At 49.2% G+C, this 69429-nt stretch overlaps 3 protein-coding genes across 7 annotated transcripts; 2 read left to right on the forward strand and 1 right to left on the reverse strand.

Moving 5' to 3' along the window:
* The first annotated feature begins 967 nt into the window (after positions 1-967).
* prdm10 (PR domain containing 10) lies at positions 968-19986 on the forward strand. Of its 4 annotated transcripts, none has more exons than XM_042343862.1 (25): positions 968-1019; positions 4684-4753; positions 5500-5685; positions 5968-6132; positions 6618-6677; positions 7076-7183; positions 7716-7926; positions 8476-8717; positions 9011-9217; positions 9607-9679; positions 10320-10437; positions 11107-11215; positions 11437-11613; positions 12307-12318; positions 14086-14433; positions 14611-14766; positions 15298-15477; positions 15971-16081; positions 16185-16385; positions 16615-16776; positions 16984-17160; positions 17738-17878; positions 18639-18807; positions 19102-19202; positions 19428-19986. In XM_042343862.1, the coding sequence occupies exons 3-25, from the start codon at positions 5617-5619 to the stop codon at positions 19614-19616; spliced, it is 3486 nt and encodes a 1161-aa protein (XP_042199796.1). In that variant the 5' UTR covers positions 968-1019; positions 4684-4753; positions 5500-5616; the 3' UTR covers positions 19617-19986. The 4 variants fall into 4 exon arrangements, with proteins under 4 accessions (XP_042199796.1, XP_042199799.1, XP_042199798.1 ...); XM_042343864.1 differs by lacking the exon at positions 968-1019 and adding an exon at positions 4165-4189; XM_042343865.1 differs by lacking the exon at positions 12307-12318.
* A 1434-nt stretch (positions 19987-21420) lies between these two features.
* Positions 21421-36813, forward strand: nfrkb (nuclear factor related to kappaB binding protein). 2 transcript variants are annotated; one of them, XM_042343953.1, is made up of 25 exons: positions 21421-21480; positions 23523-23676; positions 24107-24308; positions 24583-24710; positions 25011-25182; positions 25906-26007; positions 26404-26477; positions 26694-26778; positions 26962-27142; positions 27605-27710; positions 28094-28220; positions 28555-28629; positions 29216-29342; positions 29707-29767; positions 30006-30180; positions 30462-30568; positions 30891-31014; positions 31257-31336; positions 31829-32049; positions 32704-32965; positions 33410-33604; positions 33886-34617; positions 35156-35262; positions 35511-35646; positions 36422-36813. In XM_042343953.1, the coding sequence occupies exons 2-25, from the start codon at positions 23548-23550 to the stop codon at positions 36542-36544; spliced, it is 3831 nt and encodes a 1276-aa protein (XP_042199887.1). In that variant the 5' UTR covers positions 21421-21480; positions 23523-23547; the 3' UTR covers positions 36545-36813. The 2 variants fall into 2 exon arrangements, with proteins under 2 accessions (XP_042199887.1, XP_007894212.2); XM_007896021.2 differs by lacking the exon at positions 21421-21480 and having other exon boundaries at positions 23284-23676.
* Positions 36814-38899: 2086 nt separating this feature from the next.
* Positions 38900-41897, reverse strand: tmem45b (transmembrane protein 45B). The gene is made up of 5 exons (XM_007896022.2): positions 41702-41897; positions 40959-41171; positions 40560-40744; positions 39696-39841; positions 38900-39229 (listed from the first exon to the last, which is right to left on the reverse strand). Exons 1-5 carry the CDS (start codon positions 41889-41891, stop codon positions 39118-39120), a joined length of 846 nt encoding a protein of 281 aa, XP_007894213.1. The 5' UTR covers positions 41892-41897; the 3' UTR covers positions 38900-39117.
* Positions 41898-69429: the final 27532 nt, after the last annotated feature.

The raw sequence follows: 69429 nt of genomic DNA on the forward strand, positions 1-69429 counted from the left end.
CTGCACACGGTTGACTTGGGGTGGGCGGGCGGGCGGGCGGGCAAGGCACTGCGACCAGACGGCGCGCAAGGTAAATGGATGCCTTTTCAAAGATGAGACCTTTCCCCTCAAAAGGTGATCGATCCACTGCAGCCCTCAGTTCTCGTACAACATTGTTCTCACTCACACACACACAAAAAAAACACCCACCGAGGGGACAATCGGGGTCTTCAGGGACCGGTGGAGCTCCTGTACCTGCTCCCACCTGACACATTTTCTACTCGCTGGCCCTCACGCAGTATCCCCCCACCCTCATACACTCCCCCCCCACCCCACTCCCCTCACACACTCTCTCACACATGCACTCCCCCACCCTCACATACCTGTGCAACCCCCCCCCTCCCCCTAACCCCCTCCTCTCATGCCCTCCTTCCTCTCATGCCCCCTCCTCCTCTCATGCCCCCTCCTCCTCTCATACCTCCCTCCTCCTCATGCCCCCTCCCTCCTCTCATACCTCCCTCCTCCTCATGCCCCCTCCCTCCTCTCATGCCCCCTCCTCCTCTCATACCTCCCTCCTCCTCATGCCCCCTCCTCCTCTCATGCCTCCCTCCTCTCATGCCCCCCTCCTCCTCATGCCCCCCTCCTCTCATTCCCCCCTTCCTGTCCCCCTCCTCTCATCCCCCCACTTCCTGTCCCCCCCCCCTTTCCTGCCCCCTCGTCCTCTCATGCCCCCCATCTCACCCCCCAATCTCATCCCAACCCTCATCGCCACCCCCCTCCCCCATCTCATACACCATCTCATAACCCCCCCCACCACCCTCTCCCTGTCCCTCTCTCCCCCCATACCCTCACCATCACTCCCTATCCCTCTCTCTCTCCCCCCCCATACCCTCACCATCACTCCCTATCTCCCCCCCCCCCAGGCGGGGCGCGGGGGCGGGCGGGGGGGCCCGGGGAGGGGGGGGGGGAGGAGCAGCCAATGGCAGCGCGCGTTGGGCCGCGTTGCGCCGATGCCGAGCGGCGGCGCTGCCATTTGTGAGGTGAGCACCGGCTCCAATTTCGCCGCTTTCCAGCCGCCGGGGCGGGCAGACGGCGGGCCCGGGGCGCGCGGGGGCCGCCGCCGAAGCCCAGGTGAGCGGCCGGGGGGCTGGGCTCGGGCTGGGGGGGCGCGGCGCCCGTTCCCGCTTCTCCCCGCTTTCGGGGCTTGTTGTTGTTTTAGTCCCACCCAAAATGGCGGGCGGCAGCTCTCCCCCTCTCCCTCTCACACACTCACTCACTCTCACTCACTTACCGACGCCGCCGCCGCCGAGCGGAGTGCGGGGGGGGGAGGGCGGCCCTACCCGAGCTGACCGGAGCCCCGGGGCGGGTGGGCGGGCGGACCCTCTCTCTCTCCCGCCGACTCCTCACCCGACCCGCGGCTCCGGCTCGGGCTCAGGGCCCTCCTCGTTGCGGGGAGAGGGCTCTCGTGGCGATGGCGGGACGCAAAGCCCCCCACCAGCCCCTCACTCTCTCTCTCCCTCCTCTCTCTGTGTCTCTGTCTCTCTCTCTTTGTCCGGCGGTGGTGGTGGTGGTGCGGTCCACTGGGGTGTGGGGTTCGGGGGGAGAGAGAGAGAGAGGGTGGGGTGGGGGGGCAACATCAATGCAAGGATTATTATTATTGTTATTATTATTATGAGGAGGAGGGCAGATGACGAGGTATATAGTAATAATTATAATAACAATCTTTGCATTTGACACCGGCGGCGCCTTATGGCGTCCTCCAGACGTCTCGCAGGCGCTCCGCGGGATTAGACGGTCAAGCGTAGTGACTGCGCACTTTGCGGGCGGCCAATGGCGCCCGGTGACCATCCCTCCCTCTCTCTCTCCCCACACCCACACCCTCTCCCCCCCCCCCCCCCCCGACCAACGCTCACACAGATGGTCGTGGAGTGAGTGACCGCGTCGCGACCGCGGTCCGGTTATTATTGTGCGGGCCGACGTGCAGGGTCCGGTCCAACCCCGGGCGCTGGGCTGGGCTGTGGGGTGAGGGTGGTCTCGGCTCTAGCGTGGGACCCCCCCCCCCCTCCCCTCTCACCCCCCCACCACCACTGGGAAAGGCTGGTGAATCCGTCCGCACCCCAGCGATACGCACAAACAGAGAGAGAGAGAGTGTACGTGTGTGATTTTGAGGGGTTTGGGGGGTGAGACGCAGGAATATAATCTCGTATCATCCAGACCCGGAAACCCACAATGTCTCAAAGCTTCGCAGGACTCCCTCCAAACTGTAGTGACCGTGTGTTCTGTGGCCGCCGCTGCCGCGGCTGATTTCTGCGCGCTGGACGGCCGCGAAGCGAAGGAGCGTTTTTATTTTTTAATCCGTTGGCCGATAGCGCTGCAGGATCTTTAACGCCTGCCTGAACGGGCACCGAGGGGACCTCGGTTTAATCAGCGTCTCATCCGAAGGAACAATGGTGCCTCCGGCAATGCCCTCCAGGCTCACAGCTATAGTGTGGGAGTCTATTGCTCGGGGTGGGGGGGCTACGGTAAGGCTGTTGCCCAGGGTTCGAGGTGAGGGGCTGTTGTTCGGGGGCTGAGAGGAGGGCGACTGTGAGAGGCTGTTGAATGAGGGTGGGGGTCTTGTGAGGAACATTTAACAGCAACACGTTGGTTCCGCACTGAAGCGTGCAAGAGCGGAGCCTGAGAACGCGTCACACGTGGAGCAATGTACATTGGGAAAGTCATTGAGTTTATTTTCTGTCTTGGGCAACCTGCAGGTGAAAGGTTCGAGTCCTGCCCCACGCCGTGGATTTAGAAACAAACTGCGAAGTTTGTTTTTTCCACAGATTGCAGAATAAAATTCTCCCGTTATATTCTGATTGACTGCAATTCTGACGGCGTTGAAGAGATTGAACCCCTCTCGTTTCAGCGTATGTGAAAAATGCATTCCTGCTCCTGATAAGTCGGAATAGGTCTGATTCTCACTGTTGTAGAAATTGATCACGTTAGTATAATAATTCTTGCATTTGATGCAGCGCCTTATCACGTTGTCAAGACGTCTCACCAAAGCGCTTCGCGGGATTTTACTATAATGTGCGGTGACTGTATTTTGCAGCCAAATGAGACGGCTGATGTGCGCATAGTCATGTACAAAAACAGCTATTGATGTAAATGACCAATTTCGTCTGGGGGAACTGTTGGCCAGGACAGAAGGGGTAGTAGACACCAATTGAATTGGAATCCGAAGTAATTGGATACCTATCGAAGGATGCAAGGCCCGTTAAGAAGGCAATAGGTTCCAGGGAGGGTGTGGGAATGCAACATGTAGATTTCGGGGACCAATTGAGGCCGCTCGGTAACCAACCGCAGGAGAACATAAAGGGGAGGGGGAAACTGAGCAGTCAGCGTTGTGGACCAGACAGGACAAGAGAAGTTTGTTAGGTTGTCTTGAAAAGCTGGTTTGTTCAGTTAATGTACAATTAAAGTGTGGACTGCTTTTAAGACTGCCTGTGCGTCCTCTGTTTCTCCCAATTGAGTAAAGCCCACCCATTTGTATGGTAATTTATTAGCTTACATATCGCTTGAATTCTTTACTTGGATCACCTTCATTTATTATTGCCTTGAACATCTGAAAAGCCTCTGATAGGATCTGGCATTAAAGGTCAACAAGTTACCATTTTCCGTGAAGGCTATGGCTTTCTCCTCTTGTGTTGCTCTGTTCATTCTATCATTGATGGCTTATCCTCGTGGTTTTTCTTCTCTCCTGAGCCTCGGATTTGCTCAGAGCTTTGTTATTCCTGACACTTTATTTCTCTCTACGTCACTAATTGTATCCTCTCATCATCCAATTCTGTCTCCTGAATCCATGAATCACCTTTTCCTTCAGATCGATTGCTCCTCAGTGCACACTGTCTTCAATACAATGCTTGATCTTTTCAATCTTCTTCACACCCTTCAATAGAACAGTGATATTGTTTTATGACAATTGCTCAAGGGAAGTGGTTTATCCATTCTGAAAATGGCAAGGCCCAGAGATTGACCCCAGAAGTACTCAGTTCGTAATCTTCTATTCTGATAGTTTCCCATTGATAGCCTTTCCCTGTTTTTAAAACCAATTTCTATTCACCGCCATGTAATAGATCTTCTTTCCACAGCATTAGCTTAATTTTACAATATAAACTGCATTGTCCTTCTTACTCAAAGGCCACAATACCTTGGGGTGAAGATCAAAAAGGTAAATTCACTGATAATAATCCATGACTATGAGATAGTGCCGATACCATTGGAATGTTTCTCAAAGTTTTCCGTAAAGTCTAATCGCTATGTATTTAGCTCAGTGGATAGAGCACTCGCCTCGGGTTCCCGGCAGGGCGAAATGTTGGGGAAGTTTCCTTACTCCACATGCCTCAGTTTACCTAGCGGTAAGAAGGAACCTGGTTGTTAGTCAATTGGCGGATCGCTTTTCTAGGGGTAATAATTCCTTCAAAAACAAATAGAGATAATAAATTGGTCACTTAAATCCACGATTGTTTGTGGGACACTGCTGTGTGCAATTGACTGCTGTGTTTCGCCCACAAGATAGCAGTCAATTCACTTTACAGTATATTCTGTGAAGCGCTTTGAGATGCCTTGAAGACGTGATAAGGCGCTGTATCAAATGCAAGAATTATTATATACTAACTTCATTATACTTATATCGTGTTTTCATGACTTTTCTTTTTGTTTCAGTGTGTGGCAGATTGCACCGTTGATGATGATCGAAGATCCTCACATTTTACAGGCTGTGGCAAGACAGTCGGTCAGTACTCGGAGGGAACAGGCAATGTGATGCATCTGTTGACTTCCTTAACTTACTGGCAGAGCGGCGTTACCTTAATGAATTTCCGTGTTATAAAAATTTGACCCTCTTGCATGTGTAAAGAGGTTTCAGTTTTGTTCTTTGTAAAGTAATTTCTTATTCACCTTTCACAAGTTATTTGAAGGGTGAGATTCATGGAATCTGAGACGCTACCCTGCATGGAGGCTGCTATATGAGCGCAAGTTGTTGTTGAATCCTGGAATGTTTATAGAGCGAGCACAGCCGACAACCACATTGTGTCTGCCCCGGTGCCAGCTCACCCCACCAGACCTGCTGTCAGTGTCTACTCAACAACAACGACCGGCTCGGATCCAAACCTCTGACTGTCCAGTGCCATTGGGACGTCCTCCTGACGTGAAAGGCACCATACAAATGCAAGTTTGTATTGTAGCAACAACAAATGACATTTACGCAGCGCCTTTCACGTCGGGAGGACGTCCCAAAGGCGCTGGATTGTCAGAGATTTGGACCCGAGCTGGGGGTTAGGATCAGGAGCCGTGGAGGGTAGGGGTAGGAGGGTGACTGAAGGTGCGATCAAAGAGGAGGGTCTTGAGATGGCCAGGAGGTAAGGGAGGGCTGTTCCCATTTGCAGTGCCTCTTCTTCATTGGCGCCCATGAGACTTGAACTCAAAATAGCAGGTTCTGTTGTATTTTGTACTTTGCTCGAATTACTGTATTTTATTTAGCTTTTTACAGAATCAAAGGCACCTGGGTGTTGCCTAATGCAGATATGTGAAGGAAGCAATCGGCTTGCCGAGACTGTCTGACTGTTGCTGCATGAAACTCCACAAAGTATTTCAGCTATGGAACCCAAGACCGAGGCTGCTGCTGTTTGGGGTGGGCCATCTGAACAAGATCAGACAAATGCCCAGGTGAGCAGCTTTGTATCTCACTCTTTCTTTAGTTTCTTTACCAAAACAGGGAATATTTCCCACTTATAGCACTGCATTCACCTTCACTCCATTCAGTCAGTTGCATGGTGTAGCTTCAGCATGTTCTACGAGTTAATGAATTTTTTAATTCAGTTCAAAATAAAATGACTTGAAACTGATTACCAGGTGATTGGGGGAATGGTTTGAGAAGCTAGCTGTTATGATAGTGAGTGTCAGAGGTTGCTGTCCCTTGAATTCAGCCCAGTTGTATTCCTCCCCCAGGTACACTATGTTCCTGAGAACAGTGCCGTTGCTCAGATTGTTTATGCTGACGAACAGGACCGGCCATCACAGCAAGTAGTTTATACAGCGGACGGGACATCCTACACGTCCGTAGACGGGTCAGAACACACACTGGTTTACATTCATCAAGCTGATGGCACCCAGGTTTGTATACTCTGGGGAGGTGGGTACCCATCTTATATACTAGCCTCAACAACCACCGGGTTAGGGAGGAGAAAAGCAAGCACGTTTCCTGCTCCTGGTTGCTGTCCATTGCTCCATGCTGCAGGGGTACGTGTTGTGCGGATGCTGAGTTTCAATCTCGTCCTCTGGTTGAATGAACTGCCAGCTCTCAATGTCGAGGCTCACACAAGAACAATGCAATTAAATGCAGCGCTGGAGATCGGCTAACACCTGTGAAGTGTAGGAAGGTAAAGGAGTTGGAACAATTTTAAGGAGGAGGGAAGAAACAACAGGGATTTGGGATGGGATGGGGTGGGGGGTGCGCGGGGTGTGATTTAACATGGTTTTCTGAAGGAGGTGAAAAGAATTGAAAGATGTAAATGAAAAAAAATTCTGATTTATGTTTAGGATAAATAATGGAGAAGATTTGTCCCTGGTTAATATTCCCTTTCTCTGTGTTTTTAAAGGCTGTTTTCACAGATCAATCCCAGGTAGCTTACATCCAGCAGGATGCAACCACTCAGCAGGTAAGAAGTGAGTCAACCGTAATTACCGTTGTCACTTGTGAAGCGTACTCCTGTGGAAGAGTTGTGATTGGTATTGTGTTTTTGGACTGAATAGGTGTAAATCTTCCCTTTATACATGGCTCAAATCTAAACCCCAAATAACTTAAATGCTGATTAATTGCAGTTGAGGATAGATTTCGTCAAATGCTTGACTTTCTTTAATGTATTGTTTAATAAAGTTTTCTGTCCAAAGTACAATCTGTCGGGGTGGTTGCCACTGTCGATTACAATCTGCAGGTGGAAGAAAGTTTTTCATACAAAGGAATAAACTGCTACATGAAACCTGCTATGTGATGGATTGAGTTTCTGTGTGTGTGGCTGCTTTCTTGCTCAAACAGATTGGTTTGTTTGCTCACTAGGTAACCGTTCTCCTGCCTGCCAACCAGAACGTGACCACTGCCAACCTTGCAGTCCTTGGCAGTGTGACAGAGGCTCAGCAGCAGCTGACAGTGGAGAGCAATTCTCTGGTAAATCTGCAAAGAGCTCAGCAGAAGTTGATCAGTTATCAGTTTTGTTGCTAATTGACCAGCATTCACGATAGTCAGTCAGTTAGGTGACAGTCCATGGTTTCCATATCTGTGGCCAGCGCGTGTATTGGAGAATACGTTCCTCTGAGTACTTCAGACTGCAGTTGGGTTGTAAATACGGTATCATTCTAAGAGTATGGAACCTCACCGTGACATCTGAGAAAAGGAACTCTAGTGATTAACCCAGGCATCTTGTTCACTTTGATCATTGCTGCCTCACACTGTTTGAACACAATGAGCAACAAATCAAGTTAACATCTCTTGGGTGCCTTTAACTTCCCCTTTGCAAGTCCTGGCTCTTCCACCCACTTCGGCTGCATGCCTCCTATTTGTACTTGGTATTTGAAGTACCTTATTATTATTACCTTACTGTTTAACTGTATTGGAACTTCATTTGCTAGCCATCAGTGTATTCCCCATGTTGAGCTCTCTGCCTCCTCTGATTCCAGTGACCTGTTGTTTCTACTTCTAGTCTCAACTTCCCATGCGGAATCACGGATTGCCTCGGATATCCGGCGTGATCAGCTCCGTCCAGCCATTGCCAGAATCCCTGGAGGTAACCGAGCGCGACTTGGAGTCTGAAGAGGATGATGATGAAGATGAGGAAGATGATGATGGAGATTCGTCTGATCTGGAAGACTGGGAGCCAGGACCTCCCAGGCCTTTCAATCCCTGTGACTTGTGTAAGTGAGGCGTGTTTATGTCAGCAGCAGGGAGAGGGCAAAATCTGTTGCTGAGAAAATTGTTTCCACTTTCACTACAAAATAAATACTGAGCTACTCTAATGGTTGTAGGTTTCAGGTTCAAACACCGACGACCAATGCAATAGTTGGAGCTATAATTGGACTAATACCTCTTACTTAGTCAAGGAAAATTAGTCAGGCTACCTGCTCCTGCTTTCTTTCCAGAAGCTCTGCTGGAAGGTGTTATGGGTGAGGAGAGGATCAGCCTTGGCGTTGATGTCCTTGTAGTCGGAATAACCTGAGAATGGTATTAACCAACTAGTAAGACTGACACAGCAATAATGACCTCTTGGATAATGTGCCAAACCCATTAGAGGGGAGGAGGAAGAAAAGGAGTCAGTCAGGTGTTTTCAGAAGCAGAGGAAGGGAGAGAAAAGGCTGAGGTTGGAATGAAGGTCTTTGTTGCGCCCTGGTGGGGTGGGTGTGTTGTAGATCTGTTTTGATTTCTGAGAGGTGACTCTGTGAACTTTGCTGCTGTTTCCTGTGCAGGGTGCGAGGACTGCAATAATGCTCACCCAACGACCTGTCCCAAACACGGCACTTTACATTCCATCCCAAACCGGCAAGTTCTGAGCAGGGCCAGAGCCAGCCTTCCCCTGATCCTGTACATCGACCGCTTTACAGGAGGGGTCTTCTCCAAGAGGCGCATTCCAAAACGAACACAGTTTGGCCCCGTGGAGGGTCCACTAGTTAAACAGTCTGACCTCAAAGAGGGGCACTTTCATCTCAAGGTACGTCTCTTATTTCTAAGTGCAGAACACTCTCCCATCTTCAGGTCGCGCCTAAAGACCCTCAGCCTCGACCGGGGAATCCTTTAACATCCGCCTGAATTGTAAGACAGACAGAGCTTGTTAATGAGTCAGTCCCAAAAGGATTTGAATAATAAATTTGTATCTTAATATTCCAGTTTATCATGTAAATATAAGCACTTCACAAAATGAGTTGCGAGTGCTATGCTGGAAAATGGTACCTGGAAGATTAAGCCAAAGATGATAGTAATTTGCTTGTCTCATTTGGTTAACAGGTTGCTATGACGATAGGATGGGATGAGTTTAAAGAGGGAGAAAAAGCTGATCTGTGGTTTGATCTCTCCGATGAGAATTTGTGCAACTGGCTGATGTTCGTACGAAGAGCACAAAATCACCTGGAACAGAACCTGGTAGCATACCAGTATGGCAAGGAGCTGTACTTCACCACCATCAAACACATCGAACCCAAACAAGAGCTCAAGGTAAAGGAGGTAAAAGGGAGGGTACAGTGTGTGAAGGTCAGTCACTGGTAGAGTGTGAGACAGACAGATGGGTGTTGGCACTGCATGCTGTACAAGCCTTGAATGCAGCGAAGCTTAGTGTTTTAAAAACCTACAGATTATAGGAGGAAGCAGTTCTGGGTATCTGAGGTCACAGTGGTTTGTGAATCTACGAACCGTACTTGCATATTGTCTCTGATATCAAGGTGGAAACACAAAGGACAAGCGTTCACGGTTTTTAAAAATTGTTTACACATGGCACAAAAAAGCCTCCACTGTGTTTTATTGACGTTGGCGTGAAGTGTAGGATGTACGGTTGGTGTAAAGAAGGAACAGTTTGTCTGAGGCTTTGCGTCTGTGGTTGCTGACAGGTGTGGTACGCAGCGTCGTACGCAGACTTTGTGGAGCAGAAGATCCACGATATCTCAGAGGAGGAACGGAGAGGTGAGCGAGTATCTCAGTGCTGAGATATGTGTATGGATTTGTCCACAGTAACAGCCTCGACTTCCATTTGCCCTGGTTTCCGAGTAACAACCGGACTGGATCTTGGCCCTACGTTCAGTTGTGTGCGTGTTAGGAATTGCCTCACTGTTGAATTGAACATTCCACACTGGTCTCTTGACCCAACTTAAACAAATTTTGATGTTGGCGGAGCATTGGAAGAATTATTGATCCTAACCTTAGCTGCTCCTGTCAGAGCCTTTATTGTGGAGGTTGATTGTCTCTGCTTTGTACCCACTGCAATGTTTTGGCATTTCTCCTGCACTTCTTTCGCTGTCATAATGTTGAAGCGATGATTATTTGATGAAATTGGCCGTGAGCGGATGTTTAATTGTGCGTAAATAAGAAATGCAGGAAAATAGGTAAGACTTGTGTCTTTTGAATATTGGCCTACAATATCCACAGTAATCCCTACACTACTTTAAGGTAAATCTTGGGAAGTGCTTTGGGATGTTTTCCCCCCCCGTGTGAAAGGTGAGGTATCAAATTGCAAGAAATATTCTTATAGGTTAGGAGGTTTTGTGGTAATTATTTTCTGCCAGTAAGCGATCACTAACTTGTAACCTTCCTGTTTCTACCCCAGTACTGAGGGACCAGGAGAGGAACTGGCCCTGCTTCGAATGTAATCGGCGGTTCACCAGCTCCGAGCAACTGCAGCAACACCTGAACATGCACGACGAAAAGATAGACTTCTTCAGCAGGTATCATCTCTCAAACTGTACCTGCCCCCTTGATCAGGACAGGAATTTCCCGTGATTTGGGCCCTACTTTTCTGGGGAGGAGATAATAGATTTTGCTTAAATAAATTTAAATCCTTGGCTTTAATTGGTAGTCGATTCGTGAATCGCTTTTCCGGGAATAATAATCAATCCCTTCAAAAAAAATTGGTCACTCAATCCACAACTGTTTGTGGGACATCGCTGTGCTCAATTAACTAAATTGACTACGTAATAAAGTAAATTGACTGTATGTTTTGTGGGCTGCCACGTTTTGCACACAAAATTTACAGTCAATTTACTTTACAGTATATTCTGTGAAGCGCTTTGAGACGTCTCGAAGACGTGATGAGGTGCTGTATCAAATGCCAGGATTATTATTATTAACGCCCTTTTGCTATCCTGGCAGCTGGATGCTCCACACTGGGGCTGGACCCTGTGTTTGCAGTTATTCTGCTGAGGGCAAAAAAATCCTCGTAAACAATTGAATGTTGGCTTTGATGCCAAGTTGGTTGTGTTTTGTGGATTTGCAGCCTCTCTGCCCCTCGAGGACAGTGTAACATCACCTGGAGAAGGTAGTGGAGCAAGCAGCATGCCAGGCATCTGAGTTTGCTCAGATATTTATTGAATGTAATAATTGCTCGTGTCTTACAGGGCGAGGAGCAGGGGGCGAGGCCGGGGCCGGAGACGATTCGGGGCTGGCAGACGACCGGGTCGGCCACCGAAGTTCATTCAACAGGAATCGGCCGCTGATCACAGTGAGGTAAGGCCGTGGCTAGTCATGTGCCAACGTCATTAAACCTGACACGTTCCTTCCTGAGATATCAAAGCAAATGGCTCAGGCAATATTGTGGGAGTTGATTTCGGGAGACTCTCAAGCACTGGTGATGAGTTCACCAAGTCTTCACACTTGATCGGTTTATTCCATCGACTGCCACGGTGGGTGCATCGCAAGTGCTGACTCCCCTCTGTCTTGGGCCACAGATCCTGCAGTTCCCTCTGAAGCACCATTTTGAGGACGTGGCTGAGCCGATGGCCAATGGAATGAACCAGCAGAACTCCGTGGGCACAGCCGAGCAGCCGGAGAACGACTCGAACCTCGCCAACAACATGGCCGCAGGCGACCCGACCGACGATTTGAGGCGCAACAAACGGATCAGGGTAATTGCGGGCTCGATGGGTCAACTCAGAACGCCATTCAGAGTGATGGTTAATTTTCATAATTTTGCTCTGCAATGGGCAACATGTTGTGAAAATCAGTCACATTTCAGCCGGTCACTGTCAAAGAGCGTGGCGTTAGTTCTTGGATCGCAAGAAATTTTACCGAATTCGAGATGGAATGCTTTTGATTATTTACTCTGGATGATCTACTAACAAGGGAAGCACCCACTGCGGTATTTTCTCTTTTCATATGCTTCCCTCCACTCCCCACCTCCCCCCCCAAAGTTTGTGTTTCCAAAGCATTTTAATCATTATAACCACGGGACACATTAATCAAAAGATAAACCTCTTGAACAATAACAACAACAAATTAATATTTACACAGTGCCTTTCACGACAGTCAAGGATTTTTATTTTATTTATTATCATTTAATAATATCCATATTATTTGATAATAACAAAATCAATAATAAATATTTATTTTGAAGCTAAAATACATTGAAAACATTCACTCATCCACTGAGTTCAGCAGAAACTGTCTCTACTTTCTGAACATTTGGCTCCTGTACTGTTTGGCTCAAGTTGCCAGGAGGTGACGTGAGATGTGGTTGAACAGATTGCTGTCAATGGATGGCAGGGTTGGTTATGGAGCTTAATTGATTGCGGTATTTTCTCTTTTCATATGCTTCACAGTTGGATTTCCAGGTGGGTTTCTTACTTACTCTGGGCACGGAATGGGAATAAGGCGAGCGAGCATGTGGGAAAACAACAAAACCAGAATTTGGAGGGCACACACACATACACGCGCATCAAACAAAAGGGAGCTCGATAGAAACCGTTTACTCATTTTACTAGATGTTGTAACAACATTGACATGGTCGATTATAGGTGAACCACAGATCTCTCCTGAAGTTCACTCTGTATGTAGGATGTAGTAATCAGCTGGAAGTGTCCCGTGTGTGACTTCTGATTGTCAGGCAGGCAGCAGGAAAGTTGTTGACGTGTAACTGTGATGATATTGTTGCTGATCCATTTGTTCTGCCATTGAGAGGTCACTGTTGTTTGTAAGTCGGTGCCAATCAAAGTAGTGTAATGAGAGATTGCATTATAACTATCCAGATACATTTAGAGAGTGTGACACTGATCATATTTCTGAAGTTGACATACAGGGTAGAGGATTTCAAACGAATGGTGCAAATTCTGATAATTTGGCATTTTATTGAATTGCATGAATAACACTTGTAATTCACTGAAAATCATGGATTTGAATTCTGCTAATGCCGTTTTTTCATTTTGAAGTAAAATATTGTGAGCAAGAGGCTTTAATTTTGACCGTTCTCCTTCCTCGCTACACAAACAATACATTATCTGCACTAAATGGAACCACTGATGATATGGAAACAATATGGGTAATGGGACATTGTGTAAAATACAGATTGATTTCATTACGAACCCAAAACTTCTTCCATTAGTAATTTACTGTTACTACATTATCACACTGTGACAGCCCTTTTTTTTTTCTTTCTCTCTCTCTCTCCCTCTGACTTTCTAAATTTCTCCCTTTCAGAGTTTTTTCCATTTCTTTCTCTCTTGAGTTGTTCACTTTCTGTCTATACATTCTGCCCTACATTGTACCTGTAAAAAAAAAAAATGCTTAAATACACCGGCCCCTGGAAACTTATACGTGCACGCAATTGGGAATTATTTTATTGCCACCTTCGGTTCGCAATGTGGAGAAGCTGAAATGTGATGCTGTAATTGGTGTGTGGATACGCAGTGTTGTGCTTGCCTCAGACATGTCTCTTCAAGCCAGAAGAAGCTTCACTAATGTACGCTTTACTATAGCATGTTGCTCAGGGAATCAGCCTTAATGCTGTCCCCCACCTTATCTCTAAGGTCTTGGAGATCCCTTGTCCTCCTGAGAAGAGAGAGAGATACTTGACAATTGATCTATTAAGCAGTTGTGTCAGCCTGGCTCAGTTGCTAGCACTTTCCTCTTGAATCAGAATTTCGTGGGTTCAAACCCCGTGTTGGTATTTTGAGCTGGCGGTCGAGGCCGACACTGCCAGTGCAGTGATGGGTTTGTGCTGCAGTGTCAGAGATGCTGTCCTTCGAATGAGATGTTAAACTGAGGGCCCATCTCTGCCTGTTCAAGTGGATGTTAAAGATCCCGTTGCACTATTCAAAAAGAGAAGGGAGTTTCTCTCTCCTGGTGTCCTGACCAACAACCCCCCCCCCCCAAATAAAATTGACCATTCACTTCATGTCTGTGCACAAAATACAGTCTCTACACCTTCCAGTAAATTCTGTGAAGTGCTGTAAGATCCTATAATAAAATTACTACTGGATCCTAAACAAAATGATGGCGGGCGAGTGTAATAACTAAGAGGGTCGGAAACCAGGGCAAATGGAAGTCGATTTGAAAGGTGTACAGTGTTTTTTTACTTGGCCTTTCCTTGTGTTCCTCTTCAGAACGCCGCACTTCACCACCTCTTCATCCGCAAATCCTTTCGGCCGTTCAAATGCCTCCATTGCGGGAAAGCGTTCCGGGAGCAGGAGAAGCTGGATCAGCACCTGCATTTCCACGGTCGGGAGGGCAACTACCCCATGGCCTGTGACATCTGTGACAAAGGCTTCATTAACAGCCAGGCCCTCAAATCACACATGAAATTCCACTCTGATCAGAAAACCTACTCCTGTATTTTCTGCACAGAATCCTTCGATCGCCTGGACCTGCTGAAAGAACACGTTGCAATACACGTGACTAACGGCTGTTTCACCTGCCCCTCCTGTAAAAAACAGTTCTCAGACTTTATCCAGGTGAGCGAGTGTCTGTGTCAATATGACAACAATAACTTAACGGCTAAATCCATTGAAGGGCTGAGGCATCTTTGGACAGTTCTGTATTCATTAGATGAGTGAAAGAATATGTATAAGATGAGAGATCACTGTCTCACAGCGATGTGTGTGTTTTTTTTGTAACCTTGCGATTGTCAGATCAAGAAACATGTCCGCAGCTTTCATTCTGAAAAGATCTACCAGTGCATGGAATGTGACAAGGCTTTCTGTCGGCCAGACAAGCTACGGCTACACATGCTCAGGCACTCGGATCGGAAAGATTTCCTTTGCTCCACTTGTGGCAAGCAGTTCAAAGTAAGGCTCAATTCCATTTCCTGCCTTTGCTCCATATCTGTGTGCAATTGGCTGCTCTGTTTCACCCCCGAATATACAGTCAATTCGCTTTACAGTGTATTCTGTGAAGCGCTTTGAGACATCTCGAAGACTTGATAAGGTGCTATATCAAATGCAACGATTATTATTGTTATATCCCTTGACACCTTTGATACAAAAATCTGCACCTCAGTCTTGAATAATTATATGAAACCATGGTTATTTTTCTGTGAAATGCTCCTGTCCTTGTTGTTTGTCCTGTTATTGTTGACTATCTATGGTGGGACATTATCCTGAATAAAGTTATAGATTTTATAGATGTTCTCCACAAAATCTGCAGTCGCTTCACTTCACAGTAACTACTGCGAAGCGATTTGAGATGCTACCCACCCCACTTCCTCAGCTCCCTCCTGATGTGAAGGAGACTTATCACATGCGAGGATTGTGATTTATACCCACATTTTTGTGCGGCGCATTGATCCAAGGTATTGATCCCTGATCTTTTACTGACAGAGGAAGGACAAGCTGAAAGAGCACATGCAGCGGATGCACAACCCCGAGCGGGAAGCCAAGAATGCTGGACGCATCCACAAATCCAAGCCCTTCAAACCCAAGATCCCCTCCACAGACTACGAGAGCTTTATGTTCAAGTGCCGCGCCTGTATGATGGGGTTCCGGCGCCGTGGGATGTTGGTCAGTACCGATGCTCTCTGTTTTGTTCAGCCTAGGCGTCTGACACCCAAGTACCCAGCACCATCTTAAAGAGTATCGAAAACCAGACTGAGCTTCATTGGTGTGTGACACATACATATATCTGTGTCGAGTCCCATAGCGTAGTGGTTAACACGCTCGCCTTGCAAGCGAGAGGACCTGGGTTCGAACACGGTTGTCAGTCGATTGGCAGATCACTTTTCCAAGGGGTAATAATCCCTTCAAAAAACATAATAATAATATTAATTGGTCACTCAATTCATGACCGTTTGTGGGATGCTGTTGTGCGCAATTGGCTGTAGCATTTCTCTCAAAAATATACGATCAATTCACTTTACAGTATATTCTGTGAAGCGCTTTGAGACATTTCGAAGACGTGATAAGGAGCTCTCTTGAATGCAAGAATTATTATTATTTTTAATAAGACATGTAAAACTTTGCTACACTGTGCTGATGAGACTTGTTCCAATTTCAGGTCAATCACTTGGCAAAACGACACCCAGATATCAGAATAGATGATGTGCCAGAACTAACGCTGCCAATCATCAAACCCAATCGTGATTACTACTGCCAGTACTGTGACAAGGTAAGTAAGCACTGGGACGCTACCTTGCATGAGGGATACTGTGTACATACAAATTGTTGCTATCAGGTATTCGTGCATTAACTGTGAATTTGCCCCAATTAAGGTTTACAAGAGTGCGAGCAAACGTAAAGCCCACATCCTGAAGAACCACCCGGGTTCTGAGCTCCCTCCCAGTATCCGCAAGCTACGTCCTGCGGGGCCTGGCGAGCCCGACCCCATGCTGAGCACTCACACCCAGCTAAAGGGCACCATTGCCACACTGCCCGTCTGCTGCCCACACTGCTGTAAACAGTACAGCAGCAAGGTGAGTGTCCAGAGAGAACCGGGCGCGGTGGATGCAAGTTTCCTTTTCCCAACTGTGCCAAGCTCGCTGTTCTCAGCTGGGGAGCAGTTCTGATGCTATAATTATCCTCTGGGTCTGGGACTTTTTGGTCGTGGTGGGGGGGGTTGTTGTGTGTGGCTATCAGCCTATCCATCACAACAGACCTGTACCTTTGGCCCTGTCTGATTTGTTCTGTTTATTCTGTGACCAGGCCAAAATGGTGCAACACATCCGCAAAAAACACACGGACATCCTGCGGGCGAATCCAAACTCCCTGTCGGCGCTGCCCGCACAGACCCCCATCGCAGCCACAGTCATCAGCACGGCGCCCACGCTCATCAATGCAGACGGTTCAACAGGAGACACTGTGGTGGTGAGGTTCACGCTCGATCTATTTCATTCCATCTCTTTGGGCCTCTTTGCTGCTTATTTGTACAAAGTGCACAGTATATTCTGTGAAGCGCTTTGAGACGTCTCAGCGATGTGATAAGGCGCTGTATTAATTGCAAGGATTATTATTATAAAACTGTTGAAGGGAGTTTTGTATCGAGGCCAATCTTCTCTGCTCTTTCTCACGCAGACAACCGATCTACTGACCCAGGCCATGAGCGAGCTATCCCAGACACTGACTACTGACTATCGCACCTCACAGGGAGATTATCAGCGCGTCCAGTACATTCCTGTTTCCCAGCACATTCAGCAGGTTCAGGGCCAGCAACCCCAGCACATCCAGCTGCAGGTCGTACAAGTGGCTCAGGTGGGTATCGCCCCCTTTTCGTCCTGTGTCAGAATCTGATGGAAGCCAGAAGAAAGAATCTTTCACAATTTACTTCAACTGACGTTCAGACTGTCCAGCGCCTTGGGACGTCCTCCCGATGCGAAAGGCACTGTGCAAATGTCATTCGTTGTTTCTCATTATTGTTAACGTTAAGTCTGAAATTGTAGAAAATCAATGGGAAAACTCCAGGGGAAGATGCCTTAAACATACAACAAATCTAGTGCTGACTGTATGCGAGGAACCTGATCATTGTTGGCACTCTGTTTGTCAGGGTGTTGAAAGACTGCCAAGAAAGAGATGAACTGCACTTGGATTACACAACATTGACCTGTTTTACTCTTAAAAGTTTCAAGTGTTTTCTAACTGCTTTTTATTGTTACCGCAGTCCAGAGAAACCTGCTCTTAGGATATTTCCTTTAAGTTAACACTGTATTGGGTTCAGATGATTTTGGTGGAAAAGAAATGATTTCTGTAACGATGTGTTGGTGAAGCTGAACGGGATGTGGCACTGGTTGTGGGAGACTGACCCGCTGCTCCTGTATGTCTCTGTTCGCAGGCCTCCTCCCCGCAACAGACTCCCCAGTCCACAGTGGACGTCAGCCAGCTCCACGACACTCACACCTTCACACAGCACGCCATTCAGGTCCAGCACGTCCAGGTGACGGAACAGTCTGCTGTGCCCTCAGCTGTTTCACAGGTAACACTCTGCGACTAGCGGGACCATGCCTGACAACAACAACAAGTTGGATTTATATAGCGCCCTCCACGCTGGACGGTGTCTCAGAACGCTTTACAGTAACGGATCCCGGGTCCGAGCCAGGGGGAGGGGGGGTGGGAAGGTGACCGAAGGCGTGATCGAAAAGAAATGTCTTCAGCAGAGAATATGGGAAGCGAGGGAGCGAGACACGTTACACACACCAGATCCACGTTGCTGAGGCAGAGCGAGGGGGTAAGGGCACGAGAGAGCAGTGGCTTTACAGGAGAAATTTACTGGTCCCAGAGTTGGAAGCAGGCGATAATTCCACTGTCAAGTGGTTGGGGCAGTACCATGTGTGAGGGGCGCTGCGTAAATGAAAGTTGTTGTTTGGCAATCGGATAATCCAGGATAGACCAGGAGTGCGGTTGCTTTTAATAGCAAGTCATGCGAGCTGAAGTGAGGAAGCTTTTGGGAATTCTGGAGGCCTTTAATCAGCTGAGGAAAGTAAGGAATGAACCGAGCCTGTGACCGAATGGGGCTGAAAGAATCTCTTGCATGTTAAGAGCTACATCTGCAGCTCTAGATGACTGCTGGATGACAAGCCTTTGTGCACACGCAACACAGAGATTGAAGATGGAGCCAAACTGCCTTAAAGTGACCGAGACAATGAAAACATTCCAGCTTACGTCACGTAACTTGTGCTCAGGAGCGCACCATCTTTCCCGAAGCTTTTCGTTTGATCTGTTTTTCATCTCTATAGAGTGGTGGAGGTCAGTCGCTGAGCCCCTCGTCTGAACAGGATCTCAGCCCTTCCCATATACAGAGTGGCACGAACACACCCAACCAGGTTTTACATCAGTCACAGTCACAGGGGGCTACAGTACAGCACACCTACCTGCCCAGCACCTGGGGAACCTTCCGCAATTACTGTAAGTGATTATCCATCTACCGTACAATTTACACTGATATAATAGTGCCATTCGCGTTGGGAATACCTCCCAAAGTACTTACACGTACAGACACGTAAATCTCATCTCTATCACATACGGCAGTGGCAGCCATGCAGCTGTTTAGAGGCCGCAAATCGCGGCCAGTTTACACGTGGGCAATGGGATCGCAGACCTGGTGTTGTGGACAGCGTGACTGCTGGCCAGGTCTGGGCTCCGTCATTCTGCTTCTCGTTCTGTACAGCGACGCTCACGTTTGTTCTCCCTGTTTTCCAGCTTCTGAGATTCAGATGATGGCCATCCCTCAGACACAGTACGTCATTGCAGAGACCCCAGTTACCACAGTCAACAGCGGGCAGGTGAAAGCAGTGACTCAAGTGAGTTCAATGAAAATATCACCTCTCCTAACCTAAGGCCTGGTGGGTTTTTTTAATAAAGAAAACGGTGAATAAAGGAAACAAAAGATTGAGATCTGTTCTATTCCCTATGTTTGCAAAGGTCATACCCTGGGAGAGGAGAAGTTGGGGTCTGGTGTGAAGTTAGGTTGAATGGCCTGTTTCCATGCAGTATCACTGTGTGTAATGGCTTGTTCTATGTTTCAGACTCACTACGTGATATCAGAAGGGCAGCCGGAGGTGGAACTGAAGCAGAACCCTGCTGTACGGCTCGGTGCATCTCAGGCACAGACAGACACTTCACTGCAACAGCAGCAGCCTCACCCCACACAGTTCATTATTACCACTACGGCCAATGGGAACCCAGCCAGTGACGTGCCAATCACAAAGCCCTAGAGGTGACTTCAGGGAGCTCTGTCCCCTCCTCAGTGTCACCAGCTCCACCAGGAGTGGAGGCTGAACTTGCGGCATGCATTTTTTGTAAACAAGAAGAACGAGCGAGCGAGAGAGAAAGAATGACTGTTGTGTTTACAGCTCATCCCTCCCTCCCAATTACCTCACCCTCCCCTTGTCACCTTCACCCTCTCGGGGTCGAGTCTTAAAAGGAAAGGAGGAGGAGAACAAGAGCCTAGAGAGGACAGACCGGGAGATCGGGCCGAGGGAGGCACTGATGAGGAGTTGGCGTCGTCGAGACCCGGAGAATGATTATGTCGTTTCTGAGGAATCGGACCCAGTTTTTAAAGAAATCATTCAGAAGAAATGGATTGGAATAAGGTGGGAAGAGACTGATTAACGAATGAATGGATGGGGTGGACACTGTTCCCGACGAACCCCACACATCAACCGTTCTGTTTGCCTTTGGCTGTGGGCCCACGACGCTGGCCGAGGACAACAGGGATTGGAGGAAGTCATGGCGATATCCGTTCAAACACCTCCCAACGCAAAGCCAGCTGGATAGATGGCCAGTTGGATTCCTTCAATGTGGACATTCACCTCTACAATGTCCAGAGAGGTGAATTGCAACTGAGCAATCCTCACGAACATTCAGTGGTGGACCTTTGTTTTCAGGCTGAGAGAAGAGAGGGGATAGAAAGAATGGGTCCCTTCAGCAGGTGCTGCTCCCCTCTCGGTCCGTTTCTTCCCCCCCCCCCGCACCCCCCAATTCCCCATACCCCCCCCCCCCTCCCCCCACAACTGTACAGGGAAGAGTGCAATCTGGCAGACTTTGAACTGACACGTACACTGCAAGCACACATGCAGCCCAGCGCATGCACGGGCCTGGAGCCATGATTCTCTTCACGAGCGACGAGGGCGGAAGAAGGCGGAGGCAGCGTTTTAGTGAATGAGATTTTAATGCTTTATTATTTAAGAGTTTATGTTGACTGTACATTTCCTGTGGTTGTTACATCATTAGAGAAGTTGTGTTCTATATAACAGGTGTTTGATGAACAAATAAAATAAAATAAAAAAAAAAAACCTGGAAGTTTTTGGTCGCACCTTAGAGGGTTGATCAGTCCACTGAACCCCCCCCATAATAATCACTCCTCACCCCCAGGCACCGCGGGGGGTCAATGTCAGCTCTAATTTGAGCTCATGTTCTGGCCTTCGGATGATGGTGTTAAAGATCCCGCGGCGCTGTCTCCCTCTCCCTCTCTCTCTCTCTCTCTTCCCGAATCGGATTGGTCACTCACTCCCCAATTTGCAGCCAACGCACTGTGTGTGGGACCGTCGTTGGGGCGCGAATCCGCTGCTGCGTTTGGACCCACACGAAATACACAGTCACTGCGCTTTACAGCGTATCCTGCGAAGCGCTTCCGGACATCTGAATGAGGCGGTGGGAGGGAGGGAGGGAGGGCGGGGCTGTGTGTGTGGGGGGGCGGGGCTGTGTGTGGGGGGCGGGGCTGTGCGTGGGGGGGCGGGGCTGTGCGTGGGGGGGCGGGGCTGTGTGTGGGGGGGGCGGGGCTGTGTGTGGGGGGGGGGGCTGTGCGTGGGGGGGGGGGTGGGGGCTATGGGGGGGGTGGGATTGGTGGGGACGGGACCATGTGGGGGGCGGGGCTATGGGAGGGGCGGAGTTGCTGGGGGCGGGGCTATGGGGGCGGGGCTATGGGAGGGGCGGAGTTGCTGGGGGCGGGGCTATGGGGGCGGGACTGTGTGGGGGCGGAATCTCCGGGGTCTGGTTCTCCACTTCCGCCGGACGCCTGTCGCGGAGGTCCGGTTTCCGGTGTCGGGGCTGAGGACGCGCGGCCTGACGGCGGCGGCGGTGAGTGGGCCCCGGGGGGCGGGAGGGGGCCCGGGGGGGCCCGGGGGGGGGGGGAGGGGGCCCGGGGGGGCCCGGGGGGGCCCGGGGCACAGCCCCGACACCAGCGGCTCATGTTACTGTCTGTGAGGGTGTGTGTCTGTGTGTGTGTGTGTGTGTGTGTGTGGGTGTGTGTATGTGGGTGTGTGTGTGTGGGTGTGTGTGTGGGTGTGTGTGTGTGTGTATGTGTGTGTGTGTGGGTGTGTGTGTGGGTGTGTGGTGTGTGTATGTGTGTGTGTGTGGGTGTGTGTGTGGGTGTGTGTGTGTGTGTGTGTGGCTGTGTGTGTGGGGTGTGTGTGTGTGTGTGTGTGTATGTGTGGGTGTGTATGTGTGTGGGTGTGTGTGTGGGTGTGTGTGTGTGTGTGTGTGGCTGTGTATGTGGGTGTGTGTGTGTGTGTGTGTGTGTGGCTGTGTGTGTGTGTGACGGCGGTGGAAGAGACGGACAGTTCACCTCTTGTGAAGGACAAAGGATTAAAATGCCGATTCTGCGCCCGTTCCTAACATTTTTAAATCGGTGGCAATAATGTGGCGAATCGCAGAGTCAGTCGTGGATCTAAATAGGAGTTTAGGAAGAACTCTCCACACGAAAGTTTTTGCTGAAACTCTCAGTGTCTCATATTTTGTTTGTTGTTGTGCGGATTACTCTCTGTACCGCCCAACTTTACTCCTCGGACCATCCCACTGATGGTTATAAATCGTGATTATTTATACCGTGACGACATAAAACCAACTGAGAGTGTGCGCGTGCACTTGTGTGTGCGCGCGCTTGTGTGTGTGTGTGCACTTGTGTGTGTGTGCGCGCTTGTGTGTGTGTGTGCGCTTGTGTGTGTGCGCGCGCTTGTGTGTGTGTGCGCACTTGTGTGTGTGCGCGCGCTTGTGTGTGTGTGCGCACTTGTGTGTGTGCGCTTGTGTGTGTGCGCGCACTTGTGTGTGTGTGTGTGTGCGCTTGTGTGTGTGTGTGTGCGCTTGTGTGTGCGCGCGCGCTTGTGTGTGTGTGCGCTTGTGTGTGTGTGTGTGCACTTGTGTGTGTGCGCGCGCTTGTGTGTGTGTGCGCTTGTGTGTGTGTGTGTGCGCTTGTGTGTGCGCGCGCGCTTGTGTGTGTGTGCGCTTGTGTGTGTGTGTGTGCACTTGTGTGTGTGCGCGCGCTTGTGTGTGTGTGCGCTTGTGTGTGTGTGTGTGCACTTGTGTGTGTGCGCGCGCTTGTGTGTGTGTGCGCTTGTGTGTGTGTGTGTGCACTTGTGTGTGTGCGCGCGCTTGTGTGTGTGTGCGCTTGTGTGTGTGTGTGTGCACTTGTGTGTGTGCGCGCGCTTGTGTGTGTGTGCGCTTGTGTGTGTGTGCGCGCACTTGTGTGTGTGTGCGCACTTGTGTGTGCGCGCTTGTGTGGGTGTGTGTGCGCGCACTTGTGTGTGTGTGTGCGCGCACTTGTGTGTGTGTGTGCGCTTGTGTGTGTGTGTGTGTGTGTGTGTGCGGAGCAGCAGTGAGTCTGAGACGGGCAGTGACAGCACGTGTCCGCTCTCCCAACATCTTGCACAAAGTTCTGGCCCAGCGTTGCTGCTGCTGCTGTGATTCCCTGACCCTGTGGTGCTCCTGCGGTAACCCGTGAGCGTCAGGTGTCAGCTGGTGTCACCACTGGAGAACCTCGTCAGCCTGACACCCTCCTCCTCCTCCTTTTGTTTGCTGGTCTTAACAGTGGACGAGGAGGCTCGTAGCCCCGCTCTTGCTCTTGTTTTTGCCGAGCTCGCTAGTCTGAACGGGCAGAGTCGGGGGGTGGGGTGGGGGGCGGCGTTGCAAATGTTGTCAGTTTTAATAAGCCTCACAGCACTTTGCAGGCGATTACGATCTCCTGTAGCTACTGTATATTTGTAAGCGACGGCGGCATCCAGTGCGCACGAAGCCCGGTCCCAAACTCAGGATGTGAGGAGTGAAGCGAAGCTGGTGGTTGGGTGGGTCAATCAGATGATTGACGGCCTGTGTTGTTGCCTGTCTCTGCCTCGCTCTCTGCCCAGGTTGTGTGTGTGTGTGTGTGTCAGAATGGACGGTCTGGAGCAGATGCTGACGGATCCGCTGGAGCTGGTATCGGGCGGAGTGGTCAATGGCATCATGGAGGAGTGCTTGTTGGGAGGCACCAGGGTCAGCCTTCCCGAGGACCTGCTGGAGGATGTGAGTACAGCACCGCGTGAGGAGAAACAACAACAACCACTCGCATTTACACAGCGCTCGACAGTGGCGGAGCCCGATGCCGAGCCGGGGGTGGGAGGTGAACGTAGGAACGGTCGAAGAGGAACCTCTTCAGGCACGACCTGAAGATGGGGAAGGAAAGTGGAGGAGGATTCTTGTTGATTTAAGATCTCTGATTAGAAATTAAATCATTAGAGGGAGGCCATTCAGACCATCGAGCCTGTGCTGGTGACAGCCTCAACGCTGAATACTCTGGATTCATCAAATCTTAGATGTCCTAATTTTTCAGGGAATCTTGTTTGTTTTTTTCTGTGTGGTTGGGTTTGGAGGAGGGAGGGCGGTGCGTTGCTGGAACTCTTTAAAGATTTTAAAAAATGCCTTCCTCTGGACTCCCCCCATGCCTTTATTTTAGCCTGAGATCTTTTTTGATGTCGTGAGCGGCAGCACTTGGGACGAGGTTCTGTCTGAGTCCCAGCGGGAACACCTCAGGAAGTTCCTGCCCCACTTACCGGAGAACGAGAGGGAGCAGCAGAACGGCATCATTTCCGATCTCTTCGAGGGGGAGAACTTCCGTTTCGGCAACCCTCTGCACATCGCTCAGAAACTCTTCCGAGGTAACCTCGCCTCTCCCTCTCGCTCTCTCTCTCAGAATGTTGTGAAACTCCGGAAGCTTGTCACAAAGCGCAATTGGTTGGCTGCCGTGTTTCGCCCACAAAACACACAGTCGCTCCATCTGTACAGCATATCCTGTGAAGCGCTTTGAAACGTCTCGATGACGCGATGAGGCGCTATATCAATTGCAAGGACTATTATTATAACATGCTTCTGTCATTTTCTCTCTCTCTCTCTACCCCCCTCTTCCCCTCGTTTTCTCCCCCCGATTCCCAGATGGCCACTTTAACCCCGAAGTTGTGAAGTACAGACGGCTGTGTGTGAAGTCCCAGTATAAACGCTATTTGTATTCTCAACAACATTACTTCCACAAGCTGCTGAAACAGATCCTGGTCTCCAGAAAGGTAGGCTTGACTTCACGCACCACAACAACTTATTTTTACCTGGCACCTTCCACGTTTCAAAGTGCTCTAGAGAGACAGTGCCAGACACCAAGCTGGGGGAGGAGGGGAAGTGACCTGTCAAAACAGATTTTCTGGAGGTTCTTTAAAGACAAATGGTGGTGGAGTGGGGTTTGGGAGGGAGACATCGTGTTTGAAGAATAAGCCACCAAAGGTATATGTTTTGTGTGACAGGAGGTGGGGTGTGTTCTGTACTAATGTGTAAATCCCATCTGTATGTGTGTGTGTTGGTTAATATCTCAGGAGCTGTTGGAGCTGGCTAGGAAAAGTGGCCCTGACGCGAGTCTGAGGAGGAAATACCGAACATCGGTCAGCGAGAAGGAGGAGGAGAAGCGAGCGCAAAGACGCTATGAGAAGATCCTGCGGGAGGTGAAGGAGGAGTGTGAAGATAACACCATCTCTTCTGATGAGGAAGGTGAGGAAATGTGTGTGTGTGTCTTAAGTTTGTGTGTGTGTTGGCTTTGTGGAAACGGTTTCTACAGCAGCGTCTGTAGATGTCTCTGTCACACAAGCACAGGGGAGCTTCTGTGTGTCCCAGCTTCTCCTGGCAGTGCCCACAGCCTGCCCGGAGCCTGGCATGTGTTAGCCTGGTCTCCCGAAAGGTAGACAGACTCTTGTGGTGTCTTTTCAGGAGAAGGTGAGAATGTATGGCCTCCAGAGGGCACCACAGACACACAGTCCTGGGCCAGAGTTCCTCTTCCCAACACCTCAGACGAGAGCAATGTCATCCGGGAAACCGGACTCCCGAGCGCTCTGCTCTGGGTCGATCATGTACATACCAGACATTCCTAGGATCTTGTCTCCTCCCCACAGTGTAAACCTGCCAAGGTTGCTGGAGTCTGGTTTCCTGGTTTGCCGAGCACCACCGGCTCCCACCCACATCCAGGGAGCAGCTTTATTTACGTGGTTGGTTTCTCACTGCGCTTGTTGTCCAGGTGCAGGAGGCAAACCTTCCTTAAGGTCAGCCTGGCTCAGTCAGCGGCGTTCTCGCCCCTGAGTCAGAAGGTTGTGGATGTAAGCCACGCATCGGGACTTTAAGATCACAGTCTAGACTGACAATGCAATACAATAGTGGGGGGAGCGTTACATTGTCGGGGGCGCTCCCCTTCAGATGAGACATTAAACCTTGTGTCCACAGATGTAACCTCATGGCTTCCGAGTTCTCCAACGCATCCCACCAGCCCCAGTGTGGTCTTAAGAGCAATACCAACTCTGTCCACACAGGACATGAAGACAATGGGTAAGTCCGCTGATACCTCACCTCTTCACCCACAAACACGCAGTCACTGCACTTTATGGTAAATCCTGTGAAGCGCTTTGAGAGGCCTCAACAGTGTGATAAGGCGCTAATAATATTTAATAATAATAAACCCAGAATTTTAAAATTGTTTCTCGTTAGTTTTGCTTAATTAAAGAACCAAATTTTGCTGGAAATGAATGGACCAGTTGGACACACTCAGTTGCTCTGACTCTCGATGTTTGAATGAGCTGCTCAGAGAGAGAGGGGAAAAACAGCGTGTCAGAGAGACAGCATGTCCTGTCCGCCCTCTTCTCCACTTCAGTATATAGAATGTCTCTTTCTGCCCGTCCTTCTGTGTGAATTCTGTGCATTCACTTACTGTTTCTCTGCCCCCAGATAAGTATGAACTGGGAGATGACGATTTGAAAATGATGTTAAGGAAACATCTTGAGAAGCGAAAACGCCATCCGGTGAGTAACTCCGGAACCTTTGCCCCATATTCCTAGTTTAGGAAAAAAACCTCTCCAGCTCAGTCTTGAAAATCTCAATGGATTCAGCATCCACAGGCTTTTGGCGGAGAGATTTCCAGATTTCCACTACCCTTTGTGTGAAAAAAGTGCTTCCTGATTTCACTGCTAGCTCTGATGTTAAGATGACACCCACTTGTTCTTGTTCCCGAAACCCAGGACCATCCAGATCTGGCAACTGGAGACTTGACCCTGAGCGACATAATTGCTCGGGTGAACACTGGCCGAAGAGGGTCCCTGGCTGGTGAGTGAAACGTTTCTTCCAGTGTCTTTGCGTTGTGTGGATAACCTAATGTTTGGGTGTCATTTAGATAGGAATATCCCTATCACTATCCTGGTCTCCCAACCTAGGGATAGGCTGACGTTCGCTCTGTTGGATAGGAAGAGTCGGAAACCAATGCCTCGCTATCTCTCCCTCTCTCCCAAGCTCTGCTAGATTTCACGCTGCCAAAGAAGAAAGTGAAAGAGAAAGAGGAGAGGAAGAAAAAGAAGCTGAAGGTGATCAAAACAGAGCCGGAGGATCTGACTGAGTCGTCGGGGGCGGAGGGGCCGCTCCCACCTCCCCCCGAGTCACAACCCCAACCCCGGCCACTAGCCATCGCCGACCAGTGAGTTGCTTGTGCTTTCACATCATATGTTTGTGGAGTCCCTGTAGCTCAGTGGTTATCGCGCTCGCCTCGCAAGTGAGAGGACGCGGGTTCGATTCCCGGGCAGAACGTCACGTTGGGCAAGTTTCCTTACTCCACACACCTCTGTTTACCTACAGTCAGGAGGAACCCGTTTGTTAGTCGATTGGTGGGTCACTTTTCCGAGGGCAATAATCCCTTTAAAAAATAATAATTTGGTCACTCAATCCACGAATATTTGTGCGGCGCTGCTGTGCGCAGTTGGCTGCCGCGTTTTGCTCCCATAATGTACAGTCACTACACTTCACAGTATATTCTGTGAAGCGCTTTTAGGCGTCTTGAAGACGTGATGAGGCACGATGTCAAATGCCAGGATTATTATGTTTATGGGTGAATGTGTGCATTATTAACCCTTTGTTTGCCTGACGCCTGTGTGTTGTGCAGGGCTCTGGATGTGCCGAAGCCGGCTGCGGTGCCTGGCATCGCTGGCTGTTTCTTCAGCTTGTTACAGGAGATCCTGCTGGCGGAGGGCGAGGGCAGTCTAGCCGTGGTATGTACCAGAGCAGCGATCACACTTGCCTGACCTCACACTGCGAATCCCGTGGAGTCCCATAGCGTAGTGGGCAGAGCACTCGCCTCGCAAGCGAGAGGACCCAGGTTTGATTCCCGGGCGGGGCAAAACCATAGGCAAGTTTCCTTACCCCACACGCCTCTTGTTTACCTTGCAGTCAGTAGGAAGTCGGTTGTTAGTTGATCGACGGATCACTTTCCGGAGGTAATAATCCTTTTTAAAAAAAAAAATTAATAATTAAGTCACTCAATCCACACTGTGTTTGGGAAACCGCTGTGCATCTCCCGTGTAGAAAGGCACGAGCTCTCAAGGTGAATTCCGTGTTTTTATTCCCGATGTTATTCACCCTCCCCCCCCCCCAGATTGAGGAGAAGGTGCTGGAATGGCAGATCTCCGCAGCTAGCGCTCTCAACCTCTGGTATTCCGTGGCCTCCAACTGGACTGAGCTCGTGCTTCCTGCTCTGCGCTTCCTCGCCGGGGAAAGCACAGGTAAGTCTTAGACCAAGAACCAAGTCCCCAATAACGTACAGGACAGGACTGGGCAAAGGCGATTGTGGCTCAAACCAAAATTAAATTCAACGTCATCCTACACTCCTTCATGTCTCACACTCCTCACATTGATTTCTTCCCCGGATAGCTCTCTAATTCCACGTTGCATTTGCTGCCACAGTCCTCTTTACTCAGCCTCTAAACTCGTTGGGCGCTGTATAAATGCACAATCTCTGTTGTTGTAATCTGGAGTGTTGAGTCGCTCTCTCGGTGTGTGGTGTGTTTCAGGAGGTTCCCAGGTTCTCTCCGGTCTCTCTAACTTTGTTCCCAACAGGAGGACTGGCAGCCCTTCCGCCCAACTTCACTCCCTACGTGAGCTGCAGAGAGCGAGGCCAGTGGAAGTGGATTGGTGAGTGTCAGTACAAGGATGGTTAGCTGTTAGGCTGTTTCTCAGTTAATTTCCTTATGAAGCTAAAAATAAAGATGCAATAAAATGGTCAATAGTTTTACCTTATTGTACCCTCTGTCCTGCTATTGAACGACTGATGGTTTTTCATAATAATAATAATAAATCCGTGCATTTTCTACAAGGATTTCTAAACCCCAGAAACCTGCAATAAAGCTGCAGTAGCATAAATATTCTCCCTGGTCACATTCATCCAAGCTATGTATAAGTTTTTAAAAATGGAAGCTTGCGGACTGAGTTGATTGAGAGATGATTTTGTACCGAGGTGCGTCTTTATGGACTTGAGCGGGACTGGTATCAAAAGAACACGCCAGGAATCACGACTTGGCTAAGAATAGCAGTAGTCTAAATTTGATAACAGCACCTTTCACGTCAGGAAGACGTCTCAAGGCGCTTCACAGGAAATCACTGTAAAGCGCAGTGACAATGTGTGTGTGTAGGTGAATACAGCAGCCTGGTTACGCACAGCGACGCCCCGTTAAACAGCCATGAGGCGAGAAACTGATTTGTTTTGTTGGTTTCTCGCTAGGTTCCAGCCGGGACTCGGAACAAGAAATTACGTCCCTGTGTCTCCTGTGGCTGGAGACCAAGCAGCAGGTCTTCCCCAAGGTCGAGAGCGAGGAGCTCGCAGATGTGACCCCACCTACCCCCAGGGTGTAAGTGTTCAGATGCTGGCCGGGGGCGGGGCCACCTGCTGGGCAGGGGCGGGGCCACCTGCTGGGCAGGGGCGGGGCCATCTGCTGGGCAGGGGTGGGGCCACTTGTGGGGGGTGAGTTTGCCTCCTGTTCACATTCTCTTCCAATAATACTCAATGGAACGGCAAATGTCATGAAATGTGGGGAGTGTTTGGCAAAGTCGAGGTTCTGCCGGTAACGTGGAAGCCGATCCGAATTCCTGCCAGAGCGGGTGATGAGCCCCGTGACCCCGCCTGGCCCTTCACATGTCAGGGTGTTGGGGGGGGGTGACTGCTGCTCTTTCCATTGCTGTTGCGCGTGACGTGTGGGGTTTGCTTAACTGCAGGAGAACAGACTACGTGGTGAGACCGAGCACGGGAGAGGAGAAGCGTGTTTTCCAGGAGCAGGTGAGAGTCAGTCGGGGTTTAGTGTGTCCGGCGTCGGCTGTCGTTTTGCACTCCGCAGGCACTTACCATCTACTGGCTGTTGGGATGTGGAGTGTCCAGTCGAGTGAGGGGGGGGTTGAGGCAGAGGCCATTGTGGGCTTCAGAAAGGGAAGGAGACAACGGGGTCTATAAAGGATAGAGGCTTGAGGGGGCGCGGGGGGATACAGATCGTCTTTCACTTCCACCGCTGTGTCCTCAGGAACGCCAGCGATACAGCCAGCCTCACAAAGCCTTCACGTTCCGCATGCACGGGTTCGAGTCCATGGTCGGGCCAGTGAAGGGAGTGTTCGACAAGGATCCGTCGCTGAATAAGGCACGAGAGCACTCGCTGCTCCGATCGGATAGGCCAGCGTACGTCACCATCCTGTCCCTGGGTAAGAGCCCGAAACCTCCACCTCTCGATTGGCTGGGGGTTCGGATGACGCAGCGTGGGGAAACGGGCTAACGTTTGTCAGCCTTGGCGCGGTCCAGTCGGTAGCAATCTCAGGGCGGCATCTCCGGAGGGAGGAAAGTGAGTCAACGTAACATCCTAACGAAAGGTCATCGACCTGAAACATCTTTATAGATGCTGCCTGACCTATAGAGCTGTTAGTTTAGTATTCTGCCCCTCGCCCCCGTCGACACCAGTTTTAACGCGTGTGTTTGTCTCCCCCAGTGCGTGATGCAGCTGCCCGCCTGCCGAACGGCGAGGGGACCCGAGCGGAGATCTGTGAGCTGCTGAAGGACTCGCAGTTTCTGGCTCCAGAGGTGACCAGCGCTCAGGTCAGTGACTGAACAACTCCCGGCAGCAGCAGCAGCAGAGAGAGAGAGAGAGTGACGCCATGCTTGTACTGGGTGGAGAGGAGGCCCTTCCTCTCCCAAGAAATTGGTCACTTCAATCCACGACTGTGTGTGGGGACGCTGCTGTGCGCAATTGGCTGCCGCGCTTTACCCACAAAATATAATTCACTTTACAGTGTATTCTGTGAAGCGCTTTGAGACTTCTCAACGAACTGATAAGGCACTATATCTAACGCAAGAATTATTATTATTATAATTGTATTATCTGCGCTTTCTCTTCTCTCTCCCTCTCTCTCTGACACAGATTAACACTGTTGTCAGTGGTGCTCTTGACCGGCTACACTACGAGAAAGATCCGTGTGTTAAATACGACATCGGCCGGAAGTTGTGGATTTACCTCCACCGGAACCGCAGTGAGGAGGAGTTTGGTGAGTTATCTGTCAGCCAGGCTGGTGTGGCTTCTACCACAGTCCTCGCGTTTGATATGCAAGGTCTGGCCTTCAGCCTCTCCGGCCCCACCCTCCGGAACTCCATCCCACAGTCCCTCCGCCTCGCTCCTCTCCCTCGCCTCCTTCAAGGTTGATCTCAAGTCCTTCCTCTTCGACCGTGCCTTCAGTCGGGCTTTCGCCCCTGTTCCCCTGGTGTGAAATGTGTTGTGTTTTTATTACAGAGCGGATTCACCAGGCTCAGGCTGTAGCTGCTAAAGCTAAAAAAGCCTTACAACAGAAACCCAAACTGACAACCAAGATTGTAAGTATTGATCTGCAGGATAGATCGCCTCTCAGCGGTTGGTACCTGTTTTCTCGGTGACCTGCTGTGTATCTCCAGGTTTCATTGTGGAGTCCCGTAGCGTAGTGGTTAGAGCGATCGCCTCGCAAGCGAGAGACCTGGGTTCGATTCCCGGGCGGGATCAGGGCGAAACCTTAGGCAAGTTTCGTAGCTTCACACGCCTCTGTAGTAAATAGGAACCCGGTTGTTAGTCAATTGACGGATCGCTTTCCAGGAGTAATAATCCCCCACAAAAAAATTTGTCACTCATTCCATGACTCTGCTGTGCGCAGTTGGCTGCTGTGTTTCACCCACGAAATATACGGTCACTACACTTTACAGTATATCCTGTGAAACACTTTGCGATGTCTCGAAGGTGTGATAAGGCGCTGGTTCAAATGCCAGGATTATTATTATTATTGTAGTTCCTGCGTTTGGGTTCCGGATGTATTTTAATGATGTGCTTCCACCCAGAAGCCCTCCGGCAAGGAAAGTGGAGGAAAAGCCTCCGCCTGTGAGCAGTTACTGCCGGACCCCAGCCTGCCCCCGACCCCCCTCACCCCCGGACCCCCAGCGACCCCCACCACTCCCGTCACCCCCACGTTACCGGTCACGCCCACATCACCGCCCGCATCCGCCGAGGTCAGCAAAAACCCAACCACCAGTGCACCAGAGCTGCCCAAGTCTAACCAAAGGTTTGTGATCCTGGTCCTCTCTCCGATCTGCTTCAGGTTTACAGTGTAGTATTCACATGCACTTTCTCTTGCTCCTTGTCTTTGTTGTTGTTGTTGTCCTCTGTGCCTGGAGCTATGTGCTTTTAGCTGGTTAAATTCCAGGAGTTACACCCTCCCCCACCAGACCTCCCTTCCGCCACACACACTCTGGGCTTCTCTCCCAAGCCTTGGCTCCTGCCGACCTGCGCCTAATGCTTTCCGGAATTAGGTAAGCAGGATGCGTCGTCCCTCCAGGGAGAGAGAGAGAGCTCATTCCATTCCAACAATATCTTGGGGATTTCCACGTATAGGTGAGATACATGGAAATCTCAGTTTGGTTTGGACACTCTTAAGCTTGGTGATGATTTTCTGCAGAAGAATTGGATAACTCCTGTGTGCAATTTGCCGCCTTTCTCCCACAAAATACATTTTTGTATAGGATACACTGTAAAATACATTTTACAGTGTATCCTGCGAAGCGCTTTGAGACGTCTCGATGACGTGATAAGGCGCTGTACCAAATGCAAGGATTATTTACATCATTATCATTAATAATAACCGATTGACTGAGGAGAATACACGTGGAGAGAAACGTGGCTGTTCTGTGTTCTGAACGGGTTTTATTGCTGGTTTCAGTGTCCTGCTGGTGTCCTCGCCCACGATGCCTCAGCTCAGCACCCTGCTGTCGGCAGCCCAGCCTGGGCATCGGGTCAGCACGCAGCCCCAGGCCCGGGTGGTGTCCCATTCCCTGTCGGGCTCTCTGCCCCAGGTCCGGGTTCTCAGCTCCCAGAAAGGCCTGCCCTCCAGCGCTCAGCAGGCCTCCGTGGTGCAGCAGGTCCAACAGCAGATCAGGCTTCCCACTGTCAGTGCCTCCACTCACACCAAGGTGCTGCCTCAGGTAAGCAGCTAATCTCCATCTCCGCAATCTCTCGGTGATCTGTGTGGCCAGAGGTTCACTTTCCTCAGTGTTGAGCATTAAATACTGCTGAGCTTGGGTCAGAAACTCCAGTCAACACCTTGGGACCTTCCTCCTGACGCGAATGGCGCTATATAAATTTGTTTAGGGCTCAATCTCAAGACCTTCCTTTTCGACCGGGCCTTCGGTCACCCTCCTACCCCTACCCTCCCTACCCTCCACTCCTCTTGATCCCAACCCCCAGCTCGGGTCAAATCCCTGACTGTCCAGCGCCCTGGGACGTCCTCCCGACTTGAAAATGTTATTTGTTGTTGTTATTGTCAGGAATAGTCCATGGGAAGGGTTGGATCCAGTGGAATCCTGTGCGGTTGGAGCGAACGACGTTGGCTCATTGGGATTTTATACATTTCCCGATTATTTCCGCAGTCGGTTATGACGGTGCCGGTGAAGGCCCAGACAGGTGCCGGCCCGGTGCAGATCCAGCAGAGCGCTGGGAAAACCATCACCGTCAGTGGGATCGGCGCTGCTTCCAAAACCGTGACCAGCGCCATCAGCAGCACAGCGTCAACCTCCGCTGCCACCATTATCCAGAGCGTGTCCGGCCAGAGCATCGTACGCCAGGTGGGTCTCAGTCCGGCTCACTCCTGAAGACCTTCCACCTCGACTGTGCCTACAGTCACCTCCCCACTCCCTCCCCCCCGGCTCGGTGTGGTGCTCCATCACTGTCGAGCTGTTTGTGGGGACGCTGCTGTGTGCAATTGGCTGCCGCGTTTCGCCCACAAAATACCCAGTCAGTTTACAATATATCCCGTGAAGCGCTTTGAGGCGTCTCGAAGACGTGATCAGGCTCTGTATCAAATGTAAGGATTATTATTATATTATGCTGCAATATTGATTTGTAGGTTGCCATCTCCGGGCAGCTTGGAATGAAGGGTCCGTCCGGTACGGGAATCCCGCTCACGGCCACTAACATCCGTATCCAGGGTAAGGACGTCCTGCGATTGGCTCCGTCTTCCATCACCACCGACTCCAAGGGCCAGACTGTGCTGCGCATCACCCAGGACATGATGGCCACGCTGACCAAAGCCCCGGTCACCACTGTCAAGCTGACCCCGGACATGCTCGGGGCTAAAGGGATCTCGGCCACTCTGCACATGAACTCGAAGGACTCTGTGGCCAAAGCGTTGACCAAGACCACCACCTCCTCCTCCTCCACGATGGTGAAGGTGACGTCGGATCTGAAAGCCACCGAGGCGAGCGCTAACAACACAGCCATCCGGCTCATGCCGGCCTTAGCCATGACGGTGGCTGATCAGAAGGGCAAGGCCGGCTCTGCTCCCTCCTCCACGGACACCAAGCCGGCGGCCACCATCAGGATCATGCCGGGATTGGGAGTCATCCCGCAGAAGGCCGGCCAGACCATCTCTGTGACTTCCGGCAAACAGCTGACCTCGGCCAAACCGGCCGCGACGGTGACGACGGCCTCGGTGGCTCTGGCCGCGGTCAGTACGGCGGGGGCCACGACCGTCACTATGGCGGCACCGGGAGTCGGGAGGTCCATCTCAATCGGCAAAGGCACGGCTACCGTCAGGCAGGTCCCCGTCAGCGCCACCGTGGTCTCCACGTCGCAGGCGGTAAGAAAGCCGAGCCTCGCGGCACCTCTCTGCCCAGTGAGTTGGGTTTAAAGGACGTGTTGCCTTCGGGAGACGGTGACCGCTTTTTGACTCAACTTGTGGGGCAAGGAGCGCGGTGGGGAAGTGGGGGGTGTGGGTGGAGATGGGAGATGGTTGTCTGACCTGTCAGTCTGATAATCATCCTTTCCAAAAAATTATCTTTTTTTATTTTGAAAGCTTTGGGTCATTCGATCCACGGCTGTTTGTGGGACGGAATTGGCTGCCGCGTTTCGCCCACAAAATATACAGTCAACTAACTTTACAGTGTATCCTGTGAAGCGCTTTGAGATGTCTCGAAGACGTGATAAGGCGCTGTATCAAAATTATTATTTCAGTGAATGTTTGGTCCATTTAGATGTCGACCTATTCCCTTGGATGTGGGAGTATAACTTATTGATAGACCGAGGTACACAATGCCTCTACGTTAAGTAGCTATCTTCGCAGTATCCACAGTCGATGTTAATCTTGTTGACGTCTCTCCCTGATTTGCTTTGTTCAGACGAAACTGCCGGCAACGATCACCGTGCCTCTGTCAGTGCTGAACCAACCACTGAAAGGCAAAGGCTTGATGGCAGGACCGATCATCAAGGGAAACCTCGGGGCCAAGTGAGTGATAACTGCACGGGTCGAGGGTGGTGGGGGGTGGGCGGGGCGCAGGAGCTGGGGGAGTGGGGGCTGGAGCGATGGGGAGTGAAAGTCACATCAGGGGAATTATAATCATAGAGACTCTTAAGCCTGGTGATGGGTTTCCAATTGTGTCAGACACTCGGCTGATCAAAAAGAATCCTCTCTTTCTCTTGCATTCTCTCTCTGTCTCTCACATTCTCTCTCTCTCTCTCTCTTTCTTGCTCTAGTATCAGTGGGCTCGGCAGGAACATCATTCTGACCACCATGCCGGCTGGGACCAAGCTGCTGGCGGGGAACAAGCCGGTCAGCTTTGTGACAGCCCAGCAACTGCAGCAACTCCAACAGCAAGGCCAGGCCACCCAGGTAAGTGGGACAGCGCAGAACAGCCCAGCGCAGCACAGCATAGCCCAGCACAGCCCAGCACAGTGTGATCACTGCGTGGCTCCCTTAGGTGTGGGATGCAGTTTGGGTTTGGAGGATGTGATGGGTTTCCTCTGACCAAAAGAAGAAAAAAAAATTTGACCTCGTGAATATGAAGCTCTCCGAGCTGTTATCCTGGTGTAGGACGCTATCGAGATGCACGTCGTCGTTGTCGTCGTTGTTCTGTGAATGGAAGCAGTTTATTGGGTTTTTGGATCCTGTGGAGCAGGATTTGCATTGTGGTCGATGAAGACAAGTGTGGGCTGTGTACAGGATCACACTGTACAGTAATCCCTGGTTACTACAGGCACACGTGGGGTTTACAAGAGGCCGAGTCTAAACAGTCATCAAGGCTTGTGTGCAGAAGGAGAGGATTAATCATTTGCACTAATGCACAATTAATAAATAATAATAATAATCCTGGCATTTGACCCAGCGCCTTATCACGCCTTCGAGAGGTCTCAAAGAGCTTCACAGGATATATTGTAAAATGAATTGACTGTATTTTGTGGGCAAAACGGATCAATCAGTTGCACAAATTACAAAGTCGCTACACTTTACAGTGTATTCCGTGAAGCGCTTTGAGACATCTCAATGACGTGATAGGACTGTGTATCAAATGCAAGGATTATTGTAGGATTATTATTGAGCGGTTGAGGGAGAGAGTGTGAACAGGCACAGCGCCCCCTCTCACCGCTATTTACTTGTTGGTTTGAAGGTGAGGATCCAGCACGTTTCGGCACAGCAGCTTCACTCAGGCACCGCCGTGGGCTCCACCAAACCCGGCTCCACCATGGTCGTGACCACCGCCCCCTCCATGAAGCAGACACAAGATCAATGATGGTTGTGCCGGTGGCTCGGAGAGTCTCGAGTGCGAGACATTAATTATTTATTGCCCATGTTTCCCAATTTCCTGCTCAATACCGAGAGCACCAACACTGGTCAGTGTGTTCACTGAGTGTCACCTCGTCTGGCTCTATGTTGGAGTCAGTGGTTAGAGTGCTCGTCTCGCAAGCGAGAGGTCCCGGGTTCGATTCCCTGGCAAGGCTAAACCTCAGGCAAGGTTCTTTACTCCACACACAAGCCTCAGGTTACCCGGCAGTAAGTAGGAACCCGGTTTGGGTTAGTCGATTGGCAGATCGCTTTTCTGGGAGTAATAATTCTTCCTACAAAAATAGATAAAAATAATAATAATTTGGTCACTCATTCCACGACTGTGTGTGGGACACTGCTGTGTGCAATCGGCTGCCGCGTTTCAGCCACAAAATATAGTCAATTCACTTTACAGTGTGTTCTGTGAAGCGCTTTGAGATGTCCTGAAGACGTGATAAGACGTTATATCGAATGCAAGTATTATTATTATTTCATCAGACTGTACAGTAAATATAATAAAGTGATTTGTGTAAGACCCTCAGTATGCTGAGCATCTCTCATTAGCAGTTTGTAGACGGTGGATTAGCGTGTGACTGACTGCACACCACGACGGGAAATGTTTGTGTAAGGAGTCAGCGTTCACAAGAACTCACCGCTTTCCTGACAACGCGAGGGTTTATTACGCTGAGCTCCTGGCACCTGTGGGAAAGGTGTGCTATCGGGGACTGAAGCAATGTCCTTCCTCAGAGCTAACCCTCGCCCAGGTTTTCAATTAGATTTCAATTCACAGCGATCAACCGACTGCCCTGAGCTCTGATCTGTGCCTGTGTCCCTGGCCTTTGCTGGTGCAAATAGCCGCTGAGCTGCCCAACAAAAACAGTCACTACACCGGGCAGGAAATGAGGTTCACTTTGAGTTACTTTCTTTGATGTGACACGTTCTTCACCAAGGTCGTTCCTTTTCCACCTCAGTGACTGATCGTTGTCGCTGTGTATCCAGGTTACAGCCAAGTCCTTTGGTGACAGTCAGGTCACCTGAGTGACTGAGCAAAGCAAAGAGTAAACAGCCCAGCGAGGTGTTTGCTTGTGGTGAGAGGTTTGCACGTGTCCGGGACGATCCTCTTGTCAATCCCAGAAGAAACTCGAACGTGCAGTAACTGCTGTTGGTGTTCTGTCGGGTCCTGAGTTTGAGTCAGTGTCAGCCTGGCTCAGTTGGTTGCTCCTCTCTCGCTTCCGAGTTAGAAGGTTGTGGGTTCAAGCCCCGATGCCAGGACTTGGAATCACAGCGTCTAAGCTGACGCTCCAGTGCAGTCCTGGGGTGGGGGAGGAAAGGGGGTGGGGAGGTGGTGGGTGGTGTTGCACTGTCGGAGTTGTGGTCCTTTGGATGAGATTTTAAACCGAGCTCCCGTCTGCTGCTCAGGTGGACGTTAACAATCCTGTGGGGGTTATTCGAAAAAGGAAAAGAGTTTCTCTCCCCGGGTGTCCTGGCCGACAATCCCCGGATAAGATAAAACATGGCTGTTTGTGGGACATTTACCTGCAAATATACAATTACTCCATCTCACAGCACATCCCGTGAAGCGCTTTGGGACGTCCTGACGTGAAAGGCACTGTTCCAAATGCGAGGATTATTGTTATTATTATTATTACTACACATGGTCTCTTTCCCCTCCCTGTTGGCTGTTCTCGCGCAGCCTGTTTCCTGGTGGCGGGTGTGACCTTCCTAACGAATGGCACATGTTTAGGGTTTGTTTACTGTGACCCAGCCTGAAACCTGACCCGCTGATGTACGTGACAACCTGGTTTCTCCTGTTCTCTTGTGTTCAGGGCTAACTGTCTCCACTGGAAGGAGCTGTGGAGCCAAGTGCCCGCTGGCTTTGGGGCAGAGGGAGGAATTACTATCAATAATGATAATAATCCTTGCATTTAGAAATAGTGTTTTTCACGTCTTCTGGCCGTCTCGACCCGCTTCACAGAACCTACGGTGAAGTGAAGGCTGCCGGGCGACTGCTCCAGGGACTGGCTCTGCAGGTTTCAGCCTTTGTGCCTGAGCTCGGGTTCTCGGGCTGGGCTGGAATGTGCGAGAGGCGTTTTTACAGCCAATTCCACGCTGACTGACTGACTGCCTCACTGTGACAACCCAGGTGAGACCACTGATTGCCCAGGGCAGCCCGTCACCATGGCAGCTGATTGAGGAACAGGTGAAAGGCGGGCGGGGACGGGTCAAGAAGGAAGGAGGGGGTGGGGGGGATCTGCCGGTGTCCTGGGATATTCCCCTCTCCCCCTCCACCCTCTCACCAGAGACGAGATTTAGAAAGTCCAGAAACAATGAAAACAATATTTAATTTAGATACAGAAAGATGGTGGGCAATCAATCGGGGCCTGTGAATTGATAAGGACCGGGTGATCGATCGGGTCGGGGTTACTGATCAGGGCCTTATGACTGGGGCTGGTGATCGATCACGGCAGAGAGATCGGGGGCCGGTGATTGATCCGGGCCGGGCTGAGTGTCAGTTGGAAGTCCGGATTGGAAGAAGCCACTTCACTCTTCGTCAGAGCCGTTCAGCAGAGAAAGCTGGGAATTCTTCTCCCGCGATGACTTGAGGTTCCCCAGCTCCAGCCCTCCATCCTTCTTTGACTTCATGTGCACACACCTGGGAGGGTAACAGCGAAGGTAAGTCAGTGCTGTGACCTGTCACTAACCATGTGTGTGTGGGGGGGGGGCAGTTATTGACAACATGACAAGCTGACTCCCTGGTTGATGAGCTAATTCAACATAGAGAAATAGTGGAGCCTGGAGTCTGTGTCTAACTCGATGTTATGCTGGGCCAGTCAGTCAGTCACAGGCTGTGTGTATTGCTTAATGATGTCAAGCTTGTTGTACTGAGGTTTGGGGGTGGGAGTGCTGGGGCTCAGTCAGTGTTTGGCTGACACCCGGAGAGAGGGAGGCTGGAGAGAGAGCGTGAGGACCTCTGCTCTCAAGAGGAACAAATGAAGGTATCTCAAAGGAAGTGCTTGGCCTGTTGGCACCTTGTGTGGCCTACGTGGCGTGGCGGCATATGGTGTGTTGATGTGAGGTGACACGTGGAGTAGCTTGTCGATGGGGTGCTGTGTACTCACAGGCAGACCAGTGCATAGTTGACCCCGATGATGAAGAGGGACACAGCGTAATGCCAACAGAAACACATTGTGATGAAGGTCATGTTGCCGTGGTCATCGCTGGCCCACGTCTGCCACCCGCGGAAAGGGAAGAGGACAAACCCGATCTGAAACCAGAGAAAATTTTGCCCACAAAATACAGTTAACTACAGTTTACACTGTATCCTGCGAAGCGCTTTGAGACGTCTCGAAGATGTGATAAGGTGCTGTGTCAAATGCAAAAGGATTATTATTATTTATTATAAAGACCCATCGCCTCCTGTCCTGAGGAACTGGAAGCTGGGAGTGGGAGCAGTACGATAATCATTACTCTGCCTCGTGGAGTCCTGTAGCTCAGCGGTTAGAGCGTTCGCCTCGAGAGGGTAGAGGACCTGGGTTCGATTCCCGGGCAGGGCGAAACCTTAAGCAAATTTCCTTACTCCACACACACAGACACACGCCTCTATTTACCCAGCAGTAAGTAGGAACCCGGTTGTTAGTCGACTGGTGGATCCCTCAAAAAAAATAATAATAAATTGGTCGCTCAACGCATGACTGATCGTGGGACACGGCTGTTCACGATTGGTTGCCGCGTTTTGCCCTCAAAATATACGGTCACTACACTTTACAGTGTAGATGGTCTCGCAGGAAAACCTCCAGTGATCCGGGACTCTACCCCACATGAAAGGCACTATGTAAATCCCAAGCTGCTCTCGGCTGTTGTATGCCCTGTGAAGGGCTTTGAGACGTCTCAACGATGGAGTTTGTTGCGGGTGAGAATACGGGCGGGAGGAGTCGTGATTCAGACGGACGGGGAGCGGTTGAGGACGTCGGGGAGGAGCTGACCTGCCAGAACCAGGTTCCCTGCAGGATGGCCAGGCTGGCCCTGAACATCTCGAGGACAATGTGGTCTCGCAGGAAAACCTCCAGCCCGATGGTGAAGGCTCCACCGAACACCGCCGTCAGCAGCAGCGAGTGGATGTGCACATCCAGCGGCGGCCGGTTGTGAAGGTGGAAATAAAAGAGGAAACCTGCGGAGAGAGAGAGAGAGAGGGTCAATGTCACCCCGAGCGAGTGTGTGAGCGGTAGCGTAGGCCCGTGGTCTGTATAGGCTTGTGGCATGTTGGCGTGTTGGACGGTGTTGGCGTGTGTGGCAGAGAGACGTGTTAGCACGTAGACATGTTGGCGTGTGATGTGTTGCCGTGTGACTGACAGGCGTGTTGTCGGGCGGACAGAGGCGCTGACCTTCTATGAACACGGCCAGGGAGAGCGCCAGGCGGTCAAGCCCGAGGGGCAGGCGGGGGCCGGTCTGGCTCAGGATGTCGACGAGGCCGGAGATGCCGAAGAACAGGTACATGGTGCTGTGCTGCCAGTTCATCAGCTTCACCCACGAGTGTTTCTCCCCCGACATCAGCCACAGGTGTGGGCCGTCAGGAACAAACTGCTCCGCCAGGATTCCTGCAGCCCAGAGGGAGAGGGAGACGGAGGGGAGGGACAGAGAGACAGATAGAGAGAGAGAGTGTGAGCGCGTGACCCTATTCATTCTAGACTCCGTATACCACTCGCTCCTTTCCTCACCTCCTTCAAGGTTCTCCGGAGCAGGTTTAATAATAATAATAATAATCCCTGCATTTGACACAGCGCCTTATCGCGTCTTCGAGACGTCTCATAGCGCTTCACAGGATACACTGTAAAGTGTAGTGACTGTGTATTTTGTGGACGAAACGCGGCAGCCAATCGCGTACAGCAGCGTCCCCACAAAACAGAGGTGGATTGAGTGATCAATGTTTTTTGGGGGGTTATTAACCCATGAACTAACCCAATCGACTAACAACCAGGCTCCTAGTTTACTGCCAAGTAGACAGAGGCGCGTGTGTGGAGTAAGGAGACTTGCCTAAGGTTTTGCCCTGTCCTGCCTGGGAATGGAACCCAGGTCCTCTTGTTTACGAGGCGAGTGGTCTAACAACTGAGCTCCGGGCTGTACTCACCCACCAGGGAGAAGACGGCTTTGGCGACGCCCTCGGCCAGCTCGATCCGACTGTAACAGGGTCGTGAGGATGCATGGCATCCCGGCCTCGTCTTCCTCCCCAGGTATTTGAGCGGAAACTTCACCGACCACCAGAGCCCGAACAGCAGGAAGAAACTGCCCGGCAGAGCATGTCCCTTGAAGTTAGCCATGGACAGACCTGGCGAGAGGGAGAGAGGAGAAAGGGAAGGAGGAGAAAGAGAGGAGGAGAGAGAAACAGAGGAATAGAGAGATGCAGAGGGAGGAGATGAGGGGCGAGAGAAGGAGAGGAAGAGAGAGAAAGAGTGACAGAGGAGGGAGAGAGAGAAAGGGAGAGAGAGATTAGTTATATAATGGTACAAAATAGTTCAGTTATGATCATTATTGTCATATCAAATAATCCGTTGATGTCACACCCTTCATTCTGGGAGGACGTCTCAAAGCGCTTTTCAGGAGTATCATTCTCCCAGTGTCGTGGTTGACAAACCCCCCCTCCCCCCCTCACATCCCCCCAGGTAAAATAGGTCGTTCACTTCACTTCATGTCTGTTTGCGGGACGTTGCTGTGCGCAAATTGGCTGCTCTGTCCGTCCAGAAACACACAGTCACTACACTTAATTATGCGAAGCTCATTGAGACGTCCTCCCGATGTGAAGAGCGCTGTGCATCGAACGTGAGGATGGTTATTATTGCTGGCCCCTGGGCTCACTGTAGATCACTGTTTGCCTGCGGTTCTCACGGATGGTGAGTTAATCATTAATTGTCATTGGCGAGTAACCAGGAAACCGCAGCCAGCGTTCCTGACCTGTGCCGCAATCGGGGAAAGTCTCCCGAAGCTCGGATCAGCGCGAGTTAAACCCCGGGACGACGTGACAGTAACACAGCGGAGACAGACCCACATCGAAACCAGCCGCCCTCAGCAACGCCATCCCACAGGCCCTTCACCTCGCTCCCTCTCCCTCCCTCGCCTCCTTCGCGGCCCATCTCAAGACTTTCCTCTTCGACCGTGCCTCCGGGCACCCTCTTATCCCCACCCTCCCTGCCCACCATCCCTCCCGACCCCAGCCCCCAGCGCCTTGGGACGTCCTCCCGACACGAAAGGCGTTGTGTAACTTGTCGTTGTTTCAGCCTGTGCTGGTAGCACACAACACACGTAGTGACTGTTTTTGTAGGGTAATGAGGAGGGAGTTTCGCTCTGTCTCCCGGTGTCCTGGCTGACAATCCCCCCACCCCACCAGGTAAAGTGGCTTGTTCGCTTCACGCCTGTTTTGTGGGAATATTTTGCTGTGGGAGCATCGGTTGCTGTGTTTGGTTTTACTCTAATCTCCGAGCGTCAGTCACAGGCTCCAAGGTCAGAGCTGGAAGGTCTGCTCATTACTCAGCTAAGTGACCGTGACCAGTGACTTCGATGTTAATTGAGCCACAAATTAGCAGTTTTCCTTCCCGTGTCCCTCATGTTACTGGACCCAAGGAACCGTATGTTACACACACTTCCACACACTTGTACACATACAACAGCAACAACTTGCACTTATATAGCACCCTCTACGCAGGCTAACGTCTCAGAGCGCTCTCTCTCACACACACACACACATACACACTCCCCCCACACGTACAAATACACCACACAGCACACACACTCAACACACACAACACACAGGTGTGTTTACATGTCTACATGACGCAGATTTCCTGATTTCCACACTCCAATCTTCGTGTCACTCCGTGTTACTCAAATGAACAGACACAGGTCACATTGACTCGTTTGTACACGCTCGGGCTTCTCCAGTCTGCCTCGGTTGGGAGAGCTCTCGCTTCCGAGTCAAAATGGTTGTGGGTTCAAGCCCCAAGTCCGGATTATGCAAACTCCTAGTTTGGGCTGACACCCCAATGAAATGCTGAGGGGTCATCACTTTGTCGGAGGTGCCGTCCTTCAGGTGAGACGTTAAACCGAGGCCCCACCTGTTCAGGTGGACTTTAGATCCCATTAGGGAAGGGAGTTCCTCTCCTGGTGTCCAGATACTTTTGATTACTCACTTCAGGACTGTTTGTGGGACGTCGCTGTGCACAATTTGGCTGCAGTGTTTGTCCACAACCCACACAGTCACTGCACTTTACAGTAAATCCGGTGAAGCTCTTTTGAGATGTAATTCCTAACATGACAAGGCACTGTATCAAACACAAGGATTATTATAATAATAGCACAGTAAAGAAATCTACCTTTCCTTTCAGTGAAACGGAAACATTTTATTGAAATAAAGCACAGAATTAACACGACAGTTTGTCACTCTGGAATGGAGAAGGTTTTATTATGTTTAGTTTCCTTGTTCTGTGTGGTTCAATGACCTCTGTCCCAGAATCAATCCACACACCCCTTGTACGCACCCGATCGTGCGGTGCACACACACACGTACACATACAAACGCACAGTCGCACACGCAGTCACACACACACACACACCATCACACCTCGTACACACCAGTGCGTGTGCGCGCCCACACACGTATACATACACACGTATTCACAACCACATACACACTTGCACATGCACACACACAGTCACACACGCGCGCGCGCGCACGCACAAACCTCCCAAGGTAACCTTCACAGCAAACACTCACCTGTGGGGGTTTTTTTTTACTGTTTGTTGAATTCTCTCTCACTTTCTTCCTCTGTCTCTCAACTCAGTCCCAGCAGAAAGAACGAGACAGTGATTTTTAACTTCCTCCTCACTCCTCTCTGATTATCTTTGTCTCAGCCCACGGTTTGTCCTCTGGAGTTTCACAATCCAGGTAAGGTGTGAGTTGCACCTGACTCTGTGCCCTGGTTCCTCTCTGCTAACCACACCCTGCCTCATGCCCAAGCCCTGCTCTCAGTAGCAACACCTTGTGGCTTCAGATCAGCAACGCACAAGAATTCCTCTCCCACCGGCCTCGCCTTCCAGCGATTAATCATTCATAAAAACAACCCGTAGCTCAGCAGTTCCAGCACTCGCCCGCAAGCGAGAGGACCCGGGTTCGATTCGCTGTGGGTCAGGGCTTAGTGGGACTGTTTGCGGAACACTGCTGTGCGCAATTGGTTGGCGCGTTTCGCCCACAAAATCCTTCGGACGAGACGTTAAACCGAGCTCCCGTCCTCCCGAGGCGAAAGCTGCCGTATAAGTGCAATTTGTTGTTGTTGTCTGTGCCCTGTTCAGGTGAATGTTAAAGATCTTAAAAGAGAAGGGAGTCTCTCTCTCTCCCCCCAGGTGTCCTGGCCGACAATCTCTGAGGGGAACTCAGTCGTTGGCTCCGTGGCTGTTTTGGGCAAAATTGCTGCATAGATTGACGGCCGTGTTTCGCCCACAAAATACACAGTAAATCCTGGAGGTGCTTTGAGATGTTGAATTCAAGATCCTCGTCCTCACTTTCAAGGCCATCCATGGCCTCGCCCCCTCCTACCTCTCTGAACACCTGACTCCCTACCACCCTGTCCGCTCCCTCCGTTCAGTGACTCTGGCTGCTCCATGTCCCCCGCCCGACCCGCCCTACCATCGGTTGCCGGGCTTACAGCTTCTCTGCCTCCACACTCTGGAACTCCATCCCATGGTCCCTTCTCCTCGGTTCCCCCCTTGCGTCCTTCAAGACCCTTCTCCTCGATCATACCTTCGGCCACCCTCCCACCTCTCTGCCTTCCCTCACCCCTACCCCATCTCTCCCCCATGCCCGCGTCCTGACCCCTGTCTGTCCAGGGCCTTGGGATGTCCTCCCGACGTGAAAGGCGCTCTGGAAATGTAATTTTGTTGTTGTTTGATGTAAAACACAGGGACTGTTATTACCAAGTCATTTAACTCGACAGAGAGAGAGTTGTCGGGGGTGATGTTGGGAGTGAAGAAGATTAAGGACGTTTAACAGAGATTTAGGTGAAGTTGTCCCCTGGAGATGTTCGATGAAAAGAGCAGAGAATCTTTCTCTCTCAAGTTCCCTCAATTCTTGTATTTACAGAGATGCTTCTCTTGATCTTTCGCTGCCGGTTCATGGACTGTTTCCATCCTGGACCCCTCGAGGTGTCCACTTCCATTTGGGGGATTGGCGGACATGAGATCTTTAACGTCCACTTGAACATGCGGACAGGGCCTCGGATGTCGGGACTTGGAATCGCACGGGGTCTAAGCTGACGCTCCAATGCAGGGCTGGGGGTTGGGCTCCATTGTCACAGGTGCCGGCCTTCGGTTAAACCGAGGTCCCGCCTGCCTGTTCAGGTGGACTTTAAAGATCTGTGGCGCTCTCCCAAAAGAGAAGGGAGTTTCTCTCTCTCTCCCGGTGTCCACAGACGCACAGAATCAGACCCACACCCACACGGGGACTGAGCCCCAGGGTAGACGCGGTGATGTTGTCCCAGTTTGTGACACTAGGTGGCGACTTTGGCACAGGTGGAGGAGGACTCTGTGCTCAGGTCCCAGTGATGTTTGGCTTCAAACACGTTTCCCCCAAACCTTAAACCTTCTGTAACTGTTCCGATAGGTTAAACACATTGTTGGAGCGTTTCCAGCCATTACCCCCCCAAAACTCTGGAACCCTCGTCCTCTATCCCTCCGCTTGCCCCCTCCTTCCCCATCTTCAAGTCGCGCCTGAAGACCTCCCTCTTTGACCATGTTTATGGTCACCCCTACCCCCCCCCCAACCCCCCGGCTCGGGGTCAGGCTCCGCCACTGTGTGAGGGGCGCTGTGTAAATGCAAGTTGTCATTGTTGAGCCACCGTTAGCGCCAGGGTGTGAGTGCGGGTGGGGGGGTGTGAGGTGGGGGGGCAGGTGTGGGGCCTGGGGGGAGACACAATCACAGGGAGGGTCTCGGAGCCAACGTCTCAGGTTAGAGTCAAATCCCCAGAGTAGAGCCTGAGTTCAGTGATTTTAGCCAAATGGAAGCCAAATGGATTTCAAACACAAAGGCCCCCTCTCCCCGGTCTCCCCCCCTCTTCCCCGCTCCCTTTCCCCCTCCCTCTCCCCCCCCCCCCCCCCCCCCCACCCAGAGTGCTTGTAATTCCTACGTGTGAAGTTATTGAAAGGAGGAGCTTTAATGTGCGCTTTGTACGGATTCCGAGTGAGATTTAACGGCCTCTGGGGAGGTCAGTGATGCCTGGGTCTAATCCACATAAACACTGCAGCTTCCAGCTGTTAGGTTGTGTGCATCAACTATTCGGCAGATTATTTCGAGCTGTGCCATTCTGTACTGGGCTGAGAGGGAGGGAGAGAGAGCATGGGGGATAGTGAGAGTGTGAGAGTGGGGCAGAGAGAGATTGGAGGAGAGAAAGTGGCGAGAGAGAGGGAAAGGAAAGAGAAAGAGTGGGGGGATGAGACAGAAGGAGAGAGAGAGAGAGAGTGGAGGGAGAGAAATAGAGTGGGGGAGAAGGAGAGAGGAAGGGCGAGAGAGAAAGGGGAGATAGAGGAGAAGACAGAAAGAGATAGACGGGAGAGGGAGGGAGGGAGAATGGGAGTCAGGCAAATGTCCTGAAATGGTTTGTGATCTTGGCTGCGGAGAAAGGTCGGAGCTGCTGGTGAGTGTGAGGCTGAGCAGGTTGGAGTCGCTGGGGACTGATTATAAAAGGACGGAACGAGTAAGCAATACATTAGCGGCTGATGACAGAGGCTCAGCCTCGTGCTCGTGGCTCCTTCCCCGACCCCAGCCTGGCTCTCGCCAACCTCCACCTGATCATCAGCTCAGCTACACATCACTGACAACATGGCTTACACATGGCTCACACTTTGCTCCGTGTGTCAGCCAGGTACGTGTAACACTCTCGCCTCCGTCAGAAGGATGTGGGTTCGAGCCCCACGTAAGGACTTGGAATCACACGGTCTAAACTGGGGTTCCAACGCAGCGCTGGGGGTGGGGGGTGGGTTGCATTGTGAGAGGTGACGTCCTTGGGATGAGACGTTAAACCGAGACCCCGTCTGTGCCTGTTCAGGTAGATGTTAAAGATCCCGCTGGGCTATCGGAAAAGAGAAGGGATCCCGCTTCACGGGAATTACTGTGAAGTGTAGTGACTGTATCTTTCATTTTGTAGACAAAAACAGCAGCCAATTTGTTCCAAGCCACGTCCCACAAACAGCCGTGAAGTGAATGACTTCTATTGATTTGATTTTATCGGAAAGGGAGTAACTGTTGTTACGTGTTTGACACATGGAAACCCATCATCGTGCTTAAGAGTCTCCAAGCCGGACTGAGAGTTCCGCATGTGTATAATAATAATAATCCTTGCATTTGATATAACACCTCATCACATCATTGAGATGTCTCAAAGTACTCTGTGGGCAAAACAGCCAATTCAATTGCGCTCAGCAATTTTTTTTTGAGGGATTATTACCCCCTGAATGCCATTGACTAACAGCCAGGTTCCTACTTGTTGTTTATACACAGTCACAGCACTTTACAGAAAAAATCTGTGAAGTGCTATCAGGCCAATTAATTCCATAAAATAAATAAATCAACTGCACTTCAAAGTAATTACTACAAAGTGGTTTGGCATCTTTATCTTAATGTATGTGATCAAATGCAAAGATTATTATTGTAATGTTTAAGTTTTCAGCTTGTGTGCAGTGACATTGAAATAAGTGGCAATATCACAAAACAATTACATAAGTACCTCTGGAGAGATTTGGGACGGCCAATTGTGAGGAGAGACTTTATAGACATAAACTCTCCAGTTTGGAAATCCCACATCAGTAATATATCTTCCATTTACACAGCCTCTTATGTCATGAGGATGTCTCGACTTAAAGCTCTTCATAATATTATAATAATAATAATAATAATAATCCTTGCATTTGATATAGCGCTTTTCACGTCAGGAGGACGTCCCAAAGCGCTTCACAGAACACATTGTAAAGTGAATTGACTGTATATTTGTGGGCGAACGCGGCAGCCAATTGCGCACAGCAATGTCCCACAAACAGTCGTGGATTGAAAATGACCAATTTATTATTGTTTTGGGTTTTGGAGGGATTATTATTAGGCGTAACAACAACAACAACCTGCATTTATTCCAGGCAGGTTAGCGTCTCAGTGTGAAGAGGACACTCAGACACCAGAGCTGTCACTTGTCCTGCGTGTGACGTGTACCAATCCATCACGTTTCTCGGCCCGTGTTCCCGGGTGTTAAGCTTCCAGGCCCCACCATCGATGGTGCGAAATTCTGTTTGTAATTAGATTGTAATTAGATTGAAGTCTTTTTTTTCCCCCTTTCGGTCAACAGGCCCTCATCACGTCATCGAGACGTCTCAAAGCTCTTCACCGAATATACTGTAAGGTGTAGTGGCTGTGTGTTTTGTGGGCGAAACGCAGCAGCCAATTGCGCCCGGCACCGTCCCCACAAACAGTCGTGGATTGAATGACCGAATTATCATTATTTGCCCTCCCTGCCCTCCACCCCTCTTGATCCCAAACCCCAGATCCCCCGGACTGTCCAGTGCTTTGGGATGTGCTCCCAACGTGAAAGGCGCCGTGTAAATGTCTGTTGTTTTGTTGTGTTGTGCGGGTTTGGATTTGCGAAGCACGATTCCCCCTCCCAAACGTGGCTGTTTAGCAGTGACAGGGTCCCTGCAACACCTGTGGTCTCATCGTCGAGGTTAAGAATTATTCTCCAAACGTTATGTTAAAAGCTGGCGACGGCCAGGAGTGAATGTTAATTAATGTGGCGCCCGGAGAGGCCTGAGTGACTGGGGACACCCGTGTCTGGTGGACAGCTGTGAGACAGCGCTCTCTCTCTCTCCGCTCCGCTCTCTCATTCTCCCTCTCTCTCTCGCTCTCTCTCTCTCTCACACACTCAGCGCGCTAAGTGAGAGCTGTAAATAGACATGAGACAATAGAGACAACTGGACAATCGATGCCCTTTGCAGTGATGGGGTAACGTGAGCTTCTGGCTGATGACACGGCCCCACAATAGCCTCCGAACTGAACACCGGGGCTGGCCGAACGCTAATTAAACCTCAGAGGACGAGCAGCTCGAAAGGAGTACAAATGAAACGCGGCTAAAAATACTCTCGGTAAACAATCAGAGTCCCATTGGAGCGCAGAGCTGAGCTGGCGGATGTCTCCAGCTAAACTGCACACCCCTCTCTCACTCAGTGGCTTAGGACGCGTCACCAACATGAAAGGCACTTTACCAACATAATTTTGTTGTATTATTATACGTCCCCCACCCTCCCTACCTGCCCCACTATTGGAGGTCAGGCTTTCAGCCATTCTCTCCCTGCTCTTTGGAATTCAATCCCGGAGTCTCCCTCCCCCTCCCTCTTTCGAGGCACATCTCAAAAGATTTGACCATTCTTTCGGTCAACTTTCCCCGTTCCCCCCCCCCACCCCACCCCAATCTTGGCTCCCACCCCCAGCTCAGGTGCCAGGCCAGAAACTGTGAAGCGCTTTGAGTTGAGACATCTTCCTGACGTGAGAGGCTGCGTGAATGATGGCTGTTTGAAGAATTTGGGATTTTCGCTCATCTCCTTTGGCATTTCCGAGCTGCGGAGTTTATGTCTGTAAACTCTCGCCTCACGAGCAGGCGTCCCAAATCTCTCCAGAGGTTCGGAATGCTGCCCTGCAATTTAACTTTTTCATCCCTTAATTCCCAGCCCAGCTGGCACAACACACAGTATGGGACGTGTCTCTGTGTGAAAATCCAGAGGATATCAAAGGGAACACACATGTCAGGACAGTGACCCTTTGTGGAGTTGAAAGAGTTGGATTTAGGAATTATTTATTAATGTGACGGACATTTTTCCTTTAGATCCAGTCCCGGAGACGCCCACAGTCCTGCAGCTCAGTGGTTATCGCGCTCGCTTCGCTAGCGAGAGGACCCAGGTTCGATTCCCGGGCAGAGCAAAACAATGGGCAAGTTTCCTTACTCCAGACACCTCTGTTTTCCCAGCAGTTAGTGGGAACCTGGTTGTTAGTTGATTGGTAGATCGCTTTCCAGTGATTATTAATTGCTTCCAAAAAAATCCACGACTTTCAATCCACGACTGTATATTTTGTGGGCGTTTCGTCCACAAAATACACCGTCAATTCACTTTACAGTATATTCTGTGAAGCGCTTTGAGACGTCTCGAAGACGTGATAAGGCGCTGTATCAAATACAAGGCTTATTACTGTTATTGTTATTGTTATTATTATTACGATCTTGATGATTAGTTTGAAAGACTGGAACCTAATGCTCCATTGGATGGTTTAATGTGGCTCCAGTTCATACCCCTCAGCTCCTCAATGTCCCAGGCAGCTGGCGCACAGCCCGGCACTTGATCCAAATGATAACGAGCACATTTTTTAAAAAAAATCATCCGCTGGTTCAGTATCCAAGACCAGGCTGCCAACGTATGCTGGGAGCAACAAACTAAAGAGGTGCTAGAGAGACAGAGTGCCTGGCGAGCTGTCCTTTCAGCAGGGCAAAAATCAAGGAAAGAAATGACCGTAAATCACATCTTGCTCCCGGGGAATGTCATTGGCTGGTTATATCCTCACTGTCACTGATACACCAGTAAAATGGGGGTTTTCACTGATACTTTGCAGCCACCTGCGGAGACGGTGAGATTGAAATGACTTCCAAACCCAGCCTTGTGTTGCGTTGGCGTAAAGGGAAGGCGTTTAAGCTCACAGTCCAGGCTGACACCCTCCTAACCCCACCCTCTCTGCCCTCCACCCCTCCTGATCCCAACCCCCAGCTCAGGTCCAAATCCCTGCTTGTCCAGCGCCTTGGGATGTCCTCTCTCTCTCTCTCTCGCTCTCTATTTCTTTCTTTCTCTTGTTCATTCTTTCTCTTTCTCTTTCTCTCTTTCTCTGTCTCGTTACACACAGTGACCCTTCCCCTGTTTGCCAGGCGGATACTGATTTATTTCTTCCGATATCTCACTGCTCACTACGGACCAGCTCCCGGCTCCCGTGTCTGTACGTTATGTTGGGGGAAACAGCAGAAAGACTGGAGGCACATGCCCCTGGCTGGCTCCCAACCCTTCTCTCAGCCTCACATTTTCCATCTCTTGCTTTCCACTACACACACACACCACCGCCCTGTGAACTCCCTGTGTATCTCTCCCACCCACCGACACCGCCCCCCTCCCCTACTCACCCCCCCCACCACCACCCCCAATCCCTGGCGTTCTGTGCTCCGCCACTTTGGCGTCAAAAGAAATTCTTTCTTACAAGCAGTGAAATATTTGCCGGGCTGGCAGGGTGTGAGGGTCTAACACACTGAAGCTGTGCTGAATATCAAAGTGTCCTAAAGCACAGCTGTGTGCTGTCTCTCTGCTTTCATGTTCAATTGCGAAGTATTATTCGGGGATTGGGCCACAAGGTATTTTTTTTTCCTATCGCCCGAGCACATTCCCATGGCTTGTTGCTTATTCCCTCCTCGTTACACACACGCCCAGGGAGAGGGGGTCTGGGGACCAGGGGCTCTGCTGGGGCAGTTTCTCCCGGACGCTACCCTGCGCGACGGGGGTGTTGGGTAAATGCAAGTTGTTGTCGTTTTTTACTCGGCGAAACTTTGGCGGTTTTAATAAGGCATTGCAATAATAATAATCCCGGCATTTGATACAACGCCTTATCACGTCTTCGAGACGTCTCAAAGCCCTTCACAGGATATACCGTAAAGTGTAGTGACTGTGTATTTAGGGTGCGAAACGCAGCAGCCAATTGCGCGCAAACAGTCGTGAATTGAGTGACAACATTTTATTTCTTTGCTACATCTCGTCCGTCCCCGACCCTCGCCCCCAGCCACCCACCAACACACATGCACCCTGTTCAGTTCCTCTTCCTCCTTGCCTTGGTGCCAGCCTAAAGCACTTTGCGACGCCCTCTCGATGCGAAAAGGCTCTGTGAAGCTGTAGATTGTGTTGTGCTACATCGTAAACACCTGTCCTGGATTCAGACCAGGCTGACATTTAGTACAATTCAACCCTGTTTCTTTCCAACAGATTCCCAGATGTGTTACTGTGGCTATAAATCAATGAATCCATCATCTTTTTCACACCCAAGAGTTGCTGGGACTTGGAAACCTTGCCAAGAGGCAGAGTCCATTGTGCGTTTCAAAAGGGATTGTAAACAGACAGGTTACATGGGAGAAAAAGGGTTTGGAAGGGCTGTGAGGACAGTTGGATTGTACGGACATCTTGCTCTGAGAGCCGGTGCAGATGCAATGAGCTGAATGGCCTCCTTCTACGCCGCAAATCTCAATCATTCTTTTGTGGCCGCAAAACAATGGCGAATAAATTGGTGCATTAACAGAGGGAGGGAATGAAATCCATTGAGATGTTTGAGGTTTGAAGTGAGATGTTGAAGGCGGAATAATTCTCCCATTGGGTCCTCTCCCAGGAGGGCAGCTGAGTGAGGTATGGTTATTGAGGGCAAGTGAAGATTATTTCCTCATTGACAAAACCATTGACATAACACCCTCATTGGCAACTTGTGCTAAACTCTACATTAATATAAACAATAACTGGAACCATTTCAGGAAATCTGTCATCAGTCCATCAATATAAAACCGGAATTGATTGATTAAAACATAGATAAATACTTAAAACTGCCGGAGTTTTGCTATGAAATTAATTGTAAATAATGTTTTTTTCCGGTGATCAGATAAATATTCGTTTAAGACAATGATAATCCCTACATTTGATGAACACTTTACCACACGGCGTATCATCTCAAGAAAGCGCTTCAGTTTTCTGGAAAGTGTAGTGACTGTGTATTTGCAAGTTGTCAATGCAGGTGGTTGTTGCTGAGGGAGCGCGAGGTATCCGTGATGACTGTTTGTGTCACAGCTCACGATGCGGAAGGAAACAGTCAGCTCTGGAGGAATGAGCTGGATATATAATTAACTGAAACATGTTTGTCTAAGGCCTGATTGAAGGCATTAGGGAACCGCTGTCCTCTATTCAGAAGGAGTAGTGATTTTCACACCAGAATAGTGAAGTGGGCAAGAGCACTGGGGTATGAATTGCAGGCCTGGGTTTGCTCTATAGCGCTGTGTATTGCAATGTGGGACAGCGAAACCCATTACGTGGCTATTTACAAGCTGTCTATCTGAGGCTTGGGAGACACCCTTAGCAAGACCACAGCTTGTCAGAGCAGCTCAATGAAACAATTGTACGCCTCGATTCCTTTTCTGTGAATTATAGCGATGTTAAGATCAAATTGGGAGATAAACGTGTTGCATGATATAATACTACCTTGGAAGTGGCTGGCACATGAAATGACCTTGGGCAGTTTGCAAGTATTTTCATTCTCTCACTTGAGAGAGACATGAGTTATGGCATCTCTCTCATTCTCTCTCTCTTTCACTCTCTCTTTCACTCTTTCTTTCTTTCTTTCTCTCCCTCTCTCGTTCTCTCTCTTCCCACGTTTAGCAAATCAAGCAGCGACTCCGTTGCCAGCTTTTTTTATTCTTGTGTCTGTTGCCAAAATGGCTTTGTTTCCAGCGCGGTGTGAAAGCTCTGTCCTTTGGTGTGACCGATGCCAACCTGGCTTTGTCAAGGGGGTAAAGCAGAGTTAACTGGCCAGACACTAACTCCCTAAACTGGCAAAAACAGCACCAGACACAGTAGTAATAATAATAATAATAATAATAGTGCTTGCGTTTGATGCAGCACCTTATCACATCATTGAGACGTCTCAAAGCGCTTCACAGAATATACCGTAAAGTGGATTGTCTGTATATTTTGTGGGTGAAACGTGGCAGCCAATTGTGCACAGGAGCGTCCCCACAAACAGCCGTGGACTGAGTGACCACATTATTTTTTTTTATTTTGCTGGTGCTGACTGACCGAAGACAAGAAAGGCCTTTGCTGGGTAAAAGGGGCACCAGCCAGCGTTCCTCCTCATGATTGATATCCAGGGACAAACACATTCCCTCACCCTTCCCATACCCTTACTGCCCAAGTATCTATATGCCAATCTGTCTGTTCAAACATCCCAATTGGGAGTCCGGTTCCTGAGCTAGGAGGGGCCGCAGTATTCCAGGGCACTCAGTGCCGATGACAACACAGCCCAGCCTGGCTCATCGGCAGGAGATGGAGGGGCCAGGGAATCCTCCCACTCAGTTCCTGCTCACCTTACAAGCCAAAGCTCCAATGGGTAGGGTGGTCCTAGGCATTCTGGACTCCCCAACCCTGGGCTCCAGCCAACCTGTGCCTAATATTCTCCGGAATTATAGGTACTCAAGGTGCATCACTCCAGGGAGAGAGTGCGGATTCCACAGGGAAATTTCTATGGGTGAGCGACATGCGTATGTGGAACCCTCAGTCTGGGTTGGAGACTCTTAAGCACGGTGCTGGGTTTCCGAGTGTGTCAGACACCTGGTTAACTCACAACAAACATCCCAATCGATTCTACGGTCTTTTGGGAAAGCTCGTTCCACATTCTCACAACCGTTCTCTGTGACGAAATCTCGGTATAAACACCAATTTATATTATATTGTAAATCCTTTGGGATCTGACACACAGTGTCTTGTTCTGGCTCACAGAGCATTCAGATACTGAGTTGGTTAAATGATACGAACAATCTTCTTTCAAGAACAAATGAGATAATAATATCTCGGGATATGGTACATAGTTTGGAACACAACATGCCAGGTTGGTGGAAGGTGAACAAACTAGTAGGACCTTGGTCTTTTTTCGTCCAACAACATTTAGGTTTTTATGTCCAATGGGTCGGGTAATCTTGCCCTGTTCAGTGAGAAGGTGATGATTGATGCAATTTACTGCTCAATCGCTGATTGTGTTGTGTTCAATAGATGTTGAGAGCAGCTACATGTCAGTGCCACCCTCATTTCCAGGTAACAATTACACACTAATTGGTGCCTCGCTCCACTGGCAACCCACAAAACCTTTGGTGCCAAACATACCCCAATAGGTTTTGGGGTTAGATAGCTCCTTCTTAACCCTTACCCTACCAGCCCTCCCCCTCCCTCCGCTCGGCAGGCCCTGGAGTTTCTCCCGCTGCCCCGGGCCAACAATCACCAGGTTCATAAAAATTCATCATTCGTTCCATGGCTGGTTGTGGGACGTAGCTGCGGGCAAATTGGCTGCCACGTTTGCCTACAAAATACACAGTCACTACACTTTACAGTAAATCCTGTGAAGCGCTTTGAGTTGTCTCAACGACGTGATGCGAAGCTGTATCAAATAATGTTAATGCTGCGTTCACAGTCACTACACCTGACATCAATTCCACGCGCACCAAAGTGCAGCTGTTTTCTCTGAGTGAAAGGAGTTTAGGTTTTTTTCGATGTACTGTACCTCATCACAGATGTCTTGGCTGATATCCAGGACTCTGTTGTAACTTGTTTATTTGCTGTCTATCTTGTGCTGGTTTTGAGACAGATGCAATGTTATTTTACAGGCAAGTGAACTCCATTCTTATTTTCTTTATGTTGTAATCTGCCTCTCGGCGCTGGAAAGCAAAACGATTCTGTTGTTAATCTTTCATTTAATTAACGTTGGTTACATCTAATCCAGGCTGCCAACCCAACCCTCATTGAGGAATGGAGCTGAGTGCCTTTTTCCTTAACATGTTAATATAATAATAATAATCCCGGCATTTGATATTTGACACAGCGCCTTATCATAACGTCGAGGCGTTTACACTGTGAAGTGAATTGACTGTATATTTTGTGGGCGAAACGCAGCAGCCAATTGCACACAGCAGCGTCCCACAAACAGTCGTGGATTGAGTGACCAAATTATTATTATTATTTTTTTGTGGATGGGTTATTACCCCCAGAACTGAGCCATCAATTGACTAACAACTGAGCTCCTACTTACTGCTAAACAGAGGCGCGTGGAATGAGGAAACTTACCTAAGATGTCGCCTAGGAATTGAACCCGGGTCCTCTCGCTTATGAGGCGAGTGCTCTAACCAATACACTACAGGATGCCTTGCATTAAATACAACAACAACAACTTGCATTTACATAGCACCCCTCAAGCAGGGTAGCGCCCCAGAGCGTTTGACAGTGGCGGAGTACAATGCCGAGCCCGGGCGAGTGGGGAGGTGATTGTAGGCACGGTCGAAGAGGAAGGTCTTCAAATGTGACCTGAAATTGGGGAAGGAAGGGCCAAGGCAGAAGGACAGAGAAAGTGTTCCAGTTTCAGGGCAGAGTGGCTGAAAGTGCGGCCCCCAATGGTGGAACAGAGGGCACGAGAGACAAGCAGGAACTGGAGGAAAGGTGAGGCTGCTGAGCCCGTGTCTGTGCTCCGATGATGAGCTCTGTTGACTTGCCTCTCATCCTGTTCGTACACGTTGGCATAAAGTTTAATTTAAAGCGAATTAATAGTTTTGAAAAGAACTGAGGTCCAAATGAGACTGCAAAAACACAGGCGTGAAGCACCTCATTAAAGTGTTTGGACAGGGTTAGTGTTATTTTGACAGGCAGCTGGAGACTGAGCCATGTCTTTGGGACTTTATTGAAACAGAATCCTGTGTTGATTTCCTCTCCAGCCTCTGGGATTGGCTCTGGGATTGTTTCTGGGATAGAATAGATGCTGTTTCACATCTCAAAGATCGTTCATTCCCACCATCATCATCGAATGTCTCAGTAACGGCAAAACACACTGTAATCTCATTGCTCCAAGGCAGAGAGACAGTGAGAGAGAGCGAGAGAGAAAGTAAGAGAGAGAGAATCAGAGAGTAAGAGAGAGAATTGATTGATTGGAGTTGAGATACCGATTTACTAGAATGGCGGAACAGGCTCGAAGGGCTGAATGGCCTATTTCTGCTCCTATGCTCCTATACATAGAGAGCTTGTGAGGGAAGAGAATGTCAGGCACAAAGATCTGAATGGACCAAATGACCTTGTTCTGTATTGTAGACTTCCAATAGTAATTTGGTCCCTGAATCCACGGCTGTTTGTGGGGACGCTGCTGTGTACAATTGGCTGCCGCGTTCCACCCACAAAATACATACAGTCAATTCACTTTACGGTATATTCTGTGAAGCACTTTGAGATGTCTTAAAGATCTGATAAGGTGCTGTATCAAATGCAAGGATTATCATTATTATTATTAAAATAACCTAATGACTGTACTCAAAGCTCTGCGTGATTTACACGTGAATCAGAATTGAATTAACTTCACAGTAACAAGGTTGGCCAGACTCGATGCTTTATCGTGAGCTTCTTAAACACTCACTAATGCACCTGAGGGCTGAAGGATTTTTTTTAAATTGTAAAACATATCTCAGATTTAGTAACCGGTGTCTCTGTCTGTCTCCTGTCATCTTGGGTGAATATTGCAGGATGCAACCCGATCGCATTGTTTATTTAGTTATTTAATCATTTGAATTATTTAATTAATTGTCTTTGCCATATCGACCTGTCCATTCCCTCCACTCAGGGGGCTCCGGCCAGCTCCACATCCCCTGCCCGGTGTGCCCCGCCATCGGTGGTCAGGCCTTCAGCCGCTCTACCCCCACTCTCTGGAACTCCATCCCACAGACCCTCTGACTCCCTGCCTCCCTCTCCTCCTTCAAGGTCCACCTCAAGACCCTCCTCTTTGACTGTGCCTTTAGTCAACCTCCTATCCCCACACTCCCTGCCCTCCAACCCTCCTAATCCCAACCCTCCAGCTCGGGTTCAAATCTCTGACTCTCCAGCGCCTTGGGATGCCCTCCCGATGTGAGAGGGTCTGTGTGTAAATGTCATTTGTTGTTTGTTGTTATTTACTGAAGCATTGAGGAATAATAATCTTTGGGTTTGTTCCAGTGTCTTTCACATCGGGAGGAGGTCTCAAAGGGCTTCCCAGAATCTTAAGCGCTCTGACATGCTACCCCGCATGAAGGGCATAATGTAAATGCAAACTGTCCATGTTGTTCACTGTAGATTGTAGTGACTGTGTGTTTCGTAGGCAGATGGTCAGGTGGTGGCCATCATTTGCTAGGACGTTCGTCAGGAGTGGGACGTCCCACAAACAAACACAGTCACTACACGAGCTCTCGACACACGTAATATCCAACGCGTATTGTGTACAGTACAGAAGTCAAGATACAATACAATGTGCGCTCTGTTCTTCCCGGAGCAGACTTACTGCGGGGGCAGTGCTCTGTGAAAATATTTTTGGCAAAACTACTAATCCTTAAATGATTGTGCTGTTACCTTCAGGGTGGAACGGCTGAGGGATGAGTGCAGCTGTACAACCGGTGAAGGATTAGGCAAATTTGTACCAAATACCTGCAGGCTCCATTGTAGCCCCTCAGTCGTTAAGCCACCGAACGCACAGAGGAGGGAGGTTCTGAGTGTAGACAAAGAGAGGAAGGGTAAGATCAGGGGCAAGAGAGTAAGGGGGCAAAAGATACCGGCCGTCCCAAACGTGAATGAAGCGAGAGAGACATTTCTGGGGAAGGAAAAATGGGGTGAGTGATGTGATAATTATCGCTTGTCATCATTACCATTTCTCAATTATTCATCACATTCCTCGCAATCAGCACAGCGCCTGAAGCTTCAAAAACACTCCCAGATCTCTACAGGGAAGTAGTTTGCCACGTGAAGTGACTGTTGTTCTATACGGTAGCCAATTTGCACACGACAAGGTCCGACTGGGAGCCAGTGATCTATTGTGTCTGGAGGATTGTTGGGCAGGACACTGGGGGAAACTCCTTTCTATCGCACCTCACTGGTCAATGTGCTGTAACTAAAGCAGTGTTGATGTTGCCAAGTCCACGGAAACTTCACACTTTCTTGTCTTGCCGGTTTTTTTTGTCCAAATGTTTTCAAATTCAGGCTCCCAAACGGAGCAATCAAATAGCAACCAACAATGCTCCATTGGGTCACATCGTCAAAGTGCTTCACAGGACTCACTGGGAAGTGTAGTGATTGTGTATTTGTAGCAAAGCGAGGCAGACAGTTTATAACAGCAGTGTCCCGCAAACAGCCACTGAGCGAGTGACTAATTTTATTTGAGGGATTGTCGGCCAGCGCACCGGGAGAGAGGGAGAAACTCGCTGTGGGATCTTTAATGTCCATCTGAACAGGTAGACGGGACCTCGGTTTAACGTCTCACCTGAAAGACGGCACCTCCGACAATGCAACCACACCCTCAGCCTAGACTGTGAGCTCAAAGCCCCAATTTGGGAGCTTGAAACCACGATCTTCCGACGATGCACAGATTACTATCTTCGGCAATTGAAACCTCGTTTCACCCACGTCCAAAAATGACAAGTGAGAAAACCGAATAGCAACCAAACTACAGTAACTAGGTTTTTGAGGTGTTACAGATTAATCTTAGAATATACTCAGAGAATGAAGCAATTAGCTGCTTCAATTGATTTGGTCCCTTGTAATCCCTGAAGAAAAACAAAACAAGGATTGTGGCATTGAGTTGGGAGTGTTGTGGTCTCAAACTAAATCAAATCAGATTCTTTATATCCTGACACCATTCGCCTTTTACCACCGGCCGTACATGTTCCAGAGGAGAGGAGAAGGAGAGGAGACAAGATCTTCCTTTGTGTTGAAAGATTGAGAATCCTCTGCAAGTTGAGTCAATATTGTTTAGCATTTTGCATTTAGATTTTTGCCTCCCGGCATTATCCGTAACGTGTGGTGACTGTATTTTGCGGGCGAATGCAGCAATCCACTCCCATAAACAGCCACAAAGTAAATGGTTGATTTCATCTATGGATTGCTGGCCAGGACACCAGGACAGAGAGAGGAACTCCCTGTATCCCTCGCTATCTCTCTGGGTTCTTACTTACTTACTTAAGTGGAGTCCTGTAGCTCAGTGGTTAGAGCACTCGCTTTGCAAGTGAGAGACCTGAGTTCAATTCCAGGCAGAGGGCGAAACCTTGGGCAAGTTTCCTTACTCCACACAGAGCCTAATAATAATCCCTCCAAAAACCAAAAACAATAATAAATTGGTCATTTTCAATCCCCAACTGTTTGTGGGACATTGCTGTGCGCAATTGGCTGCCGCGTTCGCCCACAAATATACAGTCAATTCACTTTACAGTGTGTTCTGTGAAGCGCTTTGGGAAGTCCTCCCGACATGAAAAGCGCTATATCAAATGCAAGGATTATTATTATTATTATTATTATATTATTACTCCTGAATAAACAGAAGCGCGTGGTGTAAGGAAACTTTTTTCGCCCCGCCCGGAAAATTGAAGCCAGGTCCTCTCGCTTGCGAGGCGAGTGCTCTAACCACTAAGCTACAGGACTCCTGAAGTGAAAGGGAATCAGTGGGTCACGGCAAGTTACTTGCACTTTTTATGATTTCCTGTGGTAATGTAATTAGCAGATAATAAAAAGAAAGGAGTGATTCTCTGTCCCCTGCAGCAGCTATTTAATATGATCCTCTTTTCAGTTAATAAACTCCTCGCTTCTCTTTCATCACAGTTTCTCCACTTGCTTTCCTGACTGTTTGCTGGTACAGTAATGTCACAACTCGTTTGTTACCTGGCAAATGAAATATCTCAGTTTCAGTTCCCAGATAAAACAAAACCTATCGAGAGGTTAAATAATGAAAGATTATGTAAACTGATTACTGGTTAGAGCACTAACCCCAACCCTCCCAGATAAAACCGTTCATTCACTTCATGTCTGTTTGCTGGGTGCAAATTGGCTGCCACATTTACCTACAAATGCGCCTTAATTTCACAGCAAAATCCTGTGAAGCACTTTGAGATGTCTTCAACTGCTTGCTCGGCGCCATATCAAACAAGAACAAAAAAATGCATTGACTCAACGCCTCTCACGTCAGGAGGACAACAAATACAAGAAACAACAACAACAGGTTACCTTTCGCCTTTCACATCGGGAGGACATCCCAAAGTGCTGAACATCCCAAGGCACTGGACAGTGAGGGGTTTGCATACGAGCTGAGGGTTGGAATCAAGAGGGCTAGAGGGCAAAAAGGTGGATTAAAAACTCATTGATTAGTCACTTTGTATAATCCCCTCGCCCGTCCCAGCCCCCAGTGAACCCATGTGCAGTTCATCACTGTGTTCCCAATGGGAAGTCTCCGGCTGTCACATGCACAATAAGGGATTAGTGCGGATTCAGAATGGATCGCTGGAGGCAGTGACGAGCAATGGGTGAGTGTGAGAGGCGGTTGGGACTGGGTGTGAGTCTGTATCTGCTCTCCGACTGATTTCCCAAAGATTTGTTTACCTATATGGTTGAGTGCCTTGGCCGTTTCCATCCAAGTTCTCTCTCACTGGGATCACACAGGGCTGGTCAGTGTTTAACTCAAACACAGCAACTCAACCTTTTATACTGCCAGTCTGACAGCAGTGAGGATTGCTGACCCATCTCTAATTAATAATAATAATTATAATCCTTGCATTTGATACAGCACCTTGTCGAGACATTTCAAAGTGCTTCACAAGATATAGTGTAAAGTGGAGTGACTGCATTTTGTGGGCAAAACGAGGCAACAGGTTTGCGCACAGCAGTGTCCCACAAACAGCTATGAAGTGAGTGACCAATTTTATTTGTTGACCAGGACACCAGCAGAGAGAAACTCACTTCTATTTTCGAATTAAGTTATGGGATCTTTATGGTTTTGGGTTCAAGCCCCACATTGGGAATTGGAATCACATAATCTAAGATGACGTTCCAATTCAGCTCTGGGGGGGGGGGTGGGAGTGGCATTGTCGGAAGTGCTGTCCTTAGGCTGAGATGTTAAACCCGAGGTCTCATCTGTGCCCTGTTCAGGTGGATGTTAAAGATCCCACACTGCTATTTGAAAACAGAAAGAAGTTTCTCTCTCTTGGTTTCCTGGCCAAAAATTGATCACTCACTCCACAGCCGTTTGTGCACAAATTGGGCTGTGACGTTCACCTACAAAGCACGCAGTTACTACACTGTTCTGTCGGTCCTCATTGTTATTATTGTACAGGTGAGAGATGAAGGAGATTACCCCAGAGGTGTTGACAGCTGTGAACTGTAATGGGTTTGACCTTCTGTCAGTACGAAACATTTCTGAGGAGACGATTAGATGAATGTTAGAGTGGCTTAGCCATTCCATCTAAACATTTTATCACAAGTGATATGACGATTGTTATCTGAACCCGATCTCCTAGTCCAACCTTGAGCTATTTTTAGAAGCTAAACTCATACACAGTCTTTGATAATCAAAAAAACAAGAGCCTTGTTACCACTGACATAAATGCAAAGTTCTCAACAATTCCATCTCAGGAAATATTACTTTGCTGTTGAGACAGCGCTTGGAAATCTCGGTCAGAAGTAACTATCAGGCAATGGTGTCAGTCCCGTTGAAGATCAGGACATGAGGAGGCCCTTCAACCCAGTGGTCTTGTTTCACCATTACATCCAGTGGAGTCCTGTAGTTTAGTGGTTACAGCACTCCCCTCGCAAGCAAGAGGACCTAGGTTTGATTCCTGGGCAGGGCGAAACCTTAGGCTAGATTCCTTACTCCACCTGCTCTATTTACACACCAGTCAGTAGGAAACCTGTTGTTAGTTGATTGGCGGATTGCTTTTCTGGGGGTAATAATCCCTCAAAAAAANTGTGGTCACTCAATCCACGACTGTTTGTGGGAACTGTTGTGTGCAATTGGCTGAAAATCCTCTTCACAGCATATTCTGTGAAGCGCTTTGAGACATCTCAACAATACGATAAGGCAACGTGATCAAGTCCTCTCGCTTGAGAAGTGAGCACGCTGACAACTACGCTACAGGATTCCACCAACTCTCAATTTTCGTTTTTTGGGGGGAGGGACTGAGAGAAATAGAATAAAATATCAGAATTGCGTGCAAATCGTTTAACTCAACAGGCCAAGGTAAAGGAGGATAAAAATATAAAGCCTGAAGCAAAGAATAACATTGAGTTTGAATGATAGATTTGTCCATAATTAATAACGTGAGCCAAATCATCATTTTCCAGCTCAGATTAATTAAAACCGGAATAAACGATAAAAAGTGACACACATACACACACCCACCCACCCACAGCCTCCAGGGGGATGTGTTCAGGAGGAATGCTGGGGTTTTGCTAAAACAGATTAAAAGGGATATTAAAAGTACATTACAAAGAGCAAGCTGCAAACTCCACCAGACAAAAGTGGCCGTGAAGTTTGGAAATGAAATGGCTTTGCTGTAAAATTAATCCCCAAACTGCCAGCCAACTAGCCAGCATGTCCAGGGAAACTCTTCTCTCTCCGGGCCAACCGATCTTGTGCTTTAATAATGTTTTGGGGACACTGTAGTTCCCAATTGGCTGTGCATTTCGTCCATAAAGTGTACCATCAATTCACTTTAGAGTATATTCTGTGAAGCGCTTTGAGATGTACAGGACTCCATGCAAAGGGACAGATGGTTTACACACAGATTCCACATGAATCACAGGGTTGTATAATTAGAACATTTACAGCTGGAAATTGGAATTGAAAGGTTTAGTAGGTACAGATTAGCCATGATCTAATTAAATGCCGGAACCTGCTCGCAGGGCTGAACCTCCTTCTCCTGTTCCTATGTTCCTATGTAGTTGGGAGTTCGTTGGACACAGAGATAGAGAAACTCCCATCTCTTTTGGAATAGCACCATGGGATCTTTTTAACGTCCACTGGGAACAGGCAGAGGGGACCTCAGTTTAATGTTTCATCTGAAGGGTGAGTTTCCAAGCCGATTTGTAGAAGTCGATCAATTCCCTTGTCAAACTGCTCCAGGGAGAGATGGGAACTGGAGAGGGGAATATGTATTGACTTCTAGCGAGCACACCCACATACACATGAAAACCTGTTGTGTAAGACTATCACAAAGATGCTTCTTGTAGCTGAACTGCGATTGACTGAGGACAAAAGGAGCATTGTTTGTGGAAAGAGTTTCTTAGGAAGTTGCATTCAATGGAAAGATTGTTTGAGGTTTACAAGGAGCTGCAGGCGATGATACTAAGGTTTTCCTGTCCTTGCCAAATTGGGACATTTTCGGCTTGTAAGTTATGCGGCTATATTACAGGTAATGCACCATTCATCTGCACTGTCATGCCTCTCAGTTCCTGTCAACCTTACAAGCCAAAGCCCCACCCATGCATGGGGAACTCTATTCCACAGTCCCTTCGCCTCGCTCCCTCCCTCGCCTCCTTGAAGGCTCGTCTCAAGATCCTCCTCTTCGACCGTGCCTTCGGTCACCCGCTTACCCCCACCCTCCCTGCCCTCCACCCCTCCTGATCCCAACCCCCTGTTTGCGTCCAAATCCTTGACTGGGACATCGTTGGGACATCCTCCTGATGTGAAAGGCGCAGTGTAAATGTAATTTGTCGTTGTAGAGTGCTCCTAGTTTGCCAGACAGCAATATCAGTGGCAAGCTATGCGGTTTTAGCTGGTTAGACTCCAGCAATTACCCCAATGCACACTCTGGGCTCCCAAGCAGTGGCTCTGGCCAACCTGTGCCTAATACTCTCCAGAATTAGGTAAGCAGGATGCTTCCCTCCAGAGAGAGAGAGAGAGGGCGCATTCCAACAATCTGTCTCTGGGATTTCCATGTGTAGGTGGGATGCATGAAATTCTCAGCTTGATTTGGAGACTCTTTAGCAACGGTGCTGGGTTTCCATACGTGTCAGATACCCAGCTGACCCCCCCCCAAAAAAAGTCACGGGACAAAGGCTTGGTCCCAGGTCAGAACAATAGGAAACTGTTGAACACTCGCTCAGCCCTAGCGTTCGTTTAATGACACTCTCTGTGCAGCAGGAAATGGGTGAGAGGACATATTACAGTCACGTCACGATGAAATCGGGTGTGAACAAAGAGGTGATTGTATTATACGTTGGAGGGATCACCATTGTCTAAGGAGCAAAAAAAAAGAGAAAAATGCTTAATTATAAGCTAGGGATGATTAGTATCAGTTGTGATCTTCTCTTCATCTCTGAATCTCTTTTTCTCTCCTCTCTCCCTCTCCCTCCATCTCTCTCTCTCTTTCTCTCTCCTGTACCTTGTTGTAAAGATCTTGGAGTTAATCCTTGCTGTGCTACGTCCACCTCAGCCAAGACAAACTTGGGGAGGCTTCAACTCAAGGGAAATGTCCTCCCCCAGACAGCAGTGACATGAGACGTTAAACCAAGTTCCTTTTCTGCGCCTGTTCGAGTGGACGATAAAGATCCCGCGAAGCTATTCGAAAATCTGCTGTCGCCACGGCCAATACAACAACAACAACAACTTGCATTTACATAGCACCCCTCACCCAGGGTAGAGTCCCAGATGCAAGTTGGACCTTCACGTCCCTGACATCATGGCTGTTTTGCAGGACATTGTTGTGAGCAAATCAGCATTTGCCTAAAAAAACACAGTCAATACACTTGGCCCCAATTCCCTGTGACTTTTCAAGCCTTCTGAGACGCTGCTCCTCGTGACGGGCGCTTTATAACTTGTAAGGATTATTATTGATTAGCGAGTGTTTGGGGTGAATTTGGATGAGGAAGGGGGAGAGAAAAATAAGTTAATCCGGTAATAAAAAAAATGCCTCCAGTTGTCTTTGGTCTAACGGCAAGGCATAAGCCAAGGTAACAAAAATCAATTTTAATTGAAAAATAACCGAGGAAATTTGCTTCAATAACTTTGAATTTGACTATTTTTTCGTTTGCGATGTCCTGCTTGAGAAATGCCAATGCAAATGGGGAATTATGCAAGTTTATTCAAGACACGTACATTTGCATGTCTTGCAGTTAGCTACCGAGATTATGAAACACGAACCTGCCTTTACACGTTAATGGAAATCCAGGAGATTAATATCTATAATATCTATTCATATTTATGAAGAGGTTTGGATTCCGTACCATGTTATTACTAATGATGCTTGCATTTGAAAAAGGTTTCATCCACAAAATACAGTCGATTCACTTTACAGTGTGTGAAGCGCTTTGAGACATCTCAACAACATGATAAAGCGCTAAATCAAATGCAGGAATTATTATTATTATTACTAACACACAATTACTAAACTGTACAGTAATTTCTGTGAAGGGCTTTGAGACATTTCCCTGATGTGAATAAGGCGCTGCATCGAATGTAAGGATTCTTATACATTACGCTGTTGAAAGGTCTCAACACGATTCACGTTTCGATGGCCTAAAAGCGATTTGATAACTGTTCAGTCAGTCAGTCAGTCAGTCAGTGTGTCTACTCAGTAGACAGATAGTGTCTGTCTTGATCAATAATTGATCAATAGCCCAATGATGATTGCGACATTGCAGTGGTGGCTGGTGATTGCTTTGGTACTGAGCTCTCCTCAGACTGGGATCAATCACCATTCCCTTCAGGAGCATTGAAAAGGAGATTTGACCAGCGTTTTGCAGAAGGGAAGGGAATTCGAGGTGTGGGCAAAAGACAAGTAATTGGAATTAGGATAGACGGTTTCATTGGAAAACAGAGACACTGATGTAATGGCTCAAGTGGTCCAAATAAAAATGAGTCACTGACTTCATGGCTGTGTGTGGGATATTGCTGTGCGCAACTTGTGCTGTGTTCACCCACAGAACACACAAGTCAATACACTTTACACAAAATCCTGTGAAGCGTTTTGAGGCATCCTCCCCCGATACAGTGAAAGGCACTGACCAAATTATTATTACAGTACTATTTTTTGATGGTGATGGGTTTCTGCATGTGTCAGAGACCCGGCTGACCAAAAAAAAAGTTCTATGTGTATGTGTGTGTGTGTGGGAGGCTGGGGGTGAGGGGGGGGCTGGGATGGAATAATCAATTATACAGACCTCCCACCATGGAAATCCAGCACCAAAGTTGACTCTGAATGCATTGACAATTAACTGATGTGAGTGACACACTACATGTTGTTCACTTTAGACAGAAGGTTGATATGTAGATGGTGTAAAACCATTGCCAAAACATTTCTGATCATATTGTACCAGGACGATTACACTGTTCTATAGTCATGTAAATGAAGCCTGTGTTTATAGCAACTGTCATCACATACGTTACCAGGATCCATTAAACAAAAGGGACGGGAATTATTTTATATATATATATATACATACAAACAGCATACAAGTGTTAAAAAAAATAAATAGCCTTAGCGCAGGTGTTTGACGTTTGATAAGTCGGAATTGGTTTCACAGGAAAAACAAACAGGATTCTTATGAAAGTACTGAACACGAGGCATGACCTGATCCCAGTGAGTGAGTGAGTGAGTGAGTGAGTGAGTGAGTAGGTGTTTGTTTGGGTGGGTGGGCATGGAGTGGGTGGACTGTTTGGGTGGGTGTGTTTGGGTGGGTGTGTTGTTTGGGTGGGTGGTTGTTAACAGTACTCACCAGCGGCACTGAAAGACATTGCTCCACTCGATGGTAAATTTCTGTCTATCACAGTCAATCTTTTCTTTGGTTCAACTCCAACTGGCTGATCCCTTCAAACCCGCCTGATCATCCCTCAGGCCGTCCTCCTCCTCCTCTTCTTTTTTAAAATGTGCAATTAACGTTAATTGTTTCCATTCACTCAGAACATCCATCCTCTGTTGACATATCCGGCACTCTGGAAAGGGAAAGCTTATAATAATCCTTGCATTTGAAACAGTGCCTAATCATGGCTTTGAAACGTCTCAAAGCGCTTCACAGAGTATACTGTAAAGTGTAGTGACTGTATATTTTGTAGGCGAAATGCAGCAGCCAATTGCACACAGCAGCATCCCACAAACAGTCAACAACAACAACTTGCACTTATATAGCGCTCTCCACACAGGGAAGCATCTCAGAGCGCTCAGTCATGGATTAAGTGACCAAATTTTTTTTTAAGGGATTATTACCCCCGGAAAAGCAATCCGCCAATCTACTAACAACAGGGTTCCTGAGTTTTACTTCTTGTTTAATGTCTGAAGCTTGCACGGTGGGGTGGTGGTGGGGGAGGGGGGGGATGAATCTTTTACTGCTAGGGGATCCCAAGATTGGTGCGGATGATTGAACTCTTTGAGAACAATCTCAGTATTATAATAATAATAATAATATTAATAATCCTTGCATTTAATATGGCGCCTTATCATGTCAGAAGGACATCTCAAAGCGCTTCACATTAAACTGTGAAATGAGTGGGAGTGACTGTGTATTTGAGGCAAACACAGCTGCACAATTGTGCACAGCAATGTTCCACAAACAGCCAATGCAGTGAGTGACCAATTTTATTCTTTGAGGGATTGTTGGCCAGGACACAGGGAGAGAAAAACTTCCCTCTCTTTTTGAATAGCTTCCACGGGATCTTTAATGACCACCTGAATAGGCAGACCTGAGGTCCATCTAATCTCACCCTCCAGGACACTCACCCCTGCCATCCCCCCATCATTGCATCAAACAGCTTTTGAAATCATCCCTCGTATCTCTCAAGATGTCTGTCAAGCCCTCCAGGGGTTCAATAAGATTGGAATGGAGAAGCCCCGAGGAAGAACTGCAACCGTTTAAAATGAATCCTCTAAAACATTTGATACTAGAGGAGGCCATTCAGCCCATCGAGCCTGTTCCACCAGTTTAGTGGATCTTTTAGTCTCAGTGTGCCACCCTTCCACCATGCCCCTAAAACCACTTATTTTCTCTCTCTCTCTCTTAAAGATCTCTATTGATTTCACCTCTAAAGCTTTCTGGGGTAGAGGATTCCAAATCTTTACAACCCCAGCACCTTGGGACGTCCTCCTGATGTGAAAGTGGAATCTGTACAAGTGGAATCTGTTGTTGTAGTTGTTGTTATGTGAGGAAATGCTTCCCGGCCTCAGTCCTGTCTTGATTCTAAGTTTAACGCTCTGTCCATAG

The sequence above is a fragment of the Callorhinchus milii genome, unplaced genomic scaffold (assembly GCF_018977255.1).
Source record: "Callorhinchus milii isolate IMCB2004 unplaced genomic scaffold, IMCB_Cmil_1.0 Scaffold25, whole genome shotgun sequence".
Taxonomy (NCBI): domain Eukaryota; kingdom Metazoa; phylum Chordata; class Chondrichthyes; order Chimaeriformes; family Callorhinchidae; genus Callorhinchus; species Callorhinchus milii.

What these genes read in the sequence shown, in the direction of transcription:
- prdm10 (XM_042343862.1), top strand. Translation starts at nt 5,617, where the DNA reads ATGGAACCCAAGACCGAGGCTGCTGCTGTTTGGGGTGGGCCATCTGAA. An exon ending in AGTTCTCAGACTTTATCCAG is followed by an intron (nt 14,434 to 14,610) that starts GTGAGCGAGTGT and finishes TGCGATTGTCAG; the next exon opens with ATCAAGAAACATGTCCGCAG. An exon ending in TCCGGCGCCGTGGGATGTTG is followed by an intron (nt 15,478 to 15,970) that starts GTCAGTACCGAT and finishes TTCCAATTTCAG; the next exon opens with GTCAATCACTTGGCAAAACG.
- nfrkb (XM_007896021.2), top strand. Translation starts at nt 23,473, where the DNA reads ATGATTGACGGCCTGTGTTGTTGCCTGTCTCTGCCTCGCTCTCTGCCC. An exon ending in CCAAACTGACAACCAAGATT is followed by an intron (nt 31,337 to 31,828) that starts GTAAGTATTGAT and finishes GCTTCCACCCAG; the next exon opens with AAGCCCTCCGGCAAGGAAAG. An exon ending in TGGTCTCCACGTCGCAGGCG is followed by an intron (nt 34,618 to 35,155) that starts GTAAGAAAGCCG and finishes TGCTTTGTTCAG; the next exon opens with ACGAAACTGCCGGCAACGAT.
- tmem45b (XM_007896022.2), bottom strand. Translation starts at nt 41,891, where the DNA reads ATGGCTAACTTCAAGGGACATGCTCTGCCGGGCAGTTTCTTCCTGCTG. An exon ending in AGCCGTCTTCTCCCTGGTGG is followed by an intron (nt 41,172 to 41,701) that starts GTGAGTACAGCC and finishes TCTGGGCTGCAG; the next exon opens with GAATCCTGGCGGAGCAGTTT. An exon ending in CCTGGCCGTGTTCATAGAAG is followed by an intron (nt 40,745 to 40,958) that starts GTCAGCGCCTCT and finishes CTCTCTCCGCAG; the next exon opens with GTTTCCTCTTTTATTTCCAC.